The 72,089-nt window shown below is 42.9% G+C and overlaps 1 long non-coding RNA gene across 1 annotated transcript; it reads left to right on the top strand.

Annotated features, from left to right (window-relative positions):
* Positions 1-37,399: 37,399 nt before the first annotated feature.
* On the top strand, positions 37,400-46,359 carry LOC143822871 (uncharacterized). Its single transcript, XR_013226279.1, has 4 exons — positions 37,400-37,522; positions 40,200-40,328; positions 43,171-43,324; positions 44,026-46,359. It is a non-coding gene; the product is annotated as an uncharacterized LOC143822871 (long non-coding RNA).
* The last annotated feature ends 25,730 nt before the right edge of the window (positions 46,360-72,089 follow it).

Here is a 72,089-nt window from a genome sequence, read left to right as displayed (position 1 = left end):
TTCTGATGGCTCAGCCAAATTGAGAATTCTGTCCTCTGTGGGGATTTCACTTTATGATTGTTGATTCAGTTATCAAACTTCCTTGTACTGATACTCATCTAATGTTTTCTGTTAACCACCCTGAGCCACATCCAAAATATGCTGACAACATACATGGAAACAAAAGAAAACCGAGAAAGGTCGCATTTTCAGAGCTGTCATACCAACAGACTGAATCCTGCTTGTTAATATCAACAACCATTTTGATTGGCTGCCGAAGAGGAGAGGCCCTTTATCCACTCCAGCTAGGTTTGACTATTGTCTAGGGTCCCTATTGGGACAGTTAAAGCTAGACGGTTAATGGCCTGGGTGATGTTGAGATGGGATAAGAAATCTGACCTCTTTGAGCATCCTAGGAAAAAAATGAAATGTCTGTCAAAGAAAAAAACACTCAAATAATAACTATATCTGACTCACTCTCTGCATGCACCCCCATTTTAATGCATTTGTGCTTTGCATTATTTACATTCAAAATTCATTCAAAAATGACAACTCATATACTGTAAAAAAGTAATCTAGAACAAATAATTGGGCTTTCTGCTTGAAGAGCTCTGTCTTTTATTTAACTTTTATGTGCTGCAGAGTTATTGCCATTTAAGCTTGCACAGATTAACATAGGACAGAGCAGAACCCAAATTTACAGGTTGCTTCTAATTAAGCCTTCTATTGCATCAAGAGGCCAGGACATGGTTGCATTAAACTGTACCACACTGGCATGTGCTTCTATAACCTTGCCTTTCCTCAAAGTGAATGTCAGTTCTTGTTTAATTGGATGCTAACTGGACATCATTTATTATGAAGCTGATACTCATGACCTTCTGCTAGGGAATGCCAAGGAAGGTTGCATACTGCCTTACTAGAGGCAGAGCAAAGCAAAAGTTACCAGGTCTTTTTATAAATCAAAACAATGGACCCAGAATGCCAATCAGAATATTACCTGAAGCAACAATATGGGGTAAATTTGGAGGTTCTTGTTCAGGCAATGTATGCAAAAATGTTTTGGGAATCAAAAGACTATTCCTAGTGCTAGTGATAAAATACACACACACACACACACACACACACACACAGTTAAATGGATTCATCATAACTGAGAATATTATTTGTGTACTTAGTAAAAAAAAACTATATATTTTTAATTTTAATGAGAGTGTTGCTCAATACTGGCATTCTGCGGCTTGGTTTGAGCTGAGGCTGCCATTGCGATGGCAGGTGAGCCGGGCAGGGGGAATACGCTGGGAAGGGGAGGACAGCCCAGAGCGCATGGGCGGCTAGGGCAGTGTGTCGCTTCGGGATTGGTCAAAGGGGGCAGGCACAGGTGCAGTGGTGCACCTTGTGTTCTGCCTTCCTTCTTCAGCCAGGATGCGGATGGGCTCGGACATTTTTGCCCAGCTCTCCGTGTCCTTCTCCAAAAAAACCAAAACAAAACAAAAGCTCTAGCTAACTGGATCGGCGATGAGGATTCGGAGCAGCCAGCCTGCAGCACTGCTGGATGTCCCTTGCTGGGGCCAGCAAAGAGGGTATAGGTCGCCGGACTCTGGGGTTTTCCCACCCAACCAGCCATGCTTTGCAGTTGACAGGAAGGATGCAGCACAGCCCGGCCAGAGAGTACCCAGGAATCCCCACCCTCCCTACCTACTATTTAGGTACTTGGGCTGTTGGAAGCCCTAGTTGGCTGGTTTTGGGGCACATGGTTTGTATTGCTTGTTACCTGCTATTTTGTTGCTAATTTCAGGCTGCCAGAGGATGGAGCCAGTTCAAGAGGGAGCATGCCCTGCATGGCCTACTTCCCAGGAAAGGGGCCTCTTTAAATAGGTGGCAGGCTGTGAGCAGGTGCCAAGCCCGGCTGGGCAAGGCATGGATTTCACAGAGTCAGGTGGCCCTGGATGTGTTCAGAAGAGGTTTGTGTCTCCTCTGGTGTCCAGGGTGGGACACTTTTTGGGAGAGGAAAGGCAGCAGCTTGGAGGCCCAAATTCCCAGATGGGAATTGGGGTGGGAAGGGGAAAAATAGGGCAGTTGGCTGGCTGCTCCGGCTCCTAACCCTCTACCATGCCAACCCTCTCAGGGTTGTTGTTAAAAAAGTGTGTGGCCTTTTCACGCCAGCAAGTGGTAAGCATATTTATTAGGCCAGGACTCCCATCCTGCAAGGCAATGAAATTTTAGTTCAAAAGGAGAAGTGCTTTCAAAGAGAGAGTAAAGTACATCCCTCTATATTTAATTTTATTTTAGGAGTACCATGAATATCTGCTTTTCTCCCCATCTTGATATGGATGGGTATGTACTGCAAAATTGTGGTTCAATTCATGATTCATGTATGGTTCTCTTTCTGCTGGGCCCACATGGTCCTGGTCTGGTATGACTGCCTTCCCTACTAGTGCCACCTCATCTGTCCCTGCCCTGGGCTCCTGAGGTGGACCCAGCCATTGTACTATGGCCAAAGCCCATGGCTATGGATCTGGTGCCACTCATCAAGACTGCCTCCTCGGCCTTGCCACTGACTGCTTCAGCTGGCCACCCCTCCTCTGTTCCTGTTCTGTCCTCCTCCACCAGTGTCTTCTCCTCCATCAGCCTCTTGCCTCCACAGATGGCCACTCCTCCTCTGCTTCTGGACTGTCCTCCTCCACCAGTCTATTATTCTCCACCAGCCTCCTGGTGAATTGTGGGGAGTGCACGCAGCTGCTTAGCTGTTTCTGTGTCTTTCTGCTCTGGCCACCATTCAGCACAAACCCCATCATAAACTTTTGCAAATGACAAATACGGCAACATTTGTCATTAATTATGCTGCATGGTTTGGTCCATGCCCATCTCGACTCTTTATATGAAAAAATAATCTTATTTGTTCTAGTAAACAATTTCAACTATAGTGCTGCAGAATATTGTAATCAAATTTTTTAAAGTAATTGCGGGATGTGCAAGATGAAGGCCACTTAAATTAAATACAGATAACAATAGGCAAAGAGATGTCCAGACCACGTTCTGGAAGCTTTATGATATACTTGGCAAGATATCTATGCTTTTGAATAAGTCATATCCCGTGCAGTTGAAACAATGGAGGTCAATATACCATGAATATTTGGATTTTTGTTTTGATGTTGGCATGTGGGAATGTTTAAATTAGTCTGCATATGTCAATGGGCAGTTTTTACACCTTATTGCTTCATATTTAATACACAGAGAAATAATTTTAGCTATAAGTTTTGATTGCGTTTAAAGATTCCAAACTTTTGTGATACTTGGGGATTAACGTTGAATCAAAGAAGGAACTAAATTTCCAACTTTTCATGGGATCCATACTTTTTTTCTTAGCCAAAATGTAAATCATTTCAAAGTATAGGTTCTTATTTGTGATGTCTACATTGGTAAATTGTCTCTCTCTCCCCCCCCCTCTCTCTCTCAGATTAAACCCTTTGTCATTCAACTTCCACAGGGCTTTCAGAGGTGATCTTATATAATGAAGTTTGATGACCGGAAGTGCACTAGCTATGTGACATAAAGGCTGGTAGTTATACACAAAGGGGTGCATTTTTGTTTCTTTAGCTTGTTTCTTCATTTTTCCTCTTCATCTTTATGACACAATGCTTCAAGACTTGCTGCCATGTAAATTCTATTGAAATGTGCCCATTACAACTGTAATAAGTGCTTGCCAGTTTTACAAATGGCACTAAAAATGAAAGCCTTTTTGTCTTTCTTTTGAATGGAGCTACTATGGCATGAGGACATGCATTAGCCATTTGTGAGAGGCCACAGCTCAGTGAAAGAACACATATTTTGTCCAGTCCCTTGCATCTCTAGTTAAATGGATCTCAGATAGCAGGTATTGGGGAAACATCATAGGTGAAGACACTGAAGAGGAAGAATATGTACCAGTTGGAGCAAACAGTACTAAGCTACATAGATCCCTGTTCTGATTCATCTGATATATATAAACAATAATTTAATTTGGATGTAGGGATGGTTTCAAATTTCACTTTCTCATTGTTATCCTTTTTTTTGCCATTTTGTTTACCTTTTGTGTGAAATGTTGCTGCTGCCATATCATTTAAGGCCACTGATTGTGGCAGCATAGGGGATGCCAGGCTGTATGAGGTCACTAGGATGCGCAGAAGTGACTGGGGCAGTATTCCCCTTGCATGGCTTTTCCCACCACAACTGGGCAGTGGTTCAGTGGGTGGGGCAGTGAGCTGTTTGCCCCTTTAAAAGGGGATGGTGTGGTGTCTTTAAACCTCTTTGCTTCACGGCACCATGGCCCCACAGCGCCCCTTTGGAACTTCGGATGGCTCCCTGTGCATTGGACAACTTGCTCTTTCCCCCTCTCCAACCAGAGGGATTGCAATGGATCTGGCCCTAGGTTAGTCTTTTGAAGGGTAAAGGTGAAGTACCCTGTAGGTACCCGACAAACCCGCTGCTCGAGCTGCACCTCTCTGGTCTCTGCTGTTAGAATAAAAGTTGTGGGATTAGACAGATTTTAGAGTTGAGCGCTTTGTTGTGACTGGTCTCAGGCTGCCCTGGGAAGATTGGTGTGGTTTTCACTCACCTCTGGCCACAGCGGATGTCGAGGGATCCTCGGAGGAACTTGCTGGTTGGGTGGGTTGGGTGGCAGTGGCAGTGGCAGTGGCAGTGGCAGTGGCAGTGGCAGTGGCAGTGGCAGTGGCAGTGGCAGTGGCAGTGGCAGTGGCAGTGGCAGTGGCAGGAGGTGTTGCCATGGCAGCTGGAGATACTGTTCCTGTGCAGGCGACAAGGAGGGGACAAAGAGTTAATTACTGACAACATAGCATGTCATCAATTACCCTACATCATGGTCCAAACCAAATCCTGATGTTTTCCTGTGACACGTATTTATTCATTCTCCTTGCATTCCTGCAACCAGACCAGAGACCAGATCTCTCTGAACTCTCCGCTAGCACAAACAAACGGGTAGTCTGTTGTTGGGAGAGGAAAGGAAATCAGCATGAACCTGCTCACAGACACCTTCTGCATGGTTGCTTGCTGTTAGCTATTCAAAGTTCTCTATGAGGTCTCCACAAGAATTACCATATGAGGTCTCCACAAGAATTACCATACAGGGCAACTATTTTGGGTGGAAGGGGTGGGGGGAAGTAAATAAGACCATTATGGAAGTCACCTTAAGCATGCCGTGTTACTTTGCCTGCTTCCCTGTTTTCTCATAGCTCTCAGATACACTGTCCTCGCAAGGTAACTGCCATGGGGAGATGGGGGGAAAGGAAGGTGGAAAATGCTCACAGGCTCCATTGGCATGGCGTGTTACCGTGGACCATTCCCAGTTCTCTCAGAGCTCTCAACCACTGTCTCCTCACAGGCTGACTGTTATGGGGTGCATAGGGGAAGGAAGTAAGCAAATGCTTCCTGACACGAGAGGCATACTTGGTGACTCTTGGACATTCACATTTCTACCAGGGTTCTCTCACACAGTCTTACTTTATGGGTTAACATCACTGGGCGTGGGAGGGAAGTCATGTTTGCCTCAGTAAAAGACAGGGGGAGGATGCTTGGCTCTTGTGGACAAAAGCCTTTTCCCTCTGAGATCTCTGCCAGAAGTTGACGTAGCCTCTAGATTGCCAAGGGAGCATTGGGGGAAGCATTTGGCACCTATAACTGTTAAATATGAACAGAAGTCTTATCTCCCCATCACATATATGAATAATTGGCTCTTTAAAGCTCACAGTCAGCCAATAAAAGACAGAAAATCAGTGATTCACGCAATTTTTTTTTTGGTCTACTGCCAGCACTGTTCAGGAAATATGCAGAATACTAATAAGAATCACGTCACACAACTTACACAAGTGTCTCCTCTGGTCCAGAGGTGGCCTACAGAGGCTTCCCAGATGGCCATCATCTGGCCGTGGAATGGGGTGCGCTCTGCCTCTCTTGGCTCCCCATCCCATAACTCCAGGCTGTTCAAGAAGTCCAATTTCACCCTTTTGAACTTGGTGCACACCTGCTTCCAGGTGCGGTGGTAGCCTTTCGTGGCCAGTCTCTTTGCCAGCACTATGTATGCACCCCTTGTCATGACATGAGTGCTGGACATGAGTTTTTCAACGGATTTGGATGCCCACACCAGGTCAAGCAGGGCCTCCACCTCAGCACCCTGCCAGAATGCGCCCTTCCTTGGACCTGGCATCTTGGCAAATGATGTCTTGATGGCTGAGCAACGCATAGTCGATCCGCCCCCTAGTTTCAAAAATAGTTGCAAACTTTCTGGCCTGTAAGAAATATAATCTTGCATTTCAGGAGCGTCACGGTAGAGGGCGATTTGGTGACTCTACTGACCACCGGTAAGGGTTGGGGAAGAACTTTGTATGGTCGAACAACACATTACCACTGATTTCCACCAAAATATTTATTAGGGTGGACGGCACTCACCTCTAGCAGTGTTAACCATGATGATTTAGAAATGAGATTTTTACTTAAGGCAACAAGCACACACACCCTGTTTTCAAGGGCACCTTCCCCTGATTTTCCCAGGTGATGTGGCAGGTAAAGTGCGCTCAAAGTCTCCTTGACATTTGACGAATGCATACGCATTCCCTACTCAACCCTTTCAAGTTCTTTTTGATATATTAAATCAGGGAATCCCACTGCCATGCATCTCAAATGGCATTTCTCTTTAAAATGTATTTGCTGACACCTTTCCCCCCCCCCACCACCACCATTTTCCCCCCAGACAGCTTGCTAGAATCCGGTTTACCTCCCCTCAGTCTCCTTGACGTTTGACCAATGCATACACATTCCCTACTCAACACCACGTAATAACTTTTGCCAAATGAAGTCATGGTACATAAACAACACCCTTCGGGAATGACTATTCAGATTAATGGTTTGGTGCCCCCCCCCTCTTTTTTTAGGACAGGGACAGAGGTTCTGAAGGACAGCAAAATGGCAAAAGAGAAAGGGGAGGGGGTCCGTAAAAGATTTATTTTCCTTCCAAACACAGTTTAGTGGATGCACTGAAGAGAAAAGATAAAGGAAACAGGGAGCAGGGAGCTTGTAAAAGATTTATGGCTTCAGAGTCGAAATTTACTGAAGCAGCTAGACAGAAAAGAAGACGTTTTAGTTCTTAGTCTTCACGTGGCCCCCAATGGGGACCTAAAGTGTCTTACACCATTGTTCTCTTCTACTCCTGTGAGGCAAGATTCAAGTGGGTAGCCCTGTTGGTCTGAAGCAGCAGAACAAATTTAGAGTCCAGGGGCACCTTTAAGACCAACAGATTTTTGTTCAAGGTGTGCGTGCATACGGAGGCTCATACCTTGAATAAAAATGTGTTGGACTTAAAAATGCCACTGGACTCTAAATTTGTTGTCCCGTGAAGTAAGCTAGCCAGAGAGTGCAGAACTGCCTGAGGTCACCCAGCTAACTTCTGTGCCACCGAATCACACACAAAAATGATCTGACAGAATAACAGAAGGACGCCCATAGATATGTGCAAGAAACCAGTTTATTGTTAACTCGATACATCGGTGTTAAGAATAGTCATCTCCGTGGTCTGTGAGCATAAATGTAATTTGCATCTCTTACAATGACACCCTTGAAGGTCTAAAGGCTGCAGTGGTTAGTCCTTTTCTTAAAAAAACATTGTGGGACCCACGGGACTGCCAGCTACTGCTCAGTTTTGCATCGTGTCCCTAGTAAAGATGGTTGACAGAGCTGCTGCGGTCCAGCTCCTGGCATTTTGGGAGGAAATTTTGACCCTGAACCCATAGCAGTCTGGCTTCTATTCTGGCCACAGGGTGGAGACTGTGCTGGTTGCTCTGATGGATAATCTCCAGCACCAGCAGGATCAGGGCACTTCAGCTATCCTCATGCTTTAAGATCTTTCAGCTGCATTTGATGTATTTGACCATGTGTTAGCCCACTGCTTCTCCGAGACTGGGATTAGGTTGACAGATTTACAGTGGCTGGTCTCTTTCCTTAAGAACCGGTCACAGAGGGCTGCAGTAGGGGAGGAGTTATCTGACCCCTTTGTGCTATCTTGTAGAGTACTGAAGGAGGTGATTCTCTCCCCTATGCTCTTTAACAGCTACATGCACCCTCTGGCTGAGCTGGTCCAGAGTCTCAGACTGAGATGTCACCAATATACAGATGACACCCAGCTCTATCTATCTCCTAATGGACAGAGCCCCCCCCCCAAAAAAAGCATTTCATGATGGAGGACCTGTGGCTGGGCAGAAGGGGGCAGAATTAGGATATGTGACTCCCCTGCCTGGACAGGTGCAGCTTACATCTGTACTGAGGCCAGGAATTTGGGGATGATCTTTGGATCCTCCTTGTCCATGGAGGCTCAGATCATGGAGGTAGCCCAGATGGCATTTTTCCATCTTTCCCAAGCTAGCCTACTGTCCTTGGAACACTTGGCCACAATGATCCATGCAATGATCACTTCCAGTATTCCCTTGTCTTTGACCTGGAAATTGCAACTGGTGCAAAATGCAGCTCTGAGGGTCCTCAATAGGTCATTTGGGAGTGCCCATGTCCAGCCTAGGCTGAGGCAGCTGCATTGATTACTGGTTAGCTTCTGGATCAGGTTCAAGGTTTGGATCTTAACCTTTAAGGCTTTACGCAGCCTGGGTCCTGTCTTTCTGGGACCACTTATCTCATTATGGCCCCCACCCAGGGCTCTTCACTCTGCAGATATGAACCTGCTGGTAGTCCCTGGGAAGTTTGCATGGCCTCGACCAGGGCAAGAACATTTTCGGTCCTGGCCCTGACCTGATGGAATGAGCTCCCGGAAGAGCTGAGGGCCCTGATGGAGCTTTCTGGGTTCCACAGGGCCTGTAAGATGAAGTTCTCCCACCAGGCATTTGGTTGAGACTGGCGTAGTAAGATTGGGTACCTCCTTCTGTAGCCTTTGTAGCTTTAGTATCCTGTGATGCCCCCTAGGCTAACCATTGCCTGCAAACATCTACCACGGTGGATGCTAGTGGAAGGGTTAGGGTGGGTATGAGGGGGATCTTAGATTGTTGACTGCTGCTGACATTCTGGATGTACTGTGGATTTTATTTGGTCTTATGCTTTTAGGTTTTTATATAAACTGCCACAAGCTGGCCGAGTCAAGCGTTTTGGTATATAAGTACAATAGTCAATCAGTTATTCATTCATCATTCAATTCATCATTCTGGCCGGTGTTTTGTTCTACTATAAGCTTATGAACTGGTGGGATCACAGCTACTTGCCAGGTTCATTTGTCAGGGTGTCTGTTGTGGGGAGAGGAATGGGAAGGCGACTGTAAGCTGCTTTGATCCTCCTTCGGGTAGGGAAAAGCGGCATATAAGAACCAACTCTTCTTCTTCTTCTCTTCTTCTCTTCTTCTCTTCTTCTCTTCTTCTCTTCTTCTCTTCTCCTTCTTCTTCTTCTTCTTCTTCTTCTTCTTCTTCTTCTTCTTCTTCTTCTTTTCTCCCATAGATTTCTCTGCATGTTAAAAAAGTGATACCCTTGCCTTGCCAATCCAGTGCTTTATTTATTTATTTATCTGTTTATCCATCCCATGATATCATTACTGTTTTAAAATAAACTGTCATGACAGCCTTCCGTTCAGCTTTTGCAGCCACACATTCTGAAGCACAAACACCCGGGGGTCTCTTTGAAAGCTGAGTGCTGCTAGTGGATCCCCCCACCCCAATTCCTATCTTTCCTTTTCTCTCTCTTTGCATATGAAAGTTTTATATTGACAGACACTCTACTTTACCAAGATTGCTTCTCCTTTCACAGCTCCTGGCAGCTTTCTTGCAGTGTCTTTGTGAAGAAATTAAAAGAAAACGAAGCTCAGTTAGGGAGATGTGTTTTCTTAAAGCTCCCTTCAGCTTTCTGACAATGTAGGAAAGTCAACCGCCTCGCAACTTAGAAAGGCTGCTTCCTAAATCTTTTTGTAGCCCACATGAGAGGCTGTAGTCCATATACAAAGCAGCCAATAAAGCAGCCCAAAATGAGCTTCCCCAAGCAGAGATTCAAATGGGTAGCTGTGTTGATCTGAAGTAGCACAATAAAATCAGAGTCCAGTAAGAGCAACAAAGATTTATTCAAGACATGAGCTTTCGAGTGCAAGCACTCTTCCTCAGACTAAGAACTCCTGGCGCACCCACGTGCATATATAGTTCTAACTCCTCTGTCTTTTTATTCTCACAATATCTCTGTGATATAAAGGTAAAGGTAAAGGTATCCCCTGTGCAAGCACCGAGTCATGTCTGACCCTTGGGGTGACGCCCTCTAGCGTTTTCATGGCAGACTCAATACGGGGTGGTTTGCCAGTGCCTTCCCCAGTCATTACCGTTTAACCCCCAGCAAGCTGGGTACTCATTTTACCGACCTCGGAAGGATGGAAGGCTGAGTCAACCTTGAGCCGGCTGCTGGGATTGAACTCCCAGCCTCATGGGCAAAGCTTTCAGACAGCTGCCTTACCACTCTGCGCCACAGGAGGCTCATCTCTGTGATATAGATTTGGCTAAAACAGCATAATTAGCTCAAGTTCAACCAGCTAGCCTTTTGGCTGAGGAGGAAGTAAACCCAGGTCTCCTAGATCTTATTCCAAGGTTCTAACTGCTACACCACATTGACTGCATATAGCAATGACTGTTGGCAGTGTTTAAATATGCTGAGTATAGAATCATAGATTTGGAGGAGACCTCCTGGGTCATCTAGTCCAGGGGTAGTCAACCTGTGGTCCTCCAGATGTCCATGGACAACAATTCCCATGAGCCCCTGCCAGAGTTTGCTGCAAGTCAACATTGGCTCATCTTTCTTCTGATCATTTAAGCAGTAATGGGTTGGATCTGACCAACAATTTTATCAATTTTTGAGTACAACTAACTGTAATTTAGATTTTTAAAAAAATATGGCAAAATTTTAAAGTGACACTCAGAATTTGACTCTGTCTTTTTATCTGTTGTTTCACGCAACCCTGATATTGGTCCTTTGCAAGTCTTTGGGTTCAGCAGATGTCCAGCCTTCCCAGCCCTTGGAACAAAACTGCAGCTGACTACAGCCTTGGGGAAAGGACTATTATGGCATAGCTATTCAGAGCTTTAAAGCACATTGGGGTATAATTCATGGCATCCCATAAGTCCACAAGAAAGGCTGCCACATCACTCATCCACTGGGTGCCAAGAGAGCAAAACAGCTTATCAGTTTCTCTAAATATGTGCTGCTAGACACCAGCCTATCAAAAGAGACAGTTATGAAATAAATACTGCATTAAGCCATAAAAGGAACTGGAAAGAGGAAATACATTGAGAAGATCAAATTTAAATAGAACAGCTCCAGAGTTGTCGGGGATAAAGCTTTAGATAATGAAAGCAATTATAAGGTAGCTTAGCTCAGCTAAGGATTTGGGGATTGCAGACCATTCTGGGAATAAGGAAGAGACCTAACATGTTTCAGTCATCTCTGCCAATTAGTAACATCTTGCTTTTAAAAGACAAAACACTGCAAGATGAACTTCTGCATGCCACCACGGTTCATGTTTTATCAAGACAACTTCACTTGGGCAAACTTTTTAGGATGAAGTTTACAAGAACCAGGCTTGATTCCCCACTCCTCCTCCGCGTGTAGCCAGCTGGGTGACCTTGGGCTAGTAGTCATAGTTCTCAGAGCTCTCTCAGCCCCACTTACCTCACAGGGTGTCTGTTGTGGGTTGAAGAAGGGTAGATGGCTGTAGGCCAATTTGAGATTCCTTTGGATAATGAAATGTAGAGTATAAAAACCAACATTTCCTCTTCACCAGCAAAAAGCCTGGCTGGATCTAGGTCAAGGTCCTCTCTTAATATCTAGTCATGATGAAAGCTGGAACAGTGATTACATTGTATGTGTAAGCCCAGAGAAGTCATATTTCAGATCTCCCTTCTGCCATAAAGCTCAATGTATCACCTTGGGTCAGTTGTTCTGTTGGGCTCCTCTTTCACATTACAAAGTCCTGTGGAACAATACAAGGTCTTTGTATCATATGTTCAATGGGAGTTTCCTGGTTCCCAAGTTGCACACCAGTGCTTTTGTGTTTGTGACTAAAGCAGCTTTAGCATCCTCCCCCTGCTGTTTTTCACCCCTTCATGTTGCCCTACGGAGCACCTATTGGCTCAGTAGAAAAATTATGTGCAGCCTCATAAGTAACCTAATTTTTATAACTCAGCCAATAGAGGCTCTATGGGACAACGGGGGGAGATACTAAAGCTGCTTTTCACTGACTGTTTTGGTCACCGATGATTTGGTCAAAATCAATTCAGAAACTCCTGTTGGTTGAGAATACCCTGGGGCTTGGCTATTACTGGGAGCTAGGTAGAGCATATCTGTTACTCCCATCCTGCAAGTATTTCCCTGGCTGTCCATCAGTTATTGAGCTCAAATTAAAGCATTAGCTATCAAATGCAAAGCTCTTCATGGTCTTGGACTCTCTTAAGGTTGCAGCAGGCCATATGGGGGCCTGGAGATCAAGGTGGGCTCACTGGGGAATCCCTGGGGCAGTGGCTTGCTGACAGATAGCTTCCTCATGGTCAACTGACCACAAGAGAGCAGGATGCTTCCCATGGTGTTCCACACTCTGTATGCAAGGATAAAGCTGTGGCCAAATTTACGCCAAGAGTAATGTGTAGCCTGTGTCCTTGGGCATGGGGAAACGTCCCCTGTAAGACATTACTCATGCTTGGCTTCCATTCTGGGGGGGGGGGGTAAGATTTCTGGTTGGTTTTATAATGCTAATCCTATTGCTTTGTTTACTGTTGATCATATCAACTCACTCTGTGTAATCCATACTGAATCTGACAATCAATAACATAATTAAAAAACAAAACAAAATATCTCGTGGGGATATAAAACCTGGTGTATGGTCATGATGTAATAGTTAGGTTAACCTGTCCATCACTTACAAATTTACTAGGTGATTTTAGCTAACTGGAATTTTTAAAACCTAGAAATTGTGCCACCACCCCCATTCATACAGTGATAATCATTCTAGCCTATCTGTTAACATTTTTGTGATAATTTACAAGAATCTGTTAGATCTACATCTGTCCATCTTCCAAGGAACTCAAGACAGCATCTTTCTCCATTAAACACATCACACTTTCACACTCAGGGCCATTCCACACATTGGCCAAAGTTGCAAGATGTCCACGGCATCTCGAAGCGATATAATTAAAAGCAGAAGTTGACATTTTGCACCCTTCCAATTGTAGTGCTAAACTCATGTCCCCTTAGCACTTTTACTGTTCCCCACGTTTCCAGTCTTGCCGGAGTCAAAATCAAGGCACTCTCATCTTGTGATGCTTCAGCCTGCCTTGCCCTGTCAATCAAATTGAAGAACCAATGAAATGGTTAAACCTCCATGTGCCTCCAAAATGCCCCTTTCCCTTTCAGTTAAAAAAACACACACACACAAAGATACATTGCTCCATAGGGAACAGTCTGGCATGGTCTTTTCCCCCCCAAAATTATTCTTTTGAATTAAATGTGTAGGAGAGAAGTATACCAACAATATAGGCCAACAAATTACCTGATTATAGGCACACGCACGTACACCTGACTGCCCTTTCTCTTTGTTCACCTCTACCTGTTGTTTGCTCCTAGTGCAACCCTGCAATGGATAACATCATTTTTGCCTTGGTGGCACAGATGCTTGTCCTTGCTGGACGTGTTCATGTCACCATTTTGAGAATGATGGCACAGGCTTTGGCGTACATATGGATGATCACTATAAGGAGAAAGGCTGATTCAAGAAGGGCACTCATGCAAAAGAAATCGAGGAGGGCTCACATTGTTGCCAGGATGGGGTGGCATGCTCTTGCAGAGTTGTGTTTCCCAAAGCAGTTCTGGGTGGAAAAGAGAACCACTGACTGATTGGGACAATTTTGTCATTTCCATCTGGAGCGATGACCAATGGATCCTCAACTTCAGGATGTCCAGGGCAACATTCATGGAAATTGTGAATGCTCTTCATGGTCAGCTGGAGCGCCAGCACACCTGCGTGAGGAGCCCCATTTCTGTGGAGAAGCATGTTGCTTCTGCCTTGTGGTACCTGGCTGCCCCTCTGTACTTCAGGAATGTAGCCCAGCAGTTTGGATTGGGGGTTTCCACCTTTGGTGAGATTGTGATGGAGTTCTGCTTTGCAATGGAGGCAGAGCTCTACAGCACAGTGATGTGTCTTGGAGACCGGCTTGGGGAGGTAGGTTGCACTTACACCACTTTAAATTGCTAACCCCCTTTTTTCTGCTGTTTTATTCCCATGGCAACAAATACATGCCCCCCCTTTTTTCTTAATCATTACTCTTTATTCTTCTGCCTTTCCAACACAGAGCATGGGTGGTTTCCAGAGGCTTGATTTCCCGCACTGCTTTGCTGCTGTGGATGGGAGTCAGATATTCATAAGAGCTTCGGAGAGCAGCATAAAGGAGTTTGGAAACAGAAAGGACTTTTGCTCAGTTCTTCTCGAGGGCACAGTGGACTATTCTGGGTGGTTTATTGATGCTGAAGTGGGCTGGTGTAGAAGTGGCCATGATACCCTTGACTTCCAGGAGTTAAAGGTCAGCTATGGATGAGGGGAACTTTGTTCCTGGACACCCCACCATGACCATCGGGGGGAGGGGGGTCAGGTCCCAGCTCTGATTCTAGGGGATGAGGTGTACGCATTGCACAATTGGCTTTTGACCCCCTACAAATGCCCAAAGACCAATGTGCAAAGTTACTGCAAATTAAGCCACTCCTTTGTACACAACATGATGGAGCGTGCCTTTGGATGTTTGAAGGGTCATTTTCGGTGCCTGAGGTCCAGACTACATTTACATTTGGATAATGTCACCCTCCTCCTCATAGCCCATGTGATCCTACATAACATATGTGAAGAGAAGAATCCCCACATTCTCTTTCCGGTGGAAGAGCCAAAACCAGTCATCTTGCAGGAAGCTGCACTCATTTCAAGGTCAAGAAATAAAAGGATTTGTGAGGAGGGCTGCTGGGTGTGCAATGCAGTGGCTACTTTTCTTTTTGGTTTTGAGTCCTGAGATGGTTTTGAGTCCTGAGACTCCCTTTGATTTGTTAAAGTTAAATAAAGTTAACCTTTTCTTCAAAATGTCTTTTCTCTATGTGCAACAAAAAGAACAGGGCACTTGAGAGACATGACGACTTATTTGGTAGCCCATGCACAAAGCTTTTTTGGCTGGAGAGTAAAGCCTTCTCATGACCTGTTTTTGGCTCTGACAACCAACAAAGGACTTGTGTTCCTTCTTCTACACAAACCAATATCCACTTCCTATTAAAAGAAAAAAATTAGTAAGCTATTTTCTCCCTGGCAGAAGCTGTGGGGAAACAGACTGAGCTTCTGGATCCTGTTGGGAATGTCCACAAAGTGGGAGTTACTGTTCATTTGTATTACACATTACCATTAAGTTTGTATAAAGAAAATAGAAGACTGTTAATTGTGTACCTTTTGTATACCTTTTCTAATTGTAAGATTAGCTGTATACCTGTTCTATTTGTATAATTAATTTAATTTGATATTTGACATTCCATTGTGGTGAGTTTATTTATTTCTTGTCTCTATGTGCAAACATGCTTGTAGAATTCCCATGCAAGTGATGGAACAGCGCTGCCTTTTCACACACCTTCTCAATGGCAGCAAGCCCCCTTTAAACGTCGAGATTCTCTGATCTCTATGCAGAGTGGGGCTTTCAGTTGTGGGCGGACCAGCAAAATTAACAAATGGGCTCCTCTTATTTCCACTGCATTTATCGACCAGGCATAACCAGGGGGGTGATTTTTTGTGGAGAGGGAGAAAAGCTTGCTCCGGGGAAAGGCTCATTGCCACCAATTGATTTGGTTCCTTTAAAATGGAGGCTTGTGGTGGCAGGAAGTTCCCAGGGCTTGTGAAATGGCTGCCAGCTGAGCTGGAAAAGATGGCGCCCCCTTTCTTGTTGGCTGTAAAAACCCCTCATCCATAGAGTTTCAGCAGGGGACATCCCATTGGAGGAGCAATTATTTACTTTTAAAAGTCTGGGGGAGGAACAAATCAATGTTTTCTTGTTGTGCAAATGTCATTCTGCCTAGGAAGGGTGCCTTTTTGGAGAGGGATGCTGGGAGGCAAGTGGGGGATAGAGCATAATAAGCAATGTAATACCCTTAAAGAATTGTGAATTTATCTGCTAGACAGCCACCATCCCATTGCCAGTGCATTCAAGTTTTATTTTTAATGTGCTGTGTCCCTTATGTGTCTCTCCATGAAATCTATGTGCAAATCCATTGTGACACCCCTCACGGGAAAAAGCAAACACAACTTCATGATTCATGCTTATTAAGGTGATGCAGTAGGAACATTCCCCTACTAAGGCCTTCCTTTCCCCCCCTCATCAGCCACCCTGTCTCCAGTCAAGATTGGCTCCCATCCCCCCCACCCAACAACAGAGGGAGAGGCATCAGAGGTGGAGATGGAGGAGCAGCCTTCAACCTCTGCTAAGGAGACATGTTAGAGAAGGCTCCCTTATTAATTATTAGTGTCCTGCAAAAGCTTTGCATGGCAACCCACAATAAAAATAAACCTTCCATTAAATTCAACTTTCTTCTTCTTGTGCCATTTCACGGTGCAGAACATGCTGGTCAGGATTAGGGAGCTGGAGGGGGCCATGGAGAAGCACCAAGAGAGGTCTGACACATTGTGTAAGCTTGTTGCTAGTGCTGTGTGTGCCCCCCACCCACATAGTTTGCACCCCCCTAAGGTGCCCATGTTCCTGTTGAGGTCTTGGTTCTAAAACTTTATTCCTTTATTTCTCTCCACAGTGAAAAAAAATGGAAGAAAAATTGGAGACCATAGATGGGTGGTGGAAGAAGGCAGGGAACCAGATCAGGAGAATGGACAGGCAGCTCCAGGAGCTGAGGAGGTCAAGAGGAGGGAACCTCCTAGTTTAATAATGTTGTTTGTTGGGTTGGTGGGGAGGGGGGATGTTGGGTGTTCAAAAAAGTTAATATTATTGTTGTTTAAAATGTTTAATAAAATATTTCCGTTACTATTTGATCAACAAAGTTTCTTGTTTCTCTGTTTCTCCCATTAGCTATTCTTCCCTACCCCCCATGATCTTGAAGGTAGCATCATTGTACATGGTTACATTCCAACTGGTGTTCCCCCCCCCCAACCCCAGGCCTCACCTGACTACCTTACTAGGACATCAAGCTGGTAGATGCCAACCACAAACATAGACCCTCCCCAGCTCAAGAAAAATGAGGAACACAAGAGGCAGCGTTCAAAATAAGTCAACTTTACTGAGCCGCCTGTGCCACCCAGTCGGCATAGCCTGACTGTAAGAAGGTATGGGTGGGGTTTGTGGAGGTGGGGGGGGGGGTCAGGTTCACAGTTATATTTTGAGAGTTGGCACTTTCCCAGGCCTCTCTGGCCTCCATGACCATGACTGCTTTCTCCACCAGATCTCCAAGCCTATTCATTGTGTCCACAGTCCCTCTGAGTGGCTCATTGAAGGACATGAAGACCACCCTCAAAAGCCTTCCCTCCTCCATCTCCATCTGGGTGTGTTCACAGTCCCAGTGCAACATGGCCTTTTCAAGGGCATGTGAGTGCCTCATTTCTTCCTCCAGGAGCCTTTGGCCAATGTTGGTCAACAGGGATATACACCTCTGTCTCCTGAACTTCTGTTATGAAATTCTCCCCCCCCAAAAAAAAAATCCTTAGCAAACTCTCTGCCAAGGACTTTCCCTCCTTGCTATTCAGAGTCAACAAGAGAGCAGCGATGTATGCCTGATGAATAGCTAAGAGGCTCTCTGACATGCTCTCCTTCTGGCATTTCCCTCGCCACTTGGAAAATCATTCACCTGGGAGCCCATGGCTGTTCTGGGTTGGTGCCTGGGATGTATTCTGTGGGGACAAATAAATTGTTTTGAGCAACAAAACAGGATGTTGTGAAAGGATTCTTTCAAACTCACCACTCCACATAGAAATCCTTGTTCCTCTGTGTTCAGGTCAGGTCCTCCTGTACAAATGAGAAAACACACCCCAAACCTTGTCCCTTCCAAGAGAAATACCCACCTATCTGTTCTGTGTTGAGGCACAAGAGTCAGAGATGTAGATTCCAGGGGTGAGACTTGTGCCTCTGTATCTGGGAGCTGTGTTTCTACAGAAAGGAATAAGACAAAGATCAATAAGGCAGCCCCACCTCCTCTCATCCCTTCAGGTGGCCATGAGTGGATGTCTCATAGTGCTGGGTCTGCATGGGAAATCATGATCAAGATCTCAAACAGGCAGAAACTGTGCCCATCTCAAACAAGTCCAAAAGGACAGGCCCTGTACAAACTTATGAAAGAACATGTTGCAAAGGACCCAGATGGCAATGAATAAACATTTAAATGAACGTTACCTGTCAATGTTTAAAGGCAAACCAAGCCACCAAGCCACTCCGAGCGAGGGGCTTCTGGTGGAAAATGTTCTCCTCCTCGACAGGTATGATGGCTAGAAGGGCCAGGGTTAACATCTCCAACGCACGTCCCTGTGGCTGAAAAGGCGGCTGGATCCTTCCAGTAGGGGGTCCCTCTTCTGGATTCTCACTGTGATGGCAGTGGTCACAAGGGAGCAGCCTACCTGACCACCTTGAGGCTTCTCCCAACGTGTTTTGGACTCCTGTCACCTTCTCCCTCCCCATAAATCGCACACTGCACATCAAAATACGGGCAGGTGATACTTGCGGCCCCAGACTTCTTGTTTTGATGTAGCCCATGAACTCTGCACACATGGTCTTTGATTTTGACCAGGATTGTTGAGAACAAGTGTAAGATAGGAAGGGTGGGTCTTTCAGAAGAACATAGGAGGAGAGTTTGCAGTATCATTTTTTTTTAAAAGCAGCTGGTCTTCATTCCCCCCGGCAATCCTGCAATTCTATGCAGATATCAGCTTGTCAAATCAAAGAGTTTAGTGGCTGCCTCCCTCCATGCTAATAAATTCAGCAGCAAAATCAGGCTAATCACAGAAGCAAAGGTTTTCCCCAGGTATGCAGGGGGTTGGGGGGAATGACTTCATAAATAAAAGGAAAAGAAACAGCCCTCCCCAATGGTCCAAAGAGGATTGAAAGGATGGAATGCAAAGGGCAAGGAGAGAATGTATCGGCTACTTAAGCCCATGGAGTTTAGAAAACATTAAAATGGGAGACTTTGAGTGGTAGGATTTCCAAATTGTCCCCTGCTTCCATGACTGCTTATGGGCTCCAAGTTCACAGAGCATAAATGTGAAAGCTATCTTTATGCAAATCATAATTTTACATCAGTGCCTCTGAGATTTACAAACCAGAAATAGGGCAAAGAGGGTAGGGAATTCTATACCACTTATAAAAGAGGGGTGGTTTGTTAGATAAGGCATGGTGGTGATTTTATTTAATGTTATTTAGTATTTGTAGCTTTGCATTTCACAAGGCTACATAATTACCTGGATCTCAATGCATTAATGTTTAGGATTTCAATAAATGAAACCTTCAGTTTAAATATTATCTTTCTGCACTGCTTCAGATCACTTCTGCTGACTACTTGCTTGATTAAACTCAAATAAATGTTATTTTCCCTGCATACAATTTTGCATAATCCAGTCATTATTAGTGATCGGATTGTTCTTCTTTTTTTTCTTTTTTGCTTCCATTTGCCACACGCTGCAAGAAATTATCCCATCTTTTGCTACTAAAATGAATCCACTAATTGAAGAGGCAGCAGATAACAGAGCAGAGTTAAGGCAGAAGCCATTTTTAATTAAAACTTTAGGTGAAGGCCCTGAACTGTACTGTAGGAACCATCCCTGGAGCAAAACCGGCTGTGCTTAATAATTAAATACGAAGTGTTGCAATGCAGGTTGGAAAGCCCTTAGAAAGCATCTCCTGAAAAATTGGTCTGCATAAACACTCCCTCCTTGCATAAAATTCCTGTTCATATCTATTGTAGCCGGCACCTTTCAGTTTTAATAGGTCCTCTTTCATCTCCACTCCATAAGAATTTCCCCCTTGCTTGTTCTTTTGCCCTTTAGCCTCCAGCTATTTGCCTCAAGTTCTGCATCATGCTGTCTCCCTCATTTTCTTCCAAGTCTACTTTTTTTCTGCACAATCCCTTAGACATAGAGTTACAAATCTCTGGGAGGGGCTGGAAATCTCCTGACATTGCAATAGGTCTCCAGACAACCAATCAGTTATATCGGGTAAAAAATGGCAGAGGGTAGATTCTGTGGCATTAGAAGGTCTTTCCCATCATCAATCCCTGTCCTCCCCAGCTTCTACCACCCAAATCCTCAGGAATTTCCAAAGCTGTATGTTCATTCTTCCCCTGGTGCTTACTTCTTTTTTGAGGGGAGGCTCTCAGGTCAAAATTTAGATGGCATTCTTTTTCTCAGGGCAGAAACCTGTTTGGTTAAAGCAACCAATGACCGTCATACTTCGGGTTGCCAATGTCCAGGTGGCGCTTGAAGATCTCACACTATTACAATTGATCTTCTGGCAACAAGGATTAGTTCTCCTGGAGAAAATGGCTGCTTTAAGTGGGACCTCAATGACATTTTACATTGCTGAGGTCCATCCCCCAAATTCTGTTTCCAAACTCTACCCTTCAAATCCTTAGGAATTTCCCAGTCCAGAACCAGCAACCTAGTAATCTCCACCCCCAACTTCCAGATTTGCACTCTTCCATCTTCCTCACAGATATTGTCATCTAAAGATATGGTGGCAGAGTGAGTGGAGATTATAGACAGAGCTTTTTTGGTGGTGTGGAAGAATGCCTATTCTCTTGAGGCTTGCCTGTCACAAGATTAACCCACTTCTTTTTATCCAGGCATTACTTAAGAAGTTCCATCTTTTAGAATTGTTTTTTAGGATCTGCTGCTTGCTGGTGTACTGTTTTATTAGCATTGGCTTATACTGTTCAGTTTTTGATGCAATTATTTGCCTTTTTTGATAGTTTTTATTGAATAATAGAATCATAGAGTTGGAAGGGACCTCATGGGTCAACTTGTCCAACTCCCTGCACTATGCAAGACACTCATAACCCTATCTCTCATCCACTGTAACCTGCCACCCCCTTGAAACGTCACAGAATCAGCTTCTCCATCAGATGGCTGTCCAGCCTCGGTTTAAAAATTTCCAAAGATGGACAACCCACCACCTCCTGAGGAAGCCTGTTCCACTGAGAAACTGCTCCGTCAGGAACTTCTTCTGGATGTTTAGATGGAATTTCTTTTGCATGAATTTCATCCCATTGGTTCTGATCCATCCCTCCGGGGCAAGAGAGAACAACTGTGTTCCATCCTCTATATGGCAGCCTTTTAAATACTTGAAGATGGTTATCAGAGGGCCTCAGTGGGCCTGCCAGGTTGTGTCTGTGTGTGTGTGTGGGGGGGATACTAGTGCTCATATTTCTTTTACAACTGGTTTTTCTGCTAGTTAGGAGAACGTAGCTCTGTTCAGAATCACACTGATTTGAAATGGCTGCTGTGAAACTAGAATAGAAATAAAATCAGTATGTAAACAAGAGGGAGAATAATTGATTGAAAGATGAAAATATGTCTAGGTTCATTTTTCTTCCGATACAGATAGAAAATTCATATAAAATGAAAGGGGAAAAGAAAATATGAGTGTCTATTTTTAGAAGAAAAGCGAAAAGAGACAATTTCCCCTTTCTCATTTAGACGGCTGCAGCATGGTTAGTGGAAGTGTCCTCTATTTTTTTTTAAAGCAGCATTAAAATAAATAACTACATGTCTCCTCTCTACATAGATACAATTTGGATGCTGTGTGGCACATTTGGGGGTCCACAATTAGAGAGATAATTATCCAGACTGCTACATTATAATTAAAGATATTAAAGGGATGATGAAAAACCAAGGCAAAGGGGGTAAGTTTTCTTTCTCTTATTTATCAGCCCACTCAATTTCCGCACATTTTTATGTTTATTTATAGTGGAGCTGTTCTGACAAATATAAACCTACAAGTTGGAACCCACGAGGAAGTTGGAGGAGGGGCGTCCCATTTTCCCTGCCTTTACTTTCTCCCCTTTCTCCCAGCCTACCACAGAAACTCTGCCACTCAGACCCTCTTTCTTTCTCTGGCATCCTACCTCTGTTGCCAGATTGGTTGCTGCGATTGCCAGACCTGCAATGGACACTGGCAGCCATCAGCACTATTGAGAAGGAGGTAGGTAGTTCCATTGGCACAGGATCAGGGGCATGCATTGGTCTGCACTTATAAACATTGTTTGGGCGATGATGAGTGACTTTGGACAGCCTTCAGTGATCATTATTCAGCTAGGAGGAAATGACTTGTCTGCAGTTTCAGGTTTGGACTTGGCCACTGCAATTATACAGGACTTAACTTTTGATTCAGCGTCTGTGTCCAGCTGCGATTGTGTTCTTGTCCAAGTTGCTAGAGCAGCATTCATGGAGGAATGTTTCTGCACTGCAGAAAGTGGATTTGACAAGACACAAAGTTTGCAAAGTGGTGTCGCAGTCATGTGTTTCCAGCCATTGTAGCCGCATGGCAAATCCAGACATTGTATTCTGGCAAGAGGGTTTTTGTGTGTGTGTGTGTGATGATGGTGTAAACCTGTCAGAATGAGGATTGGACTTATGTCTTATTGATCTTTGCTTTGCTTTATGTGACTGTGTTACGTAATGAGCTTTGGTGGGAGCAGGGCTTTATAGAGTCACCTCACTCTGTAGCAGAATTTTGTTCATAGGCCAGTATTAAACGTAACCCACAATCAAACAAAAGAGCCTCTTGTGGCGCAGAGTGGTAAGGCACTCTGAAGCTGTCTGCCCATGAGGCTGGGAGTTCAATCCCAGCAGCCGGCTCAAGGTTGACTCAGCCTTCCATCCTTCCGAGGTTGGTAAAATGAGTACCCAGCTTGCTGGGGGGTAAACGGTAATGACTGGGGAAGGCACTGGCAAACCACCCCGTATTGAGTCTGCCATGAAAACGCTAGAGGGCGTCACCCCAAGGGTCAGACATGACTTGGTGCTTGCACAGGGGATACCTTTACCTTTATAATCAAGCAAAATCCTTCAATGTAGCAATATCATGCATGATGTCAGGAAACTATATGAAAAAGGTAAGGATTTCACCCCAACTGGTAACCTATTCCAGGCCACCAGAACAGGTACAGCAAACTGTCACTGATCACAGAGAAAAGAAGTGGAATAGGAGACCGAGGACCAACATTACATTTAAGAATATCAGGACAGCTATCATACTGCTACTAGATAATCCAGTTGCAATTTATTTCAATCCCACAATAAAAGTGCAATATGCAATGATGTGTGAGTGAGAGGAAAAAGGGAGAGGAAGAAAAAGCTCTCTCCATTCATAAACTAGCCCTCCCCCCCAATACCAGTGATCTTTTTTGTAAATTGAAAAGCCCCAGTCTCTTTAGCCTTTTCTCAGAGGAAAGTGGTCCAGCTCCATAATCATCTTGGTTGCCCTCCAATATATGCAGAATGGGCCTGTGTCAACATTTTCATCGAGCTATTTACCACAGCCTCAGGATCCCTGTTCATCTAATTCTCAGACAATCAGCAAATATTTAAAGTTAGGATTTTTATTGTTGTTTCAGAGTGAATCATCTTACCTATGCTGAAGCTTATTTGCCACATTATTGTAGGTAAAGGTAAAGGTAAAGGTATCCCCTGTGCAAGCACCGAGTCATGTCTGACCCTTGGGGTGACGCCCTCTAGCGTTTTCATGGCAGACTCAATACGGGGTGGTTTGCCAGTGCCTTGAGCCGGCTGCTGGGATTGAACTCCCAACCTCATGGGCAAAGCTTTCAGGCGGCTGCCTTACCACTCTGCGCCACAAGAGGCTCTTTCATTATTGTAGAGATATCCCAATTAAACAGCACCTCTCATGTCCCCGTCACCAAAGGCTGCATCTGCACCTATGCCAGAACCTTTGCTGCCAGACCCCCCTCAGAGCATGAAGATAAGGAGGAGCTGGGGCAAAGCAGCAAGATGTTGCTGAATGAGACAAGCCCTGATGAGGACAGACAGCCAGGTCCCAGCCAGGTAGACACCATGCCCTCTGCACCAGCATCACCTCAGCAAGAAGCAACACCTTTCTCAGTCTGGACTCATCACCAGAGCGCAGGAGGGAACACAGAAGGAGCAATTTGACAGCATGCCGAAGTGCCAGGCTCAGAGCACAGTATGAAGCCAGATGGGGCCCAGCTGGGCTGACTTAATGGACAATGACTGAGCTCCCAGGTGCAGCCACTTAACTCCTTAGCTCAGACTGCACTTAAGCAAGGCAGAGACATTCTCAGCGTGGGTGCAACCTGTGTACAAGCCCACCTGTTGTCTTGACCTGCCTGTGCTTCAGCCAAGCTGTACCAGACTGATTGCCATATTGTGACCTAGGATATGGCTTCTTGGACTAAGATTAGGTATTGTGGATTTGGTTTGGCTCTAACTCTGGTCCTCTGGCTGTGACCTTGGCTTGTATATGACTTCCTCTTTGGCTCTCCCTTGGAATTTGTCTGCCACAGCTACTGATAAGACCTAAACTGGACTCTTGACTCTGCTTTCTGGTATGTGCTTTGAACTTGGCTTACCAGCCAAGACTGTGTTCATCTGGACAAACCATACATGTGCCCAGCTAGGGCAGCACAGCACCATTGCTTTTGGAATCTCACTGCTTACTTTCCTCCAGTGTGACAACTGTTCATTGATCTTTCCTCTCTACTTCCTGTTGTTTAACCAGTTTTTAATCTATTTGAGGACCCATGAGTGTTAAGTTCACTAAAATGGATTCTTACAAATGGGTAGCTGTGTTGGTCTGAAGTAGCACAATAAAATCAGGGTCCAGTGGCACCTTTAAGCACTCTTGGTCAGCCTATGATCTTCTTACATGACAGGGAATATATAGCAAAAATCAGTTCTGTTACATCTGTGTCACAACCAAATACAGCCAATGATAATCCTTTGTCAAAACAGCCAATCAAACCCCTAGAATTGAATGTACTTTACAAAGAGAAACCAAAATGCTGCTATTAGAGATCAAAGACTTTCACCTCCCCATATGTTGCTTCTTCCATACAACTGTGAGATTCTTCCCAGGAAATTGCTGGTAACTATCCCAGGGCCAGGGAGTCAAACTCAAATGTCCATTACAATGCCATATCTTTCAGTCACACTATCACAAATAAAATACATAGTGAGGAATAGGGATACACGTTGAACAAGATTAGCATGAATAGTGAGATATCTCACTATTCTGTTCCCACACGGGTATCCCCCCCCCTTCCATTAAAGCAGGAAATCCACCCATTTAAGGGAAATGTTCACACAGAAATGTGTTCCTTCCAAACCTGACTTGGTGGCATTCTCTGGACTTTGCCTTAAACTAAAATGGGGACTACAAGGCACAGAATCCTGCTTGAGGCAATTAAAAAACATAGTATGAAATACAATCCAGTAAAATACACAAGGCATTCAATATGAGCAGCAAAAAAGTTGATCGTTTTAAAATCAGATAAGTTAAAAGTCTGGGTTAAAAAGATGTCGTTTAGTCTGGCACCTAAAAGAAGCACCAGGTAAGCCTCAATGGAAAGGGCATTCCAAAGGTGAGGTGCCAGAAAAGTGCCCAGACTGTCTCTAGTCACCATTAAATTCACCTCTGATGGTTGAGGCACATGCAGCAGTGCTTGAGAGGTCAATTATGAATTAGAGGACTGGATAAGGTAAAGGTAAAGGTGTCCCCTGTGCAAGCACCGAGTCATGTCTGACCCTTCGGGTGATGCCCTCCAGCGTTTTCTTGGCAGACTCAATATGGGGTGGTTTGCCAGTGCCTTCCCCAGTCATTACCGGAGGACTGGATAGTACCACATAATTCAATAATTTGTTGGAAGTATAACTACTTAGGGCTAAATTTCTGGACAAATGGAATCAGAGAAAAGCAGTCTATCTGTTATTGGTAAAATGGTTAAGCTTCTGTCTGATACAGAGTCTTTAATTACTTATGATGTATCACATTTTGCCCTGGCTGCCAAAAAGATAAGAACCAAATTTGTTGAGTGGAAACAAGACACTAATTCAACTTAATCTTCACTGTAACTCTTCTTCCTTTCTTTTAAACAATATTTTATTTGTACGGAGATAATTTTATTTAAAATGTATGTGTGATAGTTGTAATCATAAATATTTGGACTGGAACATTCCGATGGCCACATGCAATAAACCTTTTGATGACTAGTACTGGATAAGATGGTCTTTACTACCCTAGCCACAAGCCGTAAATCAATGCAGTCCTCGGGGAAGTGGGTATACTCCAGTCTAAACCCATTCATTTTGATGGGCTTAGGCTGGAGTGGCTCTGCATAGGATTACACTGGGATGGACAGGTAAGAGCCAGCACTTCGAATTCTATCAAGAAAGACATAGGTAGCAAGGTGAATGGTCTCATTCCACATCCTGGGTTTTCTTGGACATTGTGCCTACCTTTTCATGCCCCTGCCCCCAGATTGTCACTGGTTGTAAGGTGCAGACTGGTAATCCTAGTTCTGGGCAATGTTCAATTCAAGTGAGACTTAATTCTGATTAGTTCCTCACATTAACTGAAAACATACCTACATCCAAAGTCTGGGCTTCTCCATACACTTATTATCCAAATTATCTCATGATCATGCTGCATCATTAGTTAAGCAGTGGATACGGGACAATTGATGTCAACTGGACCTGAGTAAAGCTCCAACTTTGTTGGCCCCAGTTAAAAGAAGATATGTTCTGGCCCCTGCCACTTATGTGTCTCAGCTGGTAATAAGTAAACAAAGAAGGGCATTTACCCTTGCAAGATGCCCCATCTTGCCTTCAGCTCTTGTAGAGAGTCGCTATAAGAACATTTCCCTTACACTGAGACAGTGTTTTTGTGGGAGTGGCGAAATTGATACAAGAGAGCATATATTGTTCCACTGCCCTGCTTATGTAGACATTCGTAGCAACTTGATTGAACCACTCCTTAAAAAGTTACCAGAACATCATGATGTAGATCGAGCAAAGAGGCTGCTAAGTGATGAGTCCCCCCAGGTGACAACTCAGCTGCCTAAGTTTTGTGCCGCTGCCGTAAAAATCTGATGCTCTAAAGTAGAGTTCTTTAAGTTCTATTTTATGATCTGTTTTAAATTGCATTATATCAAATGACCATATGCTGCCTACCTTGTATTTTATCTTTTATAGTTTATTTAATCATTTTAAGATATGTTTGGTTATGTAACCCCATGGCCTATTTTATTATTTTGTTGAAATTTTAAACTCTATTTTTATATGTTTTATACATATTTTATGCCAATAAAAGGTTACTGACTGACTGACCATATTCTTTTGGTCTTTTATGTATTAACTTCAGATAACTTGGTCTGAACAACTGTAATAAAGTTTGATTGATTGATACCCACATGTATAAAAATCTTCTATAATACTTTGGGACTTAGTGCCACACAAATGTAGATCCCTCAGCAGACAGATCAAAGCATGAAAGTTTGGTGATCACTGTCCACAGTTCAAAATGTACTTGATTTTGCCCCCTTTTGTTCTTCAGTTGGCACCCAGTGTCGTTTCAAAACTGAAAATCCTTCTGTTTTAACACATTTATTTAAATGAGATGAAGGTCAGTTGCGTAATGAAACACCGACTTGTCCTATTTCAGGTAATTATTGAAGGCAAATAAATTCCCAAACCAAATTGCATGTTATTTGGCTGAAAGATTGTAGAAATGGAGGAGAGGAATGCTACTTTGTAACAAATTAATATTCTCGCTTACATCTGTGTTTACTTAATTAGCCTAGAGACAGAGATGTGCTAATGAGGAATGCTTATTAAGGGAGAAAGGTCTGCTGGGGAGGAAGACAAGACCAGTTTCTAAATGAGTTACAGCCTTGTTTATGGGGCAAAGCTGGTATAATTAGTGTGGGGTAGCAAATGAGGGGAAGGGAGGGGAACATTATCATGGGGAATCAAGAATTTTGTCCAACATGCTGAATAAAATAGAAAGAAACCATGTATTGTATTATTTCCTAGTTTATTTCTGTGGTGTATTCTTATGAGCAGGGCAGCAGGAAGAGCTGGAGAAAATATTTGGAAGTCAACACTTGCTTCTGATCACTCTTTGCACCATCTTAGCTTGTTCATCTAACCATGTGATGTTCATTAGATAGCCCAATGGCCCAATATAGAGACTCCAACCAAACCACTCCCATCATCATTGTTATGATTATTATTTTATAATATATATATTCTGCCCTCTCTTCAAGGAGTCAAGGTAGACATTCAAAGCATTCCTCATGGACAGAAGGAAATGTCTATACAGATATAATACAGATGTGCTGAAACATCTTGTGATAGACCATGCTGCATTGCTTGTAAAAACTCTTGACTGCTCAGGTTTCTGCAATTTTCCCTTCACAATTTTCTTCTTTATTCTAGAATATATAATAGAGAGATATAGGAATGTGTCATGTTTTATTTCTTATCATTAATATTAAAAAGTATTTTTAACATATCCATTTATCTTTCAGTTCACTTTCCATGTGGCATTTTGCTCATATTGTTCACATTTTTTCTGTATTTTTGGTGGGATTCTCTCTAAACACCTTTCATATGTTAACTGTCAATAAGGGGTCATTGTTTGTATGTCCTTGTGTAGAGACATATGGCAGATTCACTCCCCAAAGGAAGATTTACTGTCTGTGCCTCTTTGGTCTAGGGTGTATTCTGCAAGAATGGCTGCCTTATAGTTGTGGAACAGCTCCACAGTCTCCCAGAAAGGTCAGAAGGTCTTCTAGTTTTCTGAGTTTCCTCCAGCAAGCCTGTAAAACAAAATCATTGCAGAGAACTGGGCATGTAAACAGGGTAATTTCATACTTGTCATTTTAATGTAATTTAAATCCACTTTGTTTTAATATACGTTTTAGTTAATTGTATTTTATATTTACTCCCGTTACCTAGCTTGATTCCTGCATTATCTTGAGAAAGGCAGGCTTATAAATATTTTAGATAATAAATAAATAAAATCAGAATGCATATTTCCTGCAGGAAAATATTATAAACAAGCAGCCGCCCAAAGTGGGGGAATAACCACTTTTCATAAGATTTGTTTTAATTTGGTGCAATGGAAGAATAAAATAAAGTGTGCAAAATGTTAAATCATAACCAATGAGAAATTCAAAAGCACACCTCACGGGCAGAAAGAAATTTCTACAGACAGAGTGGAACCTTTCGTGACAGACCTGCATTCTTTTAAAAATCTTTGACTGCTCAGGATGCTTGAAGGGTTTGTCTCTACTTTATTGCCCTTGAATTTGCTTCAGGTCAAATATTAATGGTGACTTGAGACCAACTAACTAGCAGAAATTAAAGACTCTAGACATTTCCCTTAATGTATGTAAATTTTGGTAGAAGGGTATATTTTCCTTAAATGGAAGAGAATTTTTTCAGAAAACAAACAGCCTGAATCATCCTGTCATAGGTTAGCTAGAAAGTGGTAAGTCTGTGTAATTAAAGTGAAGGCTATTCTCCAGTCAAGCACATTTTGTTTTTCCTTCACTTTTGTGCTCAACAATGCACTTGAGGTACTCCTCATCTCAGACTGAGAGTCACTTCTACTAAGATGAATAGCCGTGCTTAACTGTTGACCAGGGGAAAGGGTCATTGTGTGCTTATTTCACGGTTTTAATACATTCATTCTGATGACATCAACGGACAACTAGATGAACTTTCTGCTGCAGAAGAAGAAATTCTTACCCATCTGAAATCAAATTAGATTAAAAAAAAAACATCTCAAAACATGACCTTGTTCTTAGCTGGTCATATTCATAAGCTTCCGGGGAGGGCGGTATATTAATTAATTAATTAATTAATTAATTAATTAACTTTAAGGGAGTTTTGAGAACTCTCAAAAAGTTCAGTGGGATCAGAATACTGCAACAATTGTGTTGATGGGATCACACCGTAATGGTCTTTTTATCTATCTTAATAGAATGTCAGTGGTCTTTCTGGGTGCAATGGGAAGACCCAGTTTTGACTTTAAAATCTCTGTGTGCTTTGGGCTCAGGGTATCTGAAGGACCAAACTGTTCTTTTTAAAGAACTAACCTAGTACTCTATTAAGTTGACTCAGCCTTCCATCCTTCCGAGGTCGGTAAAATGAGGACCCAGCTTGCTGGAGGGTAGATGGTAATGACTGGGGAAGGCACTGGCAAACCACCCTGTATTGAGTCTGCCATGAAAACACTAGAGAGCATCACCCCAAGGGTCAGACATGACTCGATGCTTGCACAGGGGATACCTTTACCTTTAAGAAGAGTCTTTAGTCTGATTTCCCTTCACATAACTGAGGACAGGGCTCTGGAAAGCTCATCTGTAACCACTATGCCACAAATCCCAAAGGTCAATCATCTCCCACACTCAACGAACATTCTAAACTACAGGTTCTTGATACCCATCTCTCCACACCTATGCCCTCATTTGTCACTATGACACCAGAACCTCCTACACAACACACACATTCAACCCCATGCCCTTACTGACTATACAACACCTCCCCTTCCTCTTCTCACCGCCAAGCTCTAGCGACCATTGTATTCCTGAATACAACGGGCTTTGCCCCTAGCAATTATATAAGAGGTGTTCCAACATGATTAGGATCACCTTTTTCTGAATCTCTTCCAGCTCTGTGAATTCCTTTGGAAATGCTCATTCAGAATTGTAGCTTACTTAGTATGCTAGCAAATGAATGTTTAAATGCATTAACCAGTCTGATAATTTAGTGCAGGTATACATCTCTCAAAAACCCTGGACTGCGGCTGCGCAAGGAGGGAGGAAGCAACACGGCAACGTTCCGCAAGTTTATTTCTTTTTATTTCTTTTAACCCCCTTTTAAGCTCCTTCTAAGCTTATCAAGCTGCTGTCGGCTTCTAGCTGATGATACATTAGACTGAGGGGGCTGCACAGCTTGGACTGGTGGCAGTTTGATAGCTAAACGGGCCAGAAAAAACAACAGAGGGAGGTTAAGGGAGATACAGTACCTTTGCCAGCTAGCAATTGAGAATTGTTGATTATTTCGACTTACGTAGTCAAGGACAGTATGTTGTCTACATCTCTCATTTCAAATAAACTGAGAAACATGTGTTTAGACATTGTTTTCAGGAGTGACCTTTTAAGATTTCTGTAACAGTAATGGAAAATTATTTGTTTTTATCCAGCTTTTTTTTTAAGTAATTCAATCAGCAGTAAGTGCACCCAGAGAGGTTAGAAGCAATGAAATTCTCATTTGCGCCTTCTACCTTTTCATAGTTGGGAGAGGGGGGTAACAAAGGTGTAATTTTCTAGAACCTTCAAATTCCTGTTTCTTCCAGCAAAATCAGTCATATATGTTGATTCTTGTCGGCATATTGTTGTCATAAGTAAGAAAATGTGGCTTTCTGCTAGCTGGTACTTCACATTGATTGCAGACCACTGGTTGAAGTTTATTGTTTGTGATTAGGTGATATTTAGGTCTCATTAGTATTCATGAACCTATCAGGTTGTTTTAATTTCAGGACAGGCTGGTTTCTTTAGATTTCTTTCCTTTTATATCATCTAAGGCCATTCTTCCAAAGTAGATTTCCCAGTAAAATAAGCTTTTAAAACAAATGATAAAACTTCTGTTTTAAAACCTTGTGAAGTATACTGTCTAAATTATAATCAATGATTTTAGCATAAAACCATACTGGGATTCTTCAGAAAGAGGTTTTCTGGGATGAACCAATAAGGTATAAAGTATTTGGCATAACATCTTCTATTGGATTCCTTCCACCAAAGGTATATATAATGACCGATTACACTACTTTAGCTAATTGTATATCAAAACTGAAAGGAAGAAATATCATTATTTAGCTATAGGAAAAAAATTAGATTTTGTTGGGTTTTGTTGGGTTTTGATGGGCCCTTATAGGACAGTAAGTGCCTCACTGGCACCAGTTCTCATATGAGAACCATTATAATATGGATCATTTTTCTATGGTTCTTCATGTACCCATTTTTTACTTTTTTTCCTCCCTGACCATTGGTGTTTTCATCCTTCCTCTTCTCCTCTCCATCAGGATCTGTTCCTGTTTCCTCATAGTCAAAGTGTAGTGAAATAATGGCTTCTAATCCTGTTCATGAAACTTTGGTTCATGCTTCAGCCATGTGAAATCTTTAGTGGGCTGCATGAGAAAGTCTTTGCTTCTTTTAGTGCAAGAATGTATTGCCAATTAGTTGCCCCTGTGCCCTTGAGAAGCCTAATATTGTCTGTGTATACTGATAAGACAATTGGCTTCAGTTGTTCCCAATTAGCTTGTTGTGAGAACGGGCCTTGAGTTAGATGACACAGCATTACATCACCTGCCTTAGGATTGGATCATCTACCTTGACACTAGTAACCCCATTGGCTAATTAATAAATTGCTAATATCTTTTTGATTGGTTTATGTGCCCAAAGCTCCACATGGAAACAAGCCATAAAGGTAACATCATGAATCATTGTAAATGTACATTGTACAGTTTTGTCTTGTGGGACATGCCTCTGGATGGAGACAAGTGCCACGTTAAACCCCTGACAGGCCCCAGACTGACTCTGGGTCTTGAATGCTTAGAGGACCATTCAGAGGAGGTGGCAGTACTACAGAACAAGGAGGCTGTGTTATCCACTTACTTGGATTTTGTAATTCTAACTGTACTGACCCTTCTCATGTGCCACCCTCTTCTCTGGGGAATTAGGGTGTGACCACACTAGGTAATTTATCTTCTCTAGAAGATGTTTGCTTCTATAACCTTCTGATTTTTCAGCAAAGATTACACAAAAAGTACTGCTTCCATTTTTTCCCCGCCATTTTTTACTTTCATAACAAGTTACAATTCAACAACAGAATATCTTCCATTAGAATTCAGAAGAGAGTAGATAAAAGAAAAGCATGGTGAGTGAAAGGATAACAGGGGAAAGTAAAGTGTCCTTCAAAAGTTCTTGTGGGTTACCCAGTGTAAAATTGGACTATGACCAGTTGCAAATATGCCAAACATTCCCCAGAGGGAGGCTGCTGGGGAAGAAAAGGAGAAAAAAAATGAAAACAGAGAGGCAGATAAAGGTAGGTTGAGCTGGTGGGTGGGAAGAAGGCAAGAGGCCAGGAAAAGGTAGGGGCTAGCAAAGCTTTCAGTTAAAGCAGGGGTAATCAACCTGTGGTCCTCCAGATGTTCATGGACTACAATTCCCATGAGCACCTGCCAGTCTGGTTGACTACCCCTGAGGTAAGGAAAGAAGTGATGCAGGAGGAAGAAATGAGATTTCCCCTTCTGCAATTCCTTGTGTGTCCCCTGTTTGTTCTGTCTAATGTTTTTAAATTCCTAGATTCTTAGTATAGCCCCTGCCCCATATTTACTCTAAGATCCAATATTAACTTCATGATTTTTAAAACATATATTTGGAAAATAATTAACTGTCTTTTCAAAAAAATATTCCAAAAATGGGGAAACAAGCATTAAAATAACTCCAAAATAATACTAATCTGTAAACCGCTCCGCGGTTATAAATAAAAGCCTAAGGGCAAGTTGGGAGGAGTTAGGGTGGGCGCAGTCCGTGATAAAAACTCATCATCATCAATAATGTACATAGTATCAGTAAATGCTTATAACCAATGTTCCAGTCATCTTTTTTTGTGGAATAGGATAATGTACATAACGACTCATCTGCATCACTAAAACATCAAGCATAAATAATCATGATGCCATCTTACTTAGAAAAGCATCAAGACTGATTTTTGAAAGCATTTTAGTAACGTACACTTCCTTAATATGGAGTAGGGGCAGCGAGGCACACAGTATTCTACAGAATTCAGAACTACAATCAGGACAATGGACAATTCCTCATTCATCAGTTGTACTTTAGAAACAAGGCCATGTCATTTGGGGCTTTAAAAGTCACAGGGAAATCTGCATACAGAGAATTTTGAAAGCAGCCCTGTGTAATATTACCCAGGAGAGTCTTATGGGGAGAAAACTGGAAACACAGATATAAATGGTAATCATTCTTTGTGAACTGCCTGTAGGCACAAAGAACTTGAAATTACTGGGGAATGTGGATAACATTCAGTCATGATTTATGACCATTTTATTCCCCTATGAACCTCAGCAGTGGCTCACAATCAACCTGATTTCTCTTCCGTTATCTTTGTGACTGGCTTCAACAGACCTCAGAACTTCATGAAAAGAGAAATAAAAGTAATTCTTTCTTCCTCCTTGTCCGTGACTGCTAAAGGGAGGGAAGTATTTATATCTTTACCGGTACCATCTGTAGATTGTTTCTCTTTTGTTTTCTGTAAGCCCTTTTATTTAATTTGATTTCTGGAGGAAGCAAAATTTTACCCTTCTCAAGCTGTAATCTAGACACGTTGAAGAAAAAATACCTATAGTCAGAGATACTTCGGAAACTGAAAGAAGCAGGGACACAAAACCCAGAATTTGGGACTTAGGGTAAGTATGGTGGGGGGAAAGTATGCCATACAGCCAATGCTCTCAATGAAGTCTCAAGCCTCATTCCCAGCAACAATGGCTTGGAGCACCACCAATAAAATGGGAGGGGGGGAGAGAAAGAGACATAGAGAAACAGAGACAGGGAGAGGCAGAGAGGTACAGTTCCACAGGGCCTACAAAATGGACCTCTTCTGCCAGGCTTGAGGGAAAAATCCAACAACAAATGGGTCTCCCCTGCTGGTCCCTCCCTTGAGGGATAATCAGCTCTATATAAATACTAAGTAACTTTGGTGAACTGTGAGTTTAACTGCTGAAGATATTGGAGCACATTTTTATAACTGTACTGTTGTTGTCATATGATGTACCCCTCCTCAAGATGGCAGGACTAAGAGGGGCAAGCTATAATAGAATCATAGAATCATAGAATAATAGAGTTTGAAGGGACCTCATGGGTCATCTAGTCCAACCCCCTGCACTATGCAGGACACTCGCATCCCAATCGCTCATCTACTGTAACCTGCCACCCCTTTGCCTTCACAGAATCAGCCTCTCCGTCAGATGGCTATCTAGCCTCTTTTTAAAGATTTCCAATGATGGAGAAGCCACCACCTCCCGAGGAAGCCTGTTCCACTGAGAAACCTCTCTAACTGTCAGGAACTTCTTCCGGATGTTTAGATGGAATTTCTTTTGAATTAATTTCATCCCATTCATTCTGGTCTGTTCCTCTGGGGCAAGAGAAAACAATTCTGCTCCAGCCTCCATATGGCACCCTTTTAAATACTTGAAGATGGTCTCCTCTCTAGGGTAAACAGACCCAGATTAAACAGGCCCATTTATAATAGACTCAGACTAAACAGACCCCTCTCTAGACTAAACAGACCCATTTATAATGTAATTATAAATAAACAAGTAAATCTACAATATAGCAAATATTCAGTTGCAGTGGGGGAAGAGTTATCATGCACCTTTGTGGAGTTCTGCCGGGGATGATTCTCACCCCCACACATCTATATTCACCCTCTGGCCCAGCTGGTCCAGAGCTTTGGGCTGAGTTGTCACCAAAATGCAGATGACTCCCAGCTCTATCTCCGGATAGATGACTGCCTGAACTCCCCTTCCCCCAGAAACATTTGCCAGATGTTTGGAAACCACAGCTCAATGGCTTGAGCAAAGTCAGCTGAAAGGCAACACCTCCAAGACAGAGGTCCTGTGGCTGGGTAAGAAGGAGTCCGATCAGGAAGTATGTTTACCCAGCCTAGCCAGTGTGCAGCTTAACATCTTACCCTCTGCCAAGAATCTGGGCATCATCCTTGATGCATCCTTATCAATGGAGGGGCAGGTCACAAGAGTTGCCCACCATCTGTGTTTCTCCATCTGTGTCAGGCGAGGCTACTAGTGCCCTATCTGTCCCAAGAGCACCTAGCCACAGTGATCCATGTTATGGTCACCTCCAGGATTGACTTCTGTAACTTACTCTATGTGAGCATTCCCTTGTCCTTGACCCGGAAATTGCAGCTGGTGCAGAATGCAGCTGCTAGGATCTTCACTGGAACAACTTAGAGTGCTGCAGCAGTTGTATCGGTTGCCAGTTGTGTCCTGGATCAAGTTCAAGGTTCTAGTATTAACTCTCAAGGCCATCTGCATTCTGGGCCCCACATATCTGGTGGACTGCCTACCAGTTTATGTCCACTGTAGGGCTCTGTGCTCTAATTTAGTGGGTGTTAATCTGCTGGTGATTCCTGGCCCAGGAACCAGCACCAGGACCTTTTTCATCCTGGCCCTGAACGAGTGGCTTGAGCTCCTGGAAGAGGTGAGGGCCTGCAAGATGGAGCTCTTCCACCAGGCATTTGGTTGAGGCCAAGGCAGTTAAGATCAGGGGCTTCTCCTTGGCTTAGGTGGGACAGCAGGCTTCTCCCATGAACATCTCCCCTGAGATACTAAATGGGAGGTTATTGAGCAGTCTGGGGGGGGGGATGAGGATTTAGTGTTTCACCACTTGGGAAGGAATGGTTTTCTGGTTGGGGGATTGTGTTATTATTTTATTGTGGGATGTTTCTATTTGTAACCTGTCAGGAGACAGCTTGTAATAAGGGAGTAGCAAGTAATATGGATTAACAAATAAATAGTCCTGATATTCTGACTCTCAGAGTACTTGGGGGGGGGCACATACCTGCTCTGGAGTGACTCAGTCAAGGCTCCATCCCTTCCTCACACACACACACAGACTCCCTTCCCCCCTATTTTCCCCTTACCTGTTGTTTTCCTAATCTCCTACTTGCTTCCTCCCCCCTCCCTCACAAGCACACAGGCACACAGAGATTCCCTCCCCTTCCCCCTTCCAGTTTCCCCTTTTACCTATTCGTTTACCTCCCTTCAAGCAAACATGTGTGTGTACACACATACATGCACACACACTCCCTTCCCCCATCCCCATCCTGCTTGTCTGCTCCTCTGCCATTGCCTCAGCATGGCCATGGAAAATGCCTTGGGAGCAGGGCAGCCATTGCCAAGGTCTGTGGGGGTGTGGCTGCTGCCAAGGCCTTGGGAGTGGGCAGCCCCCACAGGTCACACAGCAGCTGCCACTGGCTGGACCCTCCTCATCTTCTGGCATGTTTTGTGGGCAGGATGACGATCACATCCATCTACATTTTTGTTTGACGAGATGCTCCTGAAGATGTGTCCCACATCAATAAATAAACAAAACAGATAAAATGGGCTCATCCATAGAGGTACCGAATGCAGCACTGAGAGGAAGCCAGTGTAGTGCAGTGGTTAGAGTGTTGAATTAGCATTTGGAAGAACCAGGTTCAAATCCTCACTGTGTCATGGAAGTTAGCTTTGTGACTTGGGCCAGGAACACATTCTCAGCCTAATCTGTCTCATAGGATTGTCGTGAGGATACGATGGAAAATGAGGTAACAAATTTGGCATCCCCCCCTGAGAAATCAAGTAAAAAAGATTAAAATCAACTCCAGAACAGAGGATCAGAACAGGGAACCTTCATTTCTGTAAGTATCCCCCTCTAATTGATTCCTTACTGATTGGACTACCTTTAAAAGAAAATGGAATCTGTTCCTTGCATCTATGATGCTTAACATTTTTGTCCTTAATGGATCAAATTGTTCTCATTAAGCTCTGTAATTGTCAGCAGCAGAAATATTAACTAGATGTAAATAAAAAGCCTTGTTGCCTGTAGTCCTTAATTACTTTCCTTTGTTTTCCAGGACATGCATGTGTGGTTGGTTTTTTACAGATAAAGAAATCTTAATTGCTGATGAATGCCTTTAGTCGGATGAGATTAGCAGGATGAGATTAGTTTAAATGCATATTATGGATTTATTTATGCAAAGTCTAATGGGGGATATATTTTCTTTTTTTAATACTTATGTACCCTTTGATATCATTTTTTTTCTTGTCCAGTATCACCATAGAGACCAAAAACATTATTAGGCTATAAGCTTTTGAGAGTTAAAGCTCCCATTCAAAATTCTCTTCTCTTTAGTGATGATCATCTCAACAGAAGGAAAGCCTTTCCCTCACTCCAACCTCTAATTGCCATCAGTGGGACTTCTGGAAGATGGGAAGCAGCCAGGAACCCCTTATTTATGCTTGAATTCAGCTCCGTTTGGAACCCAACAGATTCTGTGAAGGTTTAGAGATGGTTTACCATTCCTGCCTCCACATCATGATCCCTTGAGTTTCATGGAGGAACTACTACCCAGATCCTTGGAGGTCTCCCATCCAAATAGTAGCCATAGGCAATTAAAGTTACCCTGCTTAGCTTCTGAGATCTGATAGGATCAGGCTTGCCTGGTTTATCCGGTTCAAGACACTTAACCAGGAGAAAAGAATGATTTAAGAAGTATGTTTGTGCCATTTCCTACACTCAATTGAACTTTCATGCTTGGGTACCTGTATTTCTTCACAAGTATAAAGATTCCTAACATATATTGCTATACCTCCCCCCCTTATCTTGTCTGTCCCTTCTGAATAGATTGTATCCCTCAATTCTAGTATTCCAATTGTGAGTATTAGCCCACCAAGTTTCTATTAGGTCAACCTGCAAGGAATGTGAGGCTGTGAGATGTCTGAGAGAACTGGGAATGGCCAGCAGGCCTTAGATGTTTCTTGGCAGTTTAAAATTGCCTTCTCTGGTTGCTGCCACCCACCCCCACTATATACGTGTGCTCTTAAATGAGAAGGTGGCTGTAAATTCATCCTATTTACACTGGAATGTATAAATGTGTACCACTGTCATTTTAAAATATTTTTTAGTTGCCAGTTGCTGCATGTATGGCACAATTTTTTAAAAAAACCCTGCGGTCAGTACCCTGGGAGAGGGAGGTGGGTGCGAGGGCAGCAGACACATTTCCCCCTCCATACAGGGTTGCCTCTGGTTGCTTACTATTGGGATGCGAGATAACAAGTGGCAAATCCATTTTTTGCAATTTCACTCATTGCGAGGCAAATCTGGGCAAAACTTGAGTCAGCCCCTGGACAGACTCAGGATATAGAAAACGTCATGCGGAGGGAGCTCTAAAACCCACCAGCAACCAAAGGCTATCCAGGGGCAGATTGCTCATGCAGAAATGGTCTAGTTCTTTCTCTGTAAGGATTACAGCAATGATGTTTGTGGCTGATAAATTTGGAAGTGTACAGGTACAACCACAGGGAGGCTGGGTAAGATTTAGAGTGGTCATAGGAGAAAGCTATAATAACCTGCTTTTTCCCAATGACTATCAGAAACACAATACATTTTCAGCAAAGTCAAATAAATGCTCTGTAGCATAGTAACTCTTCTGGTTCCGTAATTTAAAATAGTCCCATTTTGATGTTTTTCCCCTCAAGTGCAATGTATGTTCAGTTCTGCTTAAAGATTGTCCTTGAAATGATCTAGAATGATAGTCTTCTATTCCAAAGGCCAGGGCACCTCAGTGAAGGCCTAGATTATTTATTTAATATCTGTTCTGCCCCTCCCTGCAACTAGATGGGGTGGGTTGACAATAAAACATTGTTTTTAAAAACATTAAAACTAGATCCCTCATCCCAGTCTCTTAAATATCCACTGCCAATTACTCAAACTGGAAGTAATATAAAATGAAGAGTGTCTAGAATTAGGGGCAGGAGCTACGGAGAAGGAGGAGAAGGGAGGTCCATACAATTTTAGACAGCCCTGGCCTCAACCATACCCCTGGTGGAAGAATGCTGTTTTATAGACTCTGCAGAAATAAGAAAGCTTTGTCAAGTCTTGGATCTCAGCTGGCAACTCATTCCAGCAGATTGGAGCCCGTGCAAAAAGACCCTGGTTCTGATCAAGGCCAGGCAAACATATTTGAGGCCAGAAATCACCAACTAATTTATGTTGGCACAGCTCAGTGCTGTCTGGTGAACATATTGGGAGAGGTGGTTGTCTTCAAGCCAACTTATTTCTTTCAACCATATTCCTCTTAAAGAGCATTGGCTTAGGCATATAGCTAGCTTCCTTTAATGAGTAGATGAATAATGCCATATCTTCCTTACTCCTGCCAGCCTCTGAGAATTTCTACAGCTGAGGTGACTGGTTCAATTTAGTAGTTTGTACATTTCTGAATGTCTCATAAATACATTTATAAGGTCTCCTTTGTGGTATCTCTCTCACTTTTCCTTTTTCTCACTCTCTGACTTACTGTTTCTCTTTTGCATTAGATTGTGATATATTGACATGGTGGGTATGAACGGACCACAAAGCATATCTCATTATTTTGCTTACCTGAGTCATTATTAAGATGACACATGGAACTCCACACTTGAGAATGTATTAAAGAGTGCTGTGGTGTAAGTATGCCCTTAGCAAGGAAATCCTCCTGCAAATGTCTAAAGTCATCCAAAAGAACTACAGCTATGAAATGGGGAAACATCTGATTTAGATGGCACTGTGCAGGGGAAAGAAGAGAGAACATATATGAAGTCTAGTATACACTGTTCCACTTCACAGCTGGAAGCAGCAATGCAGACAACATATCCACCTTTCTGAGATATCTCTTCCACCATTTTGTCCCCTGTTCCTCTTTTTAATCCCAACAACAGGAAACTCCCTATCATCTGGGGAATTCCCTGAGGGGCTTAAGGAGGGGTGATCTGCCCTTTGCTGAAGAAGCCATTGCTTGAACCATGGGAGCCCTCCAATTTTTTTTTTGAAGAAGGTGGATGAATGGGCCACTGCAGATCAGCTCCTAGCATTCCCTGGAGGAAACTTCAGCACTTGATCCTTTCCGGTCTGGTTTTCTTCCTGGCCACAGGGTAGAGACAGCACTGCTCGCCCTGATAGATGATCTCTGACATCATCAGGATAGAGGTGGCTTGGTGATGCTTGTGCTTTCAGGCCTGTCAGCCATGTTTGATGTGGTTAACTATGAGCAATTAGCCTGCCACCTCACCGATGTTGGGATTCCTGCAACAGTCCTTCAGTGGCTGGTCTCCTTCCTTAGCAACCAGACACAGAGGGTGGCCATAGGAGATAATATTTTGTGTGCTCATTGACTCCCATGTGGTACAATCCTCTCCCCTACACTGTTCAACATATTTGTCCTCCCTCTGGCCTAGCTGATCCAGAGTTATGGGCTGAGTTGTCACCAATATTTGGATAACACCCAGGTCTTTCACCTGATGAATGATTGGCCCAGTTCCCCACCAGAAACATTTACCAGTGTTTGGAAGCAGCGATGGTTTGGTTCAAGCAGAGCTGGCCGAAACTCAAACCTTCCAAGATGGAGGTTCTGTGGCTGTGTCAGAAATGGCCAGATCGGGAAGTGTATATTTCCTATCTGGATGGGGTGCAACTTAAGACCTCACCCTTGACCAGGAACTTAGGGATGATCTTTGATGCTTCCTTCTCAATGAGGCACAAGTCACCAAAGCAGCCCAGCTGGTGTTCCCTCCATCTTTGCCAAGGCCACTAATGGCCTATCTATCCCTGGAACACCTGGTGACAGTGATCCATGTGACGGTCACCTCCAGGCTAGGTTTCTGTAACTTGCTCTATGCAAGCCTTCCCTTGTCCTTGATGTGGAACTTGCAGCTGGTGCAGAATGTGACTGTCATGGTTCTCACTAGAACATCTTGGAGGACCCATAGTCAGCCAGTGATAAAGCAGCTGCATTGGTTACCAGTGATGTTTCAGATCAAGTCCAATATTTTGGTACTTACCTTCATGGCCATCAGTGGTCTGGACCCTGCATATATGAGGGATCATCTGTCTCCTTACGCCCCCCACAGAGCTTTTTGCTCTATGGTTATGAATAGATTGGCGGTCCCTGGCCCTCGGAAGGTGCACCTGTCCTTAACTAAGGCCAGGAGCTTTTGAGTCCTGGCCTCTGACTGATGGAATGGGCTCACAAATGAGCAGAGATCCCTGTCAAAGCTGTCACAGTTCTGCAGGGCTTGGAGCTCTTCTGCCAGGCCTTTGGTCAAGGCTAGGGCTGGAAGACCCTGGTTCCCCCCTTGTCCCCCCCCCCACCTTTTTAGAGGGATATCTATTCTGATTGACATCAGCCATCAACCACACATATGGGCTGCCTGCCCAGGACTTCATGGTGGGAACTAGGGGGGAGGGTTATGTCACCACTGTTGGTGATGTGAAGTATTTTATGTGTATTTTAATTGTGTTGTAACCCACCACAAGCCAGCACTGACAAGAGTGGCAGAAAATAAATAAATACATATTTTCCTACCTGGAGAAGGGAAAAATTGAGGGAGAGACATTTCTGATGATGCAGTTTTTGGAAAGCTCCATTGAGTTCCAAGAAGTTGTCGCTGATGCTACACTTCTTTTATAAATGTAGTGGAATCAATTTCTGTATATTCACGTACATGCAAGGGAACCAAATGTGCCATAGTACTGAGGTTGGAAAGTTAATTCCTCCCCCCCCTCCCCAAGTTATTTGACCCACTGCTGTTAGCTGCAGGTAAAAGACAAGCATTTATATTGCACTTGTCTTTTCTCTTGCTGAAATCAATAGCAATTTGTAGAGAGGGATTTTTGGTGGACAAAATATCATGGGGGGCGGGAATGATTAATTCCCATTCCCAAAGCACTGCTTCTTCTATTAAGGTTAGTGCATTTGTGATTGTTCATGGATATTCCCAAAGGCACTGCCTCTGGAAATCCTTTTGCGGTGAGGGCAATACCTTCCCACCAGTCCTAGCACTGGCAAGTGCAGCATTCACTGGCCAGGACGCTGCAAGGGGCAGGGGCCTACGGACATGTCTGGTAGCCTTGGTATTCCTTGCAATGTGTGGCCCTAGCCATCATAACAGCAGGCATTTTTCCTGTCAAATCTACTCCCCCCCCCATTTCATCCTCATTCTTTTTCACACTGGATAATTTTGTTTGAAATTATTGCAACCCACCCAAAGGCTTCCAGACAGAGAGGTGTCAAGACACATCAAAGATATAAATGTCCATACAGTTTGGAATGCTCACAACTCAAGTTTAAGAGTTTTGTTTTCCCTTTGGCTCTTGGGTCTATGCACGCAAGTGCAGAGAGCTGATGTGCATGGCCAGATATTTATAGTGTGACTCTGTCCCCAAGCAATTCCCTGTAAAGGTAAATTTGACTGAATACTTCATTTGACCTCTGTGCATTTCTGATTTCTAAAGCATGCTCTTTTGTTGCAGTGCACTGCTCGCTGGAGAGGAAATGCCGAAGACGCGGGGAAACTTGATTTAATCCACTGCCTTTCCCCATCTCCTTTGGCTGCTCTCAGTTTAAAAGAATTCTGGGTGTCAATATTCTCAAGGAAAAACTGCAAGAATGAAACTACAAAGAGAGGTGAGAGGGGATTATGCAACATCCATATCCAGCTTGAAAATCATGGAGAGTGTTGATTTTGCCTTTCACAAGTGCCAAAAGAAAAGTCAAAAGACCAGCTAAAAACCGGGAAAGAAAACTTATTCTTTTAAAATGTAAATAAATAACATGGGAAATATATTGGTTGGCTCTGTCTAAATCCAGCATCCTGTTTTTTATCAGTGGATGGTCAAAAGCCTCTAGGAAATGTAGATGGAGGGAAAGGAAGATAATATCTATGCCATGATTATTGTAATATCCTTGTACATGTTGCTAATATAAAACAAAAATAAAAAAATCCTCCAATTGCAAAATCATGTCAGAATGCATTTGATATAACTTTGCAACATCTGCTCAGAGGAAGAACAGAAGTCAGATGACTGATTTCTGACATCTACCTACCTTTCATGTCTCCCTGGAATCCAAATTGTCCCCTTCCTGCTCTATTTGTGAATTTCCGAGATTTACCAAGAACTAAGCTATCGTATGAGTCAAGTTGCTTAATCTCTGTTATCTCCTGCCAATGAGCTGATGGAAATAGAGGGTTCTTAGCCATTCAAGGACTTTGCCCAGGTTCCTGATCCAGCACTCAGCCTCAGTAGTGACAGCTTGTGAAAATGATAAAGTACACTTAGATTGCTGGAGAGACAGATAATGACTGAACTCACTGTTTTTAATTTCAGCTTTCTGGCTCAGAAGAGAGAGACAACATCTCCATGTTCCTAAACACTTGTTCAGAGAGAATGCTTGGAATCTGGAAGTTAGCTGGTGATGCTACGAATTGTCTTGTGTTAAAATCTGAACTAGGCATCTCTTGAGATTCAGTGCAGTATAGTGGTTAGAAACATGCATTTGGAATAATCTGTTCTTATGTCATTTGCTTCACTGGATGATCTTGACCTAAGCACTTTTGTAGTTAAATCTGCCTCGAGTAACACATGCTATCCCCCTTCTGTATGTGCCGGTCTGTGTTCCTTAGAAGGATGGAATATAAACATAATGACTACAGAACAGAAGCTAGTATTTTTGTCTCAAGCCTTAGAATGGCTTCATCCCTAGGTAGCCTGTTTGTGTAGGAGACAGGTGTTGTCTAGCCTTGCTTCTGTTATTTTTCAGCCTTGCTCCAGAAATATGCCTGTTCTTTTGCTACTGTCTTTCTGTTCCCCCTCCCATTGTTAGATTCCCTATCCATTTTCCTTCCATGATGCCTGCTTACTTATGCCAGCTGCAGCCTGATGGAGCTAGATGCATCCAGTCCATGCATGCAATACTCTCATATGCATGTGAGCATACACACATGTACATACACACACACACACAGGGATGTATCCCTGCAGGAGGCAAGATAGAAGAGTGACTCAAATCTGTTTAAGGGTTTTCAAAACGTTATGCTGTGAGGTTTCCCCATCTACTTTTTCTTGCTAGAATGAGTATGCATCTAGGCTGAGCTCCCATTCCTGTTAGGAGCAGATGGGCTCTGCATTTTGGGCTTTGTAAGCTATGACAGATATGCAGTTTAGCCAGCCCTTGATGCCACCTCTGATGCATAACCCCTTGATACTGCAACCCTCCCTGCCCTGATCCAAGCCTGCATTGGATGGGACAACTTTTCCAATCCAAATAGGATTTATTTTGGTAATGTTGTTTTGATGTATTTTGATGTATTGAATCAGTTCAAACATCTTATGAATGTTTTCTGTTTTCAGCTGGAGGGGTGTACGTGATACAAATTGATGTTACTGTTAGCAGTGATTTTATTTGATTGATAACTTGTTTTTTAGGCAATGGGTCAACTAATCACTGGATTTAAAACATTTGGTTTTGTAACTGGGCATCTTTGCAGAATGTGGTTTCCCAGGCCACATGGGAAGGTTATACGGCTGTGAAAGGATGGAAAAACCACACAGTTTAAATTCCCCCTCGGGCACAGTATAGAGTTTTGTTGGATCCTGGGCATAGAAGTGGAAGCAGTCTCTCTGAAATTCACAAATACCCAGCCAGATTTTATTTTCCTCACCGGCTGTAAGAGAGGAGCCCATCAATGATAACCCAAAGGAAAATAGTTCCATAAGAGATGTAGATAAATGGTCCACTAATCCGGTTCTACATTGCCTATAAGAATGCTAAGAAGTTGTCATTGCTGCATGATTTTAACCAGTAACCAAAGCTACTTTCCCATACCTGGGTTTTATGTAAATCCCAATGTAAAAAGACTCTTTGACAATATACATTTTCATAGGAAAACCACTTTGTTCTTTTAATGCTGTTTTGCATATGTGTTACCCAATTTCTTTTCTGAAATCTGTGGTGTTTCCTTTGTGCCAATTAAGAACTGCATTCCCCTGGTTGATACCACACAATGTAATAGCAGGCTTTTGAAGGGCTTTTGTTCATCTCAGTATTAGTACCTACTTACATGATTAAAGTCAAGCCGATAAAATGGATGGAGGGAAGAGGAAGAGTTCTCACTTCTCACTACAGCCACCCTCTATTTTCAATAGTATATATTTACCTCCTATTCTTATGTTAATGAAATGCTTGCACAGCTGTTAAACTCAGCACTGGAAGATTAAAAACCGGGTGTCATTTTTTGCAAGAACCTCAGGGAGAGCAACACATCTGGTCTGAAGCTAGAAGAAATCTGTCAAATCAAATCATTTTGGGGGTACTCTTTACGCCAGGAAGAAAGGACATGGCCCTCCAAGAGAAGCATCCAGTATCTTCTTTTACAATGATTCCAAATTGATTAACACATTATAGTTTCCATTTGCTTCTCTGGTTTTAATGAAGTGCCTGGGAATTCTCATTTCGCTCAAACCTTGCAAAATGATGAGAAAGGGAGATGACAACTTGCAAAACCACACCAGAGGCTTCATGCTTGTGATTCTCACATGACCCCAGACTGCCAATCACATTCCAATATCATCTATATACCTCTGAGGTTGAAAGCATTGTTTTTGATCATATCTGTTTAGGTAATTGTCACTAAATAAAGAAGGAAATGTCACTAAGTAAAATAAATACCCCCAAATCTACATTTCTGTTTTGCTTCTCTCTCATGCAGATCAAAACTGTGAGTTTGTAAAAAAAAAAAAAAAAGATCACATCGTTTTCTGTTTCCTTTCATAATTTTACCTCTCTATGTAAGCACCATTTCATTTTAGCAGCATATCAGTTAACCAGCATTACACAATATGCATATTATGAATATATTTATTTATGTTTATTTAAAGCATTTATCAGCTGCCTTTCTTATGGAGCTCAAGGATGCTTGCAAGATAAATAATTGTAGCCATTACCTCAATGAGTGGTCAGCTGATTGCTGCCATGGAGGATCCCATCAGGGAAGACAGGTGATGTGGCTGCCTCATTTGGGGCCCGGCTGGCTCCCATAGGTCCACACAAGACTCAACTGTGGCAGGCCAAGCTTCTCCCTTTGATCTTAATCACTGGGCAGGAATGTAAGGGAGAAGAACAGTCCTTTGGGTACCCTGGTACCAATTCATGTTGGGCTTTAAATGTCAAAACCAAAAATTGGATCTGAGAGTGGATCAGTAGCCAGTATAATTGCTATAGCATTGGAGTAGCATACTCCTGGCTGCTGACCCTAACTAGCACTCTAGCTTCAACATTTTGCAGTAGCTGCAGCTTCTGAACATTCTTCAAGGATAGTCCCCTCAAAATGTCATGCACTATATGTACATCATACATAGTGTGTCAAAACTGTGTCTTGTGTACACACACATTACAAACCAGCTGAGAAACCCAACAGTGAAAAATACAGGTTGAAGCCATTGACTAAAACAGGGGTAGTCAAACTGCGGCCCTCCAGATGTCCATGGACTACAATTCCCAGGAGCCCCCTGCCAGCAAATGCTGGCAGGGGGCTCCTGGGAATTGTAGTCCATGGACATCTGGAGGGCCGCAGTTTGACTACCCCTGGACTAAAATATACATAAAGAGACGTTAAGTGAAATATCAGCATTTGCCCATTTCTAAAAGAGAGTTACCTGGCTGACCTGCTCTTTGCATTCAGATAGTTCCCTTCTGGCCTCCTTGATTTGTCTTCCACAACTATGTTTTGGTGGTTTTCCAGCCATCAGTGCCTAAGGATCTGTGAGCCTAGCTAGAGCTGCTGTCTGGAGTACAAATGGCATTCTTGCCAGACTCTGAGAATTAGGAGCCTTGTGCACAAATCAACATGCTCAACTAATAGGATCAGTTCAGGAGGTCTTTCTGAGGGTTCTTGGTGCATGTGAGGATTTGATCTGTGAGGACATGACAACAATGCGTTTTAGCTGCATTGCAATAACTGTATAATACACTTATTGCAGGCCTAAGCAGACTTCAGTGGATCTAGAGAAGTGTAACCCGATTTAGGATTACATTGTAAGAGAAGACTGCCAAGCTAGAATAGTTTGTCTGGAAGTATTCTGTTAGTTCTGCCAATCTTTTAAAAAATAGGAGCAAATATTGATGAATGTTTTTGACCAATAAGAATATATTAGAATGTAGGTACTTAGGATATCAGATCTACAATAATTGTTTTATTGACTTAGCTGTTTCTAATTTGTTTAATTATTATTTGATTAATTTTAAACTGCTTCAAATATTTTAATAGGACAGCAAAGTCAATATTTTATTTGTAAAGAAGCCTTTTGATGTACATCTCTATTAGATGCATAAACACCAGAAATTGCTACATTACATACTCTGGAAATAAGGATTAAAAAAAAATGTCTTCTTAGGAGTCTTGTTTTTCCCCCCCATTCTTCCTTTAAGGAGTTCAGCATGGAATACATGGCTTCTCCTCCTCCATTTTGTCCTCAAAACCACCTTGTGTAGATGCCTCAATTTTTCTACCTGCTGCTATGGAAAAACTCACAGACCTCCTGATTACATTGTTGGGGTCCACTGTTCCATTCTTCTTTTAAGTGCATGCTAGCAGCTATAGTGCCTGGAATGCTTGACAGCCAATTCAGACATTCTGGGAACTATGACCCTCAGAAAAAAACTTGGGAATAAAGAACAAATGCCTAGTGCATTCTGATAATTTAATTCTCAGAACACCTGATAATTAATGTCAGCCATTCCAGGACTTTTAATTACTAGAATGCACCAGAGAAAGGAATTAGAAGCTAAGATGACACTGCAAGATCTTACTATCCTCTCTTCTATGTCCTTTTATGATCACACTGATTCCCAACAGCAGGGGAGTTCAGGTTGTGGGGTGGAGTAGAAATAGATAATTGGAGAAGGAGTTCTTGTTTGGATTTTGGATTTTGTTTCAGGAGGTGCTATATGAGCTAGAGGAATTAGGCAGCTGGAAAGAAGTAGCTCATTTTGAAAACAGGTTTCCTGAGCTACAGGTGGTGTGTATTAGTGAGGAAAGTAGGGACAATTAACATCCCTAGCTGGAAGTCCCTTGAATGCCATTTTAATTGTCGAAAGGTGAGATCCAGTTTCCTTTAAAAAGAATAAGCATCCTTGAGAGGCAAAGAATGAACAAAGTATCCCAATCAAAGCCTGAGTGGAGCTGTCCACAGTGCTTAGTTATTTCACAGAGGTCATCATAAGCAGGACTCATTTGATGTTCCTGTGCTCAGATTAAGTGTCGTCCTTTCTTTCCACCATGCAGAATTATTATTGTCACTTTATTTCCTAACAGAAGTGTGTGATTAAAGAGCTTCATGGGGATACAATTAATCCCCAAATGCTCTCCCACTGGTGGAAGAAGTTATTAATAAAAATATAAGATTGCACTTTGAATTAAATGTCCATGCAACTCAGCATTTTGTTCCCATCAGTGAACATCAAGATACTTCTGAGTGCGCTCACGGCCACAGCATGAAGGTGATGCTCTTTTCTCAGACACACAGGAGTCCCAAGCATTGGGATAACTTAAGGTAGTCTTTAAGGCAAGGCAGTATTCATGTGAAAATCAGCGTCAACAGGCAGCCATTGTCAAAGACAAAGAATTAAAGGGAACATTGTCAGTTATGTCCTCAGACCCCACATACCCCTGAACACAAATTCAGTTGAGAAGTCTACTTTCTCACAATAGCCATATTTGATCTAACAGTGCTAAAACAGGCAACAGTCAGTCTATCTAACATGTAGATGTTAGTTCCAAAAGAGGATTGTTATGCATACCATGAAAGAACACGGATAAGAACACAGTGTAGTGTAAAGCAAGCAGAAGGGGATTGCTACCAAGTGGCCTCAGATGGGTTTGTTCAACTTCAGGATGGGAGAAACAGCCAAGCTGGCATGAGCCAGGCATATCACATGATAATAATTTCCATCAGTAATACAAATTATGTATTTACTGACTTCATTTTAAACCCACTTTGCTGTCCAGTGAGGACCAGAAAAAACTTGCATCATTCTCTTCCTCTTCATTTTAAAATTACTGCATTCCTGTGAATTAGGTCCGGTTGAGAGAGTATGACTGGACCAAGGTCACCCAACAAGCTTCTCTGGCACTGTGGGTTTTTTGAGTGTCCAGGACTCCAACCACTATACCATGCTGGCTGTCATATGACATAGAAACAAAGCAATGAGAGCCAGTTTGGTGTAGTGGTTAGGAGTGCAGACTTCTAATCTAGCATGCCAGGTTCGATTCTGCACTCCCCTACATGCAACCAGTTGGGTGACCTTGGGCTCATCACAGCACTGATAAAACTGTTCTGACTGAGCAATAATATCAGGGCTCTCTCAGCCTCACCCACCTCACAGGGTGTCTGTTGTGGGGAGAGGAAAGGGAAAGCGATTGTAAGCCACTTTGAGCCTCCTTCAGATAGGCAAAAGCAGCATATAAAAACCAATTCTTCTTATTCAGGGTGAGTACAAATGAAAATGGCTGGAGAATCTCTGCATAAAATTGAACTGAAAGTGTACACAGAAAACATTTTGGCAGCAAGTTATGTTTGCTGTTACTTTGACAACCAGATTGGGGGAAAATAATTTCTGAAGGGGGAAAAAACGTAATGTACAGAAAGTTCTGCTGGATGTATTAAGCCCAAACAGCCATAAAACTAGGACAACATCATGCTCAAATCAATAAAAATGAATTATTATATGTAAAAATACAATTAGGCGGTGAAGTGTGATGTGTAGGAGTGTGGCAAGAATAGAAATCTGTTGAGCTGGATGCAGCAACTTGGAATTCTGTTTAGAGATACTGAGTTTGTGAGCTGCATCTGTATGTATTGTATTATAAACATTGGATGCAGCATCCAAAGATTATTCCATTAAAGCACCACGTGAACGTTATCCCCCTTTACTGCTACAGCTCTTGACTGGGAATGCTCATACACCCTCCAGTTGAGTTTACATGCTGCTCGCCAGTCGAAGATAGGAAGCCAATTTTTCCAGTAATTGCTTTGACTGTTCATTGACCTGTTTGTGGCTGTTTTACAGGTTGCTGTACTGTATTCCTTCAATGCACTATGGCATAATCAGCTTGTTATGTATGTATGTTCTCACACAGCCTGATTTGAGTTCTAGCCCTCATACTTGACTACTCCATTTGGCAAGCTATTTTAAACATCAGCCCTTTTCAATCTCCTCCTGCATCATCAGAATTGACATGTCTAACCACATCCCATCCTCACCTACATTTGACTGTCACAAATATAACTGCATTGCTAGAATTGCCAAAGTCCAGGTGGGAAATACAGAATGAATGGGCCATACGGTGTAGATAAAAAATATGATACACCATGAGAGGCAAAAAGTAACCATGAATATTTAATTGTCTACTTTCCAAAAAACAGTAGAATCGAAAATAATAATAACAAGAACTAGTAGAGACTCATACAGGAGTAGTATTCCTGTTCCTGCATATACGTGCGAATTGAGGCTCTTATGCTCAAAATTTTCACAAAAATTCCAAGTGGAAAGTTTGTATAAGAATTCCAGTATATGTTTGAACAGGCTCCACAGCCCGAACTGCTTCCCTCCTTCCCTCCCTCCCTCCCTCCCTATGTTTCATTCGTGTTGCCTCTGGGATTTTCGTTAGTCTTTGTCAAAGCACTGGGATTTCTGGGGGTTGGGGGTCTCATTAAGGAGACCAGCAGTATCCCAGCACAGCCTACCTGGCTGGGAGGCCAGGAGCTTGTAGCCACGCGACCTAGGGGTACCAAAGTCAGGGGGACGCCTGGTGGGCCATGATGTGGTCGCTTCCCGGTGAAGGAATCCAGATACGGAGGGCCTGCTCTCCCACCTAGGATAGAGCGGGCCTCAGAGCATCTATGGATTATGGGTTATGCAGCTGATGGCTGAGGGGATCAGGCTCCTTTTCATCCTGCACCAACCCTTTGGGAAGGGGTATACAATAAACGGCTGTGGCCATTTCAACACCAAAGCGAGTTGTGTCTTTGTTGGCAAACTGCCACCCTGCTAATCAATTGCTTTCCTTTTCTCTCCCTACAACAAACACCCTGTGAGTATGTGGGGCTGAAAGAGCTCTGAGAGAACTGTGACTGGTCCAAGGTCATCCAGGAGTAAGAGTGGGGAATCAAACATGGTTCTCCGGATTAGAGGCTGCCACTCTTAACCACTACACCAGGCAGGACCTCTTAATATACAGTATTTGCTGGTGTATAAGACTACTTTTTTCCCGCTGAAAAACATGCCTCCAAGTGGGGGGGGGGGGTTGTCCTATACGCCGGGTGCACTTCTGTTGGGATAGACATAGCTGCCCATAATGACCCATAGTACTGTAATGTAATGTAACAAACTCTATATTTTGAGTGGAAATGTTGGGGGGTCGTCTTATACGCCCAGTCGTCTTATATGCCGGCAAATACGGTACATACCTTTATAATGGAAAAAGGTTGAATTTAACAAGCTGGTTTATGAGATGATATCAAGTGCAGGCCACAGTTTTGATGTAGTATAAACTGCAAAATCATTTAGATGCCTTCCAGTCTGAATTTAGGCCTGGGCTGAATTTGCACAGAGCTTTTATTCCAGTCCCAGATCGATTCAATCCCTGCCGTCCACACGGAATGCAATTTCCATTTTGATTTGGAGCTATTTAAATTTTATATCTGCAACAAGCACGACTGATCCGGAGAATTAATAATCTAGGGAACTGTAACATCCAGGTGGCGGCCTCCTCTAGAAGGGTGGGCAGGGCATCTGGAGGTGCACCAACCAGATAGTACAACAGCCAGATGTTCACCATCGCCTCCACCCAAGTGGCCCAAGAGATAGGGCAAAAGTTAGAAGGGACCCAAGCATTATTATATCTCAAGCCCCTTCTTTGTCAAACCTCCTCCCACTACTGTCTCTGCCTCTTCCCCTTATTATTGGGATCCCTGGCCCCCTTGGGTCCTGTTGATGTTGTGACTATGATTGTGCCTGATGTTTGTGGGACATCCATGTCTGTTTAGCTGGCTCTCTTGCTGGCTCTTCTTTGGGTAGCTAAATTTAATTTGTAGGGAACTTGTACTCTGGCTTTCTTGCTTTGTTTCTTGAATTTGAATTAACTGGTTTAGGGTTGAGTGGTGTGGATGGGTTGGTTAAGCTTTTTCCAGGGGGATTTTCTATGACACCTGAGGGTTGCACAGCCTGGTGTTTATTTCTTTTCTTCCTTTTATTGGGGTGGGGGGGTGGGGTGGGGGTGGAGTGCATTTTATACTGAATGCTAAGTCGTATTCAGGTGGGAGGGTATAGGGGTGTAGGAGCGGGTTATGGTGCTTAATTTGGATTAGTTTTCTTTCTGGGGTTGAGTAAAATCAATTTGAGAAATTTGGGCTATTATAGTTTGATAAGGGATTATTGATTTAGGTTGGTGGATTAAAGTGTTAGTGAATCTGTTGGGATTTAATTGATCAATAGTTATTTGATTTGGGGTGACTGATTGGGCATGGTGTTTTCCTCCTATTACCTCTTCCTTCTTTCTCATTGTTAGACAGATTTTTCTTCCTCCCTCCCTCTTCTCTCCATTCTTTTTTGTTATTTGACAGGTTCTCTTTTGATTTCCCAGTTTTCCTCTTGCTTTCTTGCTAATGGGCTAAGGGGCAGGTTCTTTCTTTCCTCTCTTTTTTTCTATTTACTTATACTCTTTCTTCTCCCTCTTCCTGGTTAATGGGCAGATTTTCCCCTCCCCCCACTTTCATTCTCATTTTCCCTCTCCCTCCTCACTCTTTGCTGCGTTATTGTTGTTCTCCAGTGATTTCCCTCCCCCCCCCATCCCCATTTGTTATATTTCTGCCTCAATTTTTATCCATTAGAGGTTCCCACCTAATTTTTTTTCCTTTGGAGTGTCTTCCTTCCCCGCAGTTTGCTTGATTTTGGTTGATGAATTCCCCCTGTCCAACCCCCCCCCCCCATGAATCAATTCTGGCCACTGTCCCCACCTCCAATAACTGATTTAGGCTAGTTTCTCTTTCCCTCTCAACCAATTTTAATCAGTCCGGTTCCCCTCCCCACAATTCAATTCCGATCAGTCCAGTTCCCTCCCCCTCAATCAATTTTGGTCAGTCCCTCCTCAATTAATTTTGATTGGTCCTGTTGTGGCTCTGTGTACTGCGGGGAGCCCAAGGACACATGCAGAGGTCATAGCAACAGCAGTGATGAGTCACGAGCATCCTTGGCTGGGTCTGGTGGGGAGCAGCGATCCTTGCAGAGATGGTGGGGCAGAGAGAGCCGGGAGCGGGTTGAAGGTCCTGGGCTGTCCAGCAGGGTGCAGCGGTCTTTGTGGCAGTGGTGGGGCCAGAGTAGCAGGGAGTGGGCAATGGTTCCTGGGTGAAGTCTGGCTGAGTCCTGGTCTGAGTCTGGTGGGTGCAGCAGTCCTTCAGGTGATGGTGGCGCCAGAGAAGAGAGGCTGGGAGTTGGCCAGAGGCACGGTAGTCATGGCGGCAGCCAGGTGCAGTTCTTGATGGTTCAGTGTGCCATTGGTGGTGGCCTGCTATGGCTCTCAGCTGCCTACATGGCTCTCTGGTGGCCTGGTGTTGTTGGCTCCTGGTGTGGTGGCGGGGTCCGACACTGCTCCCAATGATTTGGGGTGAGGCATGTGTCCATCTGTTAGACTATTATTATTAAAAAATGTTAAAATAGCAACATCTATAGCCTTAAATCTCTAATTCATATAAACCTCTAAGATACTAGGTTGCTGTTAAAGTGACAGTCTCCGCAGGCTAACATTGATGCTAATCATGGATGCTGACTAGATAGAACGTGGGTCTCTCAGATTCTAGTCTGCCATCCCACCACTACTCCACTCTGGATTATTTTTCAATTGCAATGCCAGTCACAGTGTCATAATAGAAATGTGCTGTTTTTCAAAACAAATAGATGTTTTGAGAGAGGAGAAAACACATCACAAGCTCTTCTGTTTCAGATTTTGTGGCATCTGTGCTTGGACCACTGATTCAGGCTAGCAAGGGATGACAAGCAAGTCCTTGGTCTCTGTCCAAGAGCCTTTCTATGTCTTCTGAGTTTAATGCAATGTCATTTTCTCATTCCATATTAGATCTGCCTTTTTGTACTTCCCTTTTACTTTATGGGAAGCACATATCCTTCCTGGAGGGAAAACAACTGACCTATATAATTTGAAAGAAAGAGAAATGACAGATTACCACTAATGCAGAAACAACAACCGTTCGAGTCTCCATTGGTGTACTTGAGTTTAATTATATTGACTTCAAGGGAGCTGATGTCAATTTGCATTAAAAGGTTTGCCTCATTGACCTCAATGGATCCAGCCACACAGCAAAGTGTAGCAGCTGGAAATGGGATTCAGTGATCTATATCAGCAGCCGATGGAGCTCATTGACTTTAATAGAGTTGAGATGCATAGATTGAAAACAATTGATGACTGTTTAAGACAATGAGAATTAAATATGCAACCTTTGGCCTCAGCAGGAAAATGACGCAGAACTGGGAGGAATTGGTTGCCATGTAATCTCCCGCTAAGAAGAGTCTCCAATCTGATTTTCCCTTCACATATCTGAAGACATGGCTCTGGAAAGCTCATCTGTAACCACTATGCCACAATTCCCAAAGGTCAGTCCTCTCCCACACTCAACGAACATTCCAAACCACAGGTTCTTGACACCCATATCTCTACAACCACACCCTCATTTGTCACCATGCCACCACAACCTCCCACACAACACACACATTCAATCCCATGCCTTTACAGACTGGACAACTCCTCCCCTTCCTCTTCCCACTGCCAAGCTCTAGTGCGTGCTGTATTCCTGGATACAACAGGCTTTGCCCCTAGTTATACAAGAAGTCACACCAGTGAGATGGCCAAGCCCTTAACTGAATCCAATTCAAGACCCACACTCAATTCTTGGAAAATTTGGTGCAGGCAGTGCCTTGTAGGAGTAAGCCTCCCAAGCCAGGATTGCTACTCCCCCACCCCCATGACCCAAGATCTGTGACTGATGGATGACTCAAAACCCTGGAGGGGACAGTTCTTTTAATTCAATTGAATGGGGGGAGGTAAAAGAGGGAACAGAGGCAGTCACTTATGGTTAAAGACCTAAAGTATTGTATTAAGCAACTCTCTTGGAATTTCCCCAACATCTATGGTTGCCAGGCCTGGTGAAATTCCTAGAGTATTATTTGATGTGGTGATATCATACCCCCTCCCCATGCTCTGCCTCCAAAATTCCTGTTATTGCAAAGCACTGGCCTGGCAACCCTAATGAGAGAAAAATACCCGAACCTTTATCCCATTCAGCTTCATGAATTTTGTTTGATCATCTGCCTTTGAATCCCTGCTTTCCTCCCCATGTCTGCAGTGCTACCTTTCTTCCAGAAATTATAAGTGACACATTTTCTTCTTTCTGCTATAGGACAAATGGGTCCTGGCCAGCCCCTGTCAAAAGTTTAGGGAGACCCAGAACTCTTCAAGATTTCAAGGCCTCTAGCTACAATTAAAAATAAAAATGAGACAATATGTTGCATTTGAGTCCACAATTTATGAACCTTATAAAATGCCAAATGTTCAAGAAGGGTCTAAATCTGAGTTTGTGATCAAATGGCCAAATGGCTGACCTGCCTTGTCCTGGATTGACTCTGCTTCTGCATTTCTCCATCTGCCCAACAGACCCACAGCCTACATACTTTGGACAATTAGAACCCATGGCTATACAGACTCATGATCATAAAGACTGCCTCAAACCAGGGGGTTGATGCAATGACTGACAGAAAGTGAAAACATGGAGACAAAAATGTCAGTCAGTGTGATCACAAATGGCAGAAACTCTTCCAATTTAACAATAGCCTTGTCACTCATCTAACACTGAGTCACTTTTACCTTCCATCATTCCCATACTTTTTCCCCTAGGGTTTCCAAAATAAGGAATAGACTTTGAAATCATGTAAGAACATTATCAGGGCCTTCCTATGAAAAGCTATTGTAGTCCACGCCCTCTTGCCAGAGCCAGGAAACTTGAGTTAGAAGTTTATTGAGCTCCAAAAGGGGGGGGGGCTTTTCCCTCTTCGAACCTTCCCCGGACTTTTAGCCAACCTTTATGGCTAAGGGAGGCTCTCCCTCCCCCGCCGCGAGAACTCTGAGAATTCTCCCTTATCACCTTGCTTCTCCTAGGGTTGTTTGGGGGATGATGGAAATTTACTACTGAGAACTGGTTTGTTTGGGAGATGTTGGAAATTTATTGTTGAGAACAACCTTAAGGGCAGACCAGACGTCTCCAACTTTTTGTGCCTTTTTAGATCAATAGACTTTTCCTATGTGAAACCCCTCTTCCTACCTGAACTACCCCCCTATACGGGGACAACCCATCCCTGTCTCAATCAATCAATGCATCCACTGCATCCACTGCATCATCTTATGGATCCTTTCAATAAAGACTAGCTTCTTAGCACCAGCTGTGTCTGGAGCAGTTCTATTTGAGAGGGTCGCTTCTGATTGAGCAGTTCAGCCACAGTTTGTGACAATTCCATATTTCTGTTTTTAATTCATTAAATACACAGAACAACCTGAAAAGGCATTGTCCCGCTATTGGGTTTTTTTTTTTTTTTTTGGGGGGGGGGAATTTCAGTTTGCACATTCCTAGAAGGAAAGATATAAAATATTTTTGTATCCACCATATGCAGAGCCACAGAGACTTGACAAGTGCTATTCTTCCTCTCAGAAAAGAGTTTCCTTCCTTTTAAAAACAGAACTGACGTATATATGGAAATAAGGAAAGGAAACCCTCATCTTATCATGCTGTTTGAAGCATTTGATCTATCTGAAAGTAAGAGTTATAATTGCTTACAGAATAGGGAAGCTTTTCTTGCTTATCCATATAAATCTTGAAGGGGAGATCCCTTGGCTGGGAGACACAAAACTGCAATGAAAAAAATGTGTTTCCCACCCAATGGGAACCTTTTCAAACTTTGGTAATAACTCCAAACCCTTATAACACTATTAAAGTATTCAAACAGTGTTTCAGTGGCAAAACGAGTGAGCTAGGAACTCAATTTAAATTTCTATGCACATCCCTGATGATTGTTCACCATAATCAGGACTGGAAAGGAATATCACCACAAGTGAAATTCTTCCACTGAGCAGTCTCTGTACTTCTGCAGACTTCTCTAAAACAGCCACAGCACTCCACAAAGAACCAGAAATGATGGATTGGTCTTTTCAACATGTGATTAGCCGTTGCTGCCCCATGCTTGAGATTCCTCTGTGATTGATAGAAATGTCAGTTCTACTTATGTAAGTCCTTCTTGTATAAGTCTCACTCATTATCTGGGGGAGAAACTGCTGCAGGAGAGGAGATGTGGGTCAGGAAAGAAAAGTCTGATCACCTCCCCTTTCCCTCTGCTGCAATTAGTGGCCTGCTATTAACATTTCTTCCGAAGCCAGCAGTTTTGCAGCATCCATTTTACATTAGCCAAGTAAACATGGTATTGCCTCTTGTTGATACCATCTGCCATATCTCAGAGATGGCTAAAGAATATCTGTCAGCTGCAAACTGTAACAGGAATCTCTTTATTCCTTGGAGAAGGGCTGGCTTGTGTGACTAGCAGGACAGTGAGTTTGAAAGCTCAAGCAGGTGGGGGTCAGGATGTTTAGTTGTATCTATAGTTCATCTTGAGGAAACAAGGGATGAAACGGTGGGAGGACAGAGATAGTTTCCCCTAGGCACTTTATCATTTAAGGATTCCAGCGAGAAGGGTTAATTGCATGTATGAAACCTCCACCGATCAAGTAGGATGGGCAAATGTTCTGTATTTTGTTTCCTTTTTGTCAATACATTCCGTTCTGTACTTTTCAGTATTGGTACTGTAGATCCTATGGTACTGTATATGAATATTGGGTTAGATCCGGCTGGCTTTTTTGTTCAATCATATCTAATTTACTTTTTTACTACAGTCTTTGTTCCACATGGCTTTTGTGTTGGTGTAAATGGTGCCGGCTACAGGCTGGATGACCAGAAAAAGGGAGGTTTCCCCATTTTAATGGGAGTTTTAATGGTTTTTTAAGACATTGTAACCCGCCGCGAGCCATTTGGGAGTGGCGGGAAATAAATCGAAATAATAATAATAATATAATAATAATAATAATAATGTCATTATTTATTTATTATCATTATTAATATGGCATATATGTAGCATAGCCAGGAAAACTTACAATTATAGATTGTGCAGAGATTCTGCAATTGTACAATTGTCTGGCAGTCAGGCATTTGGAGGCTGCTTGCCATTGCCTGGCTCTGCATAATGACCTTGGAGTTCCTAAGAGGTCTCACATCCAAATACTCAACAAGGGTGCGCCTGTTCAGCCTCTGAGTTCTGATGAATCCCTGGGCTTTCCAGGTCAGGGCTCCCCAAGGCAGGGTTGACGGCAGGACCCCCTGGGTGCTGAGCAGTATCAGCCATGGTGCAGGGGCAGGAGGAAATGCCTCAGTCCCTCTCAAAGCAGGTTTCTGGGCAAGCTAAGGTGAACAAAGCAAGATGTTACAACTGCTGAGTTGGGAGCCAAGGTGGACTTGCCTCAAATCCTGGCAACCAGGTGTCTAGCATCACCCACCCCAAAAAGTAAATGCTTTAAAATGCAGATTCATCTAAATCCATGCTACATGATTTCATGTGTAGCATAATAGAGTGTTTAACTAGGATCTGGGGGACCCAAGTTCAAATCCCTACTCTGCCATGGAAGTTTGCTGGATGACTTTGGGCCAGTCACACACCCTTAGCCTAATCTACCTCATGGGTTGTGTTGCCCTGACTCAAAGGTCCTTGCCTAGTGTGAGTGCCAACAGATTTTGTGAGGACCAAATGGAGGGGAACATCAGAAATCACGATTATTCCACAGTTGTCAGAAGGGATTTCTCATTTTTGGCCTGAAATTCAAATTTTCATTTTGCCTCTCCTGAATTTGAATTAAAATTTTTATTCTTTATTTTTTTTCTGATTCCCTGCACTAAGTTCTCCTGTGAAATGTATGCATATTTGTTGTAAGCCATTTTGAAGTCACACTGGGAAGAAAGGCAGGGCATGAATGAAAGAAAGAAAATAAATGCACTTTCATTTGGGCATGCAGGGACAATGCACAGGTTTTGGGGAGCCTTTGGGCTAGAAAGCTCTGAACCACAACACAGTTTTTGACTATGTCTCTATACACATTCTTGCTGCTTCCCTCTGACATGTACAGGTTTTAATTCTCTGAAAGTAGGCATAATCAATAACTGTACAAAGAGTCTCTGCAATTTTAGAAGTTGCATTTTTCTTTTACTTTTTTATATTTCCACCACATTTTGCAATAAGATCCAATAACTTAAATATACACTTTGTTATTAGATGTCTAATTCTGATTAAATTTGATTTCAGCCTCCGCTCCTGTTCAATAGCTTTTTTCCTCATAAGTGCAACTCAGCTTGTGAAGCAACTTTTTCATATACTGTTAACCCAATGTGATTTTTAGACATACGTCTCGGGAGAAATCTATAATCAGTCACTTTTACAGCTTCGATCGAACAAATTCAAAAAAAAAATTTTTTTTCTGGTAGTTTTGGTGTTAATCATTAAAAAGTTCCAAACTTCAACCTTAGCAAAACTGGCTCTCTACATTAAAGTAGGCTGACTGTATTGTAATAGAAATTGCTGGTTTGGAGTTTGTGGAAGGCGCCCCGTTACCTGCCCCCCTATTGTTCCATCTCGAGGTTCAGTTGCCACGAAAGGGGGCACCTGAATTGGATACCTGTGTGCAGGTGGCCACGGAGTGCCCCTCCACAAGTCTTGCATTTGTGGTCAAAGCAGCATTTCTGGTGTGGGCAGCCTTCTTTGTTGAAGTCCCAGCACACAAGCCCACCAGACCTTCAAAGGAGGGGCCTGCTGGACTCCTTCCCCCTTTCCCTCTTTTGTCGGATGCTCGGGCTTACTTGTACAATCCATGCATCATGGAGTTTTAGGTCCCATAATGTGGAGGCATTGTGAGATGCCAAGTCTCTGAACTCCCTCTCGTATTCCCATGCCACTTCCTCTCTGGCCATCTCTCATGCACTGATATTGTTGAGGTAGTGGCGCGTTAAATGCCACCCCCTCTCGGGGTATGAGCTGCTGATCAAGGCCTGATATTCCCCGTAAACTTTTATCCAATTCACAATTGACCTCTCAGGTTTTGGCATCTCGTTTCCTCCCTTGTCCCTCTTGTGGCCGATGTGGCCCCCTCTGTTACGTCCCCTGATAAATTCAAAGATGTCTACAAAATAGCCATTGAGGGGTCTTTGCCGCAATTTGGTGGGGATATGGACCCTTGGAGGGGCCTCTCCATCCCAGAACCACAAAGATGGCTCCTGCCGCCAATTTTTCACTCTGGCTTCATCTAGGAGCCAGAGAACCTCTTCGCTCTGCCTCTACATCCAGGTGGGCAGGACCAGGACAAAAGCACCGTCGAGCCAATACCACACATCATGGATGTCACCTTCACCCTCATCCAAAGACAAAGATTCACCCAATGAAGTGCTGTGCCAGGAGGACCGCCCGTGCATTGGACCGCCCGTCCATTGTCTGTCTCTTCTTCCCCATTCTGGAGGCACCCAGGGATGACTCTCTCACCCTTGAGACCAAATTGCCTGGCCTGCTCATGGATGTTGCGGTGCTGGGGAACCCACAGAATCCCCTGCAGCTCCCTGACATGACCATCTCGGCCATCACCCTGAAATACCCCTCCCAGTAGGCCACATAGGACAGGGACGGGGGGGGAGCATCTCCGGGCTTCCCAACGTGACTGGTGCTGCTGCAATTAATCTTTCTGCCACCCACTCCCAAGACTCCCGCTCCTCCCCCTCTCTGGGAGTGGCCTCGGGGTGGGCACTGTGGAGAGATCCTGCTGTCCCCCCGCTGGCTGTTCTCAGTCCTGCGTAGCAGGGAAGGGGACCACCCCCGGGCTCATCCAAAGTGCTCCCCGCTCGAACCGGTGCTGGAGGATGCTGTGTGTCAAGAGCCATCTGCAGTCATCAACATGCAGCCCATTTGGCCTGAAGCTGGTCGGCTGCAGTGCTCAGAAAGGATGTGCACAATGCCTTGGAAAGGCATGCATTCCCGCATTTCCCATACACGCCCTCCTTGTCTTTATCAGCCGCTGCCCGCATCATCAAAGGCAGCCAAGGGGTGAGTCTCTGCCGTGGCTTGGCACAGTGTCAGCCTGAAAATCAGATGCCCCTCCAAAACACTCATTGGACTCCATCATTTGGAAAGCACGAAAAACTATGGTCCATGCCCAATACATCTTTGTTCAGTATACTCCTTTCTGTACAATGAAAAAGAGCAGAGATCAACTAACACTCTTGTTTTGTTTCTTTTTATATTCCTTTTATGTATCTTTTAAAATTAGTAAAAATGTATCTACTTAAAGTGACTTTCAGCAAGGTCATTGCTATATTTAGGAAGGCTGGACTTAGCCGAGAGCCCACTGAACACCATGGACTTTCTCAGTAAACTTGCTTATGATTTCACAGGATAACTTCCCATTTGTCTTCCTTTGGTTTGCATTACGGATTTTTTGTTTGCTCATTTTGAAGAAGAAAAAATTAGTTGTTAAACACAGCATGATAGATACCAATAGATTATTCAAATGGGTTAGAGAGGGAAAACAGTATCCCGCTAGCAATCAATTCCTCCCCACTGCAACTATTTAAACCTCTCCCATGAGTTGAAATCATAGACTTGCTTTAGTTGATGTGAGTCAACTCATACTTTCTTTTTGGAGCAGTGTCTTAGCATTCTGTGCTAATGAGATGGGAAGGAACTCCTGCATGTGATGTGGTTCTGAATAGGCAGTCATTACAACAACTAACCTTTAGCTAATGTGCAGATGCCACTTTCAATTCAGGGGCTTATTTCCAAGGAACAATTCCAGTGACAGAATACTGAAAACAATTAAAGCTTAACTCGTCAAAATTAATAGAAGAGACGGCATCTTTGTCGTAGCCAGCAGTGGTGATTAGAATCAAGTAATTTTCCTAAGAAGGTTGTGATTTTATGTGTGAGCATGGTCACAATGCATAACTCAGAATGCCAGCCTCACACAGTATTATTTCATAGAATCATAGAATAATAGAATAATAGAGTTGGAAGGGACCTCATGGGTCATCCAGTCCAACCCCCTGCACTATGCATGACTCACAACCCTATCACTCATCCACTGTAACCTGCCACCCCCTTGAGATTTTACAGAATCAGCCTCTCCATCAGATGGCTATCCAGCCTCTGTTTAAAACCACCATGAAATATGCATACATTTCACAGGAGAACTTAGTTCAGGGAATCAGAAAAAAGTAAAGAATAAAAATTTTAATTCAAATTCAGGAGAGGCAAAATGAAAAATTTGAATTTCAGGCCAAAAATGAGAAATCCCTTCTGACAACTGTGGAATAAACTGATATCATGACCTATTTTCTTGGGAGGGAAAAGGATTTCACCAGTGAGAAACAGGATCTGCTGCAATACCAGCTAGGTTTCATTTTTGTCTCCACATTCTGTCCTCATTTCTCTTCCATTTCTGAGTCAGGCATTTGTACAGAGATTTATAGCAGAAACAAAAATGCCACATTCTACAGTGGGCATTTGAAACAGGCGTTTGTTTGTATGCTTGCAGTGGAACGCTGCCAGAAGCTTGCCAAACAGCCTCTGGTAGAAAATAGAATAAAACATTCAATGCCTTCCAGAACACATCAGGTGTCTACAAGAATCCTTCAGGTATTTGTGGGAGGAAGAGGCATCGCTAGCCCCATAACTTGTGTTTAAGAAAACTTTTAAATGTTGGATTTCAACAACAATTGATAATCACGCTGAGGCTTGCTGGCTCTGCATTTACGATGCAGTTAGGGGAAATCAAAAAGGGTAGACAATTGCATGGATGCCATCTGTTCATATTTATGGTGCTCTGGATATATTTCTCTACTTGTGGACAGCAAATGGTCCAAATAGCAGTGAAGTCTGGCTATCGGTTCCTGGCCAGTGGTAACCAATGGTGACCAGGTTTTTGCCAGAGAGCAATATCACCCCATGAGTGGCCATAATGCTAAGTAAAAAGGTTCACAGCCTAAAGAGCTACAGGGCATTGTTCCTTGCAAGTGGAATGACCTTCCCACTCCAGCTGTGGTTTCCAGATGGAAACCTAGACTGCTTTATTTTATTCTGGGAGGTTGGGGAGGAAGAAAGAAAGAAAGTAATCAAAAACATTTCATTGAAAATTCATTAGGTATGTTTCCTGGGAACAGGATTTTTAATTGGTTGCTTCCCAATCCATCCTCTGATGGTCTTAACAAAGCCAGATGGATGTGCAAGCTCTTACATCCCAAGCATGATGAAAGGAGATCTGCTACTTCCTACATTCTCATTCTAAAATAAACTCCAATGTCTACTGCTTTAAATAGTACAGGAGCTAATAAGAGATTGGCAACCTTACTAGCCTGGATTGATATCCAGTTTTTATAACAGTTTTTATAACTGCCCAAACAGTTTTTATAACTGCCCAATCAACAGGTTTCTGGGCTATCTATTCCATTTCAGAATTCAGGGGCAGGGGCATTTAATGCTAACCCATTCCCCCAAACAAAATCCTCAGTATACACACAGCATTAACATGTCAGGGGAAAAGTTCTAGGCCAGGACTTCCTCTAAGATATTAATTTATTATGTAGAGGGAAGTTTCAAAAATTCACCCCATTCCTTTGGTGTATAATGGTACATTCTTGGGGATTATGTAAAATAAATTCCAGAATTGGAGCAAACTTCAATTTTTAATTACTTTGGTTCCATCTCATTATTTTACCTTCTGCAGCAACACCCAATGCTAACACATTGCAAAGAGTAATCATGATGCTATCCTAGGCATAATCATTACAAAAAATAAAAAGTTCTTTGACTGCGTTTGTGATCTCCATGTAGCTCAGGACCCCTGTATGTCCATGGGAAGGGATTTAATCATTTCACCCATGCTCCTTTTAGCCTCTCAAACAGCCCTCCCTGTGCTATTAGCCTTGAAATGAAACAATTAGGCAGAGAAAGAATGCTGCTCATCTTTCCCCACCCCCATCAAAAATATAATGCAGACAGTTTCATCTTGAAAGACAAAACATTCAGAAATTGAGGGATTAAAGACACCTTCCCAACCTTATGAAACTGGGACTTCTCTTTTAAAGACCCTGAGATTGTCTATTTTGACCTAGTTTGACCTGAAGATGACTGACACTTTGAACAATACTGCTTTTTAGCATACCACTGGAATTGACCATCTCCAGGAGCATAATCTAGTTAGTAGATTCACATTTTGTTCACATTCTCCTTGCTACTGGTTCCATCTCAGCGTTTCACTCCAGCAGTCATTTTGACACCTTGCTGCAGTGAAATTAAACTGCACATTTAGCCTTTTTGTCTTTGAGACCCACACCATGGGAGTTCTGACCAAACATCTCATACATATTCATAGTTCGTGTCATGAATATTTTAAAAAACATCCTGGAAAGATATCTTTGCTTAGAAAGCAGGATGAGAGTATTTGTGTTTTGAACACACCAGCAATGTTTCTGGAAAGAACAAGAACCTTTCTTTCTACTCATTAAAAAATGTGACGATGTTTCAGTTTGATACAATCACATGTTTCCCGGTTGCTACAGAAAGGGAATGCTTCACAATTCTTCTCTAACTATTCCTAACGGCTACTGATGAAAACCAAATTTACCCCAGCATATTATCTCATCCTCTCCTGTAATGGTTATTGCTAACCAAGAAAGCCAAAATCTCTGACTTAATGCTATATAAATGAGATTTAGTACAAAAAGCAAATAATGGGGAAATAAATGGTTTCTGATTAATGAACCTCCAGCTTTCTAAAGATGTAAAGGAAAAAAATTAACATGTTTAGAATTAGAGTCTCTATTCACTAAAGCTTTGCCCATTAGATGCAGGTCTGCTATTATTCCAAAAGCAATCATTCTTGGAGAGCCACTTTGATTCCGGAAACAATGCCTAATGGTAAACAGAGTTCAAAGCTTCTCAGAAGTATATTTGTTTTCATTCTCATTTAAGTGGGGAAACTAAAATGAGGACCCTCTAGGAACTGGGTGAAAAAGTGTTTTGCATCTACTTCTGCCTTCTCCTCCCCTCTTTACTGTGCCTGCTGGGCTAGAGTATAGCACAGGCTGGCAGGCTGAGAATTTTTCTGTCACCCTTTTACTGTGCTGGCTGATGCTGGGATCAAGATGCCTGTCTATGAAGCAAGCTATTTTTTTTGCAGCTCTCTTCCCTATTTCTTGCACCATAGGACCTCATATTGCTCTTCGGATGTTGACATGTAGTGCCATAATGACCCCTAGGGGAAAGTGGGTTTTCTTTAAAAAACAACAACAGTCTTATTTAGTAACTAGCAAGAAAGTCCATTGCAACCAGGAATGTAATGGGTGCTAGGACCCAGGGACACCAGGAGGTGCAGATCTCTCCCTCTCCCTCTCCCTCTCCCTCTCCCTCTCCCTCTCCCTCTCCCTCTCCCTCTCCCTCTCCCTCTCCCTCTCTTGGCGTGCCTCACAGCAGGAGGCATAGCAGGTAATCAGGGCTGGTTTGTAGGAGGGAAGCAGGGCTTGTCAGCAGCTTGGGGCAGCTCTCTCTCTGTCTCTCTCTGCCTCCCTCACAGCAGGAGCGATAGGAAGGAATCAGGGCTCGTGTTCAGTCTGGCAGGACAGAAAATGACTTTGCCCTGGCTGAGGCCAGACATACTTCCCTGGGGCCAGGGGTCACCAGTTGGTTGGTATTAGGTGAGCGTCGTGTTCTTCAGGGGGTATAAATAGTAAAGAGTAAAATCATGTGTTTCATTTCAACATGCTTTCCACCATCCAGACAGTTTCATTGACAAACAACCCTTGAAAAGAGAACAGTAGTTGCATTTTGTGACCTGTTTTACTTTAACATCCATTTGTAAAACATGACATCAAGAAACAAAACAAAACAGAATCTGGATGTTAACATTCACATAGTGACGTTTGTTTTTGTACTGTTTGCTTAATGTACATTAGTAACAAAAAGAAGACAAAAAGGAGAGCTGGTATGGAATAGTGATTACAATGCTGGACTAGGATTTGGGAGACTTGGGTTCAAATCCCCGTTCTCTAGGGAAGCTTGCTGGGTGAACCTGGACCAGTCAGTCTCTCAGGAGGGGATTGTGCAGATAAAATGGAGGAAAGGAAAACATTGTTGTAAGTCACTTTGGATTCCCAGTGTGTGAGTGGGAAATCTCATTAACTAGGCAAATAAACACAGATTCAGGAAATGCTGTACCCAGAGATATATGCACTGTGTTCTCAAAAATATGCATTGTGTTTGTTAAAAGTAAACAAACAAATGGGACTCACAGTAGCCCTGGGAGGATTCCTTCCCCTTGGGTCTTTACTTCCACCCACCAGTGCCAGATAAAAGAGGGAAGGGATACCCCTCCATGAGCATTGTGGATCTTGCTCTCCCAATATTGCAGCCATCACCACTGGACTGCTGCCCTCCCCCCTCCAATGCATCCCCCCACTGACATCAGTGCTGGTGAGCCCAGCGCAGCTACTGGCTTCCACTGCTGGTCTGCTGCTGCCCCCAAAGCTCTTCCGCATTAAAGTTTATGCTACTGGGGTGCTGTGCCACCGCCCACCCCACACGGCCATTAATACTGGCAAACCCAGAGGAGCTCCAAGGTTCACCTGCTGTCACTTCTCTCCAGCATCACTGCTGAGACCATTTCTACACTGGGAACTTTGCTGCCAGTGTGGGAGCACAAATCCAGGATGGATGAGGTGCACCAGGCCAAATGCTCCCCAGTATGGGAGCAGGAAGAGGTGGGGCAACCTTCCCAGTTTCGAACTCCAGCCTGAAGTCCAATGCACAAAGCCTCTGGTGTGGAAATGGTCTCAGCCAGATGTGATGCCTGCACATGCACAAACACTGCTTTTGTTTTTAGGGGGATTTATTTCCCCATGTCATTTGTTGTCGGTTTCAGATTTTTCTGCAGACAAGGGGTCCTTGCAAGTTTGAAGATCTACTCACAGATGATGCATAGGTGTAGCACTGTAGGTTTGTTCAAATACTGCTAATCCTAAATGGTTACACTCTTTGGAATTAGTGATTTTAGAAAGTTGCAGCTCTGTTTGGGATTACATGGTATGTTGTTGAGAACTCCAATCTCTCTCTCTCTCTCTCTCTCTCTCTCTCTCTCTCTCTCTGATTAACATCTTGTCAGACTTTTCTCTTACATCTGTCAGAAAATGAAGAATTTGATACTTTATCTTCTACCTAACATCTGCTCTGCCTTTATCAACAAAATATACATATAGTTTTGTTGTATTGTTTTGAGGATACAAAAGTTCTGGTTTTGTTCTTCTCTTGGGCCTGCTGTCTTTTTTGTCATTGAAGGAAATAAATCTCATTCCCACACAACTGAAGGTTGTTGTGTGCAGATTTGCTTCTTGTGATATGATCCCTCTAGAGACTTACCCTGATCACCACAGGGAACCAAAACAAATCTTGAGCTGTTGAAAGAGAATGTTTTTAAAGAGCAGTCGTTCCCATTCTTTCTGCCACATTTTTTGTTACTAATGCAAAATTAATTTGACTAGTTTCCATGCTACAGGAACCTTAATCATTTCTGCAAAGAGGGAAGTTGAAATGGATATGCAGATATGAAGCTATAAACTTGACTCAACAGAGACCTGGGCCAATTATATGTGTGTAAATTGCTGTCAATTCATAGGTGACTTATGGAGACCCCAGTAAGAGGCTTCCAAGATAAGCGAGAAGCAGAAGTCGTTGGCCATTGCCTTCCTTTGCAATATCTTCCTTGGGGTCTCCCTTCCAAGTACTAACACTACTTAGCTTCCAAGACCTGAAAAGACTGGGCTATATCATGCTGCTTTCTCTCCCTCTGGGGTGATAACTAAAAAAATAACGATTTGGATTAATCCCACTATACCGTCTCATCAACAATTGGAAAACAAACAAAACATTGTGTCTATGTCTGTTTATGTCATCCTCTGTTATCACTCAGGCCTGGTTACCTTAGTAGTCACTCTGCCCAATTCTGTTCAAGAACATAATTCCTACTTGGTGTCATTGCTAGGGCACAGAAGTGCCAAAAACTTTTCTTTCTTTCTTTCTTTCTTTCTTTCTTTCTTTCTTTCTTTCTTTTTTTTGGAGGGGGGGTCCAACAAGCCAAAATTTAAAAAGACTTCCCACAGGAAAATGTTACATTCAGTTGGCGGGATGGAATTCTGGAAAATGTTGATGGATTTCTCAGACAAAGTTTGCAAGATACTTTTTTTAGAGCTAAGTTTGGCTTATTGTTAGAAAATAAAATGAAGAAAGGAGGGTTTATGGCTGTTTTAACAGGCCTCCCCTAAGGATGTTTTCCCAGGAATAGCTCCCATTGAGTAGACTTCAGGAGGATACTCAGTAGGTGTGACTAGGTTTGCCCTCTAATTGAGATAAAATAGAGAAAGTATTTATAAACCTGTAGTAACAACTGACCCATTGCAACCCCATGGACAATGATCCTCCAGGAGTGCCTGGAGGATCATTGTTCATGAGGTCGCGATGGGTTGAACACGACTTCGTACCTAACAACAACAAGAAGTAACAACTGAGGTGGATAATTCTCAAAAAACAGCGTTTGAGGTGGGAGTGGCATAGGCTCAGTAATGAATCAAAATGGAATCTTGGGAAGATCATGAAAGAGAGTTGGAAAAGCCAGTTTTGTACCCATCAATGATTGGGTCTGAGAACTGTCTCACTAACATATCTTAAAAATGGAGAGTGTTCTGTATGTGGATAGGAGGAGGGAGGGAGCTTGGAAGAAGAGACTGGGATCCTGAACACATGAATGGGGTTTGGTAAGTCCCCATTCCTAATCGCCAATTGAATTAATGGGCCTATCAGAGATCGCTATTAAGGACCAATTGGATGACAGGAGCCTCAAAGATGTGTATAGGTTCTCCAGTTTTGCTTGTTGTTGTTCTTGTGCTTAGTAAAGAGTTGGTTGTTTGGAGATCATAGAATCATAGAGTTGGAAGGGACATCATGGGACACCTAATCCAACCCCCTGCATTATGTAGGACACTCACAACCCTATCGCTCATCCACTGTTGACGATCTGTCAACCAGTTATCAATCCACCTGACAAAATAAGGATTCCTACGACATTTTACCAACTTGTCAACAAGAATATCATGTGAAACCTTATCAAACGCTTTACTGAAATCCAGGAAAACTATGTCCATAGCATTCCCCTGATCCAGCAAAGTAGTCACTTTCTTGAAAAAAGAGATAAGGTTGGTCTGACATGACTTGTTCTTGCGAAACCCATGCTGAGTTTTAGAAATCACAGCTCTCTGTTCTAGCTGCTCAAGGACTGACTGTTTGATGATTTGTTACAAGTTTTTGCCACCTACAGATGTCAAGCTGACAGGTCGATAGTTACCTGGATCCTCTTCTTTCTTTTTCTTGAAGATTGGGACAACATTTGCCCGCCTCCAATCATCTGGAACCTCACCTGTTCTCCAAGAAGTGTCAAAAATAATGGACAGAGATTCAGAGATGACATCTGCAAGTTCTTTTAATACTCTTGGATGCAATTAATTTGGCCCAGAAGATTTAAAGAAACTAGGTCTTTGTGAACTGCCCCAACAGTGATCCTAGGGCACCATTGACATTTCCCCTGTTGTGTTATGTTTTTTCCACACTGAGCACTGTTTCCCTCACAAGAGAAGACTGAGGAGAAATAGGAGTTAAGCAGTTCAGCCCTCTCTTCATCATCTGTTACAATTTCACTTTCTTGTCCTCACAGTGGTCCTACGGTGTCCCTATTCTTTTTCTTACTTGAAATATAACTAAAGAAGCGTTCTTTGTTATGTTTAGCACTTCTTGCTAGCCTAAGCTCATATTGAGTGTTAGCTTTTCTAACCCTGTCCCTACAATTATTGGTTATTTGTTTATACTCATCCTTGGGAATAAGGCCTTCCTTCCCTTTCCTAAATGACTCTTTTTTATTCCTCAAATAATTTGACAGCTGTTTATGGAGCCAACTTGGCTTCCTTAGGCTCTTTCCATCTTTCCTTCTCAAGAAAATTGTTTGTGATTGAGCATTGAACATTTCACTTTTAAGAAACTCCCAGCCCTCTTGGACTCCCATCTCTTTAAGTCTTTCTGACCATGGGACTCTACGCAATATACCTTTAAATCTGTTAAAATTTGCTTTCCTGAATTTGCTTTCCTATATGTCAGACTACATAAAAATTTTCTCATTCCCACAGTTGAAAATTCCAAAAGCATATGGTCACTACTACCAAGGGGTGGACCAGAACTACTTCCACCTCATCTACCAGTTCTTCCGTATTGATGAGAATCAAGTCTAAAATAGCAGATTGACTTATCTGTTTTGTACTTTTGGGGGTTCCTTAATAGATGAAGTGTCTGTGTCTTTTCTGAACCCACAGATTTAATAGAGGGGATGTTTTCTCACCCCTTGTGGTAAATTCAAGTGGGTAGCCATGTTGGTCTGAAGTAGCACAACAAAAATTGAGTCCAGGCACATGAATGCTCATGCCTCATATAAATCTTTGTTGGTCTTAAAGGTGCTATTATACTCTATGTTGTACCTCTTGTGATAGTATAAGTAGCCTTTGGATCCTGGCCTAAGTAACTGAGAATTCAGAATCCCAGTTTGCCCAAAAAACATTTGTATAAGGTGACTTTAAGAAGCATAACTAGTTTTGATCCTATGCACCCAGAATACATTATATATACTACTTTTGAGACTCTTCAGGGGGACTGAAACCTAATTTCAATTGAGTGTGCATCAGTACAATAGGAACTTAAGAACCAATTATTCAATATTTTTCTTCCACCTTGACTTATCTGTTTCGTACTGTTGGGGTCCCTTAGTAGATAATGTACTATTGGAATTTGTATCATGGGGTCAATACAGTCAATGATTTATGCAAATTGTATGCAAATTAAGTTTCTCCAAACTATATCTCTCTATACAAATTGTTTCTTGTACGAGGTGACTATCATCTAAAAAAAAAACCAGTTACCCATCATAATAATCTCAAAAATTCTATTAATACGCATTATATACAAGCAAAATCAGTTTTACAATTCCTATTATTTTCTCCAAACAATAGAATTTAAGTTAGAAAATTCAACCTCCATCTTTGCCAATAATAATTGCTGAGAGTATTATGGAAATAATACTTTTAAGTACTTTCTTCAAATATTTAAAAGGCTGCGATAT

The sequence above is a fragment of the Paroedura picta genome, chromosome 13, assembly GCF_049243985.1.
Source record: "Paroedura picta isolate Pp20150507F chromosome 13, Ppicta_v3.0, whole genome shotgun sequence".
NCBI lineage: Eukaryota > Metazoa > Chordata > Lepidosauria > Squamata > Gekkonidae > Paroedura > Paroedura picta.
This window is presented reverse-complemented; position numbering and strand designations above follow the sequence as displayed.